Source organism: Rhipicephalus microplus, chromosome X (assembly GCF_043290135.1).
Source record: "Rhipicephalus microplus isolate Deutch F79 chromosome X, USDA_Rmic, whole genome shotgun sequence".
Taxonomy (NCBI): Eukaryota; Metazoa; Arthropoda; class Arachnida; order Ixodida; family Ixodidae; genus Rhipicephalus; species Rhipicephalus microplus.
Genome location: NC_134710.1, coordinates 343,650,099 through 343,722,187, shown reverse-complemented (window position 1 = coordinate 343,722,187; position 72,089 = coordinate 343,650,099). Strand labels below are relative to the sequence as shown.

General features: G+C 43.1%; 1 protein-coding gene and 2 long non-coding RNA genes across 3 annotated transcripts; 1 reads left to right on the top strand and 2 right to left on the bottom strand.

The window, feature by feature from the left end:
• Window positions 1-45,763: 45,763 nt before the first annotated feature.
• On the bottom strand, window positions 45,764-50,983 carry LOC142776323 (uncharacterized). Its single transcript, XR_012887453.1, has 2 exons — window positions 49,661-50,983; window positions 45,764-46,531 (listed from the first exon to the last, which is right to left on the bottom strand). It is a non-coding gene; the product is annotated as an uncharacterized LOC142776323 (long non-coding RNA).
• A 12,219-nt stretch (window positions 50,984-63,202) lies between these two features.
• LOC119161166 (uncharacterized) lies at window positions 63,203-66,713 on the bottom strand. Its single transcript, XM_037413520.2, has 2 exons — window positions 66,555-66,713; window positions 63,203-64,068 (listed from the first exon to the last, which is right to left on the bottom strand). Exons 1-2 carry the CDS (start codon window positions 66,564-66,566, stop codon window positions 63,331-63,333), a joined length of 750 nt encoding a protein of 249 aa, XP_037269417.2. The 5' UTR covers window positions 66,567-66,713; the 3' UTR covers window positions 63,203-63,330.
• Window positions 64,331-65,103, top strand: LOC142776322 (uncharacterized). The gene is made up of 2 exons (XR_012887452.1): window positions 64,331-64,604; window positions 64,986-65,103. It is a non-coding gene; the product is annotated as an uncharacterized LOC142776322 (long non-coding RNA).
• Window positions 66,714-72,089: the final 5,376 nt, after the last annotated feature.

The following is a 72,089-nucleotide window of genomic DNA, read 5'->3' as shown; positions in this document are numbered from 1 at the left end:
ATATCTATGAAATTAGAATAACACCTTACGAACTTGATGGTCAGGGCTGATATCCAACCACTTGTGCAACGAAGACTGGTTTCTGGACTAAAATTTTTAAACCTCCTTTATCAGGGATCTTATCGAATACCTCAAGCGACAAACATTCGTACGTAGTTCGCACGTTCAATTCACATAAATAATAATGAAACAATACGTCAACAACCGTTTCATAACAACACTTTTCAATATTATTTGTTTACACAAACCATTTCCCATGGACAGCACCGCCTGCTGATGTTGTAAACTGCTCAAGAGTTGATGAATTCATTTGCAGCATTCAGAATTTATGTTTTAAATGGTAAATTAATTGGTGTCTTTAGTATTTCATATGCTAGCCCTTCAACCTGCACATTTATTATATTACTGTTAGATGTTTATATGTACACGTTGTTTACTGCATAATGTTCATATTCCTTGTAATTTGTATGTGCTCATACTTATTGCTCGGTATAGATGGTTTTTCAATTCACTCCTGCATGCGCCCGAGATGAGCCTGCAGTATTGTCAAATAAATAACAAACGCCAGCGCACAATTTAGGCTGAAACATATTTAAGAACATTTTAATGTGGGTGTCGTGCCACTGCTTTCTAAACGCACCTTTGGTTCTCGTGTAAACCACCAACCACCTCCTGCGTCACGAGTTTGTGTTGGCGGTCACGAACCTCGTGAGCGCTTCCTCCGAGCAGACATTTTCAAAGGAAAGAGGGTTCAGATTTGCACGGGACTATAAAAGTTGACATCCTTGCCTTTGCAGCGCATTTTTTTAGGTGTGTAGGGGGGGGGGGGGGAGGGAGGGGTTTCATATTTACAAGGCCTCAGCAACCAAGAAGCCATTCAGGCGCTTTCGACACAGTGCTCATTTGCGCGCGGTTTTGTGTGGTCGCATAGCCAGCTGTGTTTACCCGACAACCACTGTTGGTTCATTCGGTGCTCTCTGAAACAGAAACCGCTAAGGAGCGCTATAAAACCGTTTCAGAACAGTTAAGCTCCATACGCTCCAGCGAACAGGCTTTGCAGCCATGATAAGTGGGTCGTAAGTATCCAAATGCACCAGAATAAAACAAGATAAAAAATTTTATGTGTGTTCTTTTAACAAGGCTAATGAACCGCATTTTCACCTGAAATAAGTTTTAATAAGCACACTTGGAGAACTCGAAGAGCGAGAAAAGTAGCGAATGTCATCTCCTTCTCGAGGTTATGCAACAGTCATCATGTGGCAGAATAAAGAACAGCGTGAGCAGTGGCCGCACGTTATTGGCTGCAGCAGCTTAGTTTGGCGCGTCGCACGTGTCGAGATGACGCTGTGCGCCCGTACCACGTAAAACCGACCGCATTGCTTGCGTGCCACGAGTAGGAAAATGTCGAAGCTCTCCTGGTGACGCACGTTCGTCCCGTAGAGGGCCACTCTGGCACATAACGGCTCGAGCTTGCCAGTTATTACAGCCTCGCTCGCTCTTATGCTCGTCGATTGGTATCTATAGCTTTATGGTGCTTTGGTGCCAGATTCAAGAGGACACGTGCATCGAGTCCAGGAAAAAAGGTTGTAGCTCATGGCTTTAGCGCGGCCATGAAGGGCTGCTTCGCTCGTGGTCTCTAAGCAAGTTTGTTTTTCATCCATCCTTCTCCTGATTCTTTTCCAGACCTACGTGCGGACACACTTTCCGCACACGTTCAGCTTACACGACAGACTTCCTGCATCGCCCCCGTTTCTTTATGCTGTCCTCTTTCTTCTACCCCAGTGGCTGCTGTCGCTTCTCGTTAATGAGATGAGAATAATTGTTAAGCTTGTTCATCAGGGGTCAGATAAAAAAAGTATAATGAGAGACAAGTAGTGCGCCATAGAAAGCAGCAAACAAAAATCTTTCCGACTGAAAAACTCAGAAACTGTTTAGAAACGGGCCAAACACACACACACACGCACACACACACACACACACACACACACACACACACACACACACACACACACACACACACACACACTCATAGACACATTCATATAGACACTCACAGCGATGGAGAGAGAGAAAGTAACACGAACAGCGCAGGTGTCCATGGGCTAATGAGACAGCAGAGGAGATTACAAAAAAAAAAATCCAGTAAAAGTGTTCACAAGGTTGTTCAAGCAAAGGTATAACGGCAGTGTAGATTTCATAGAGTTGTTTATCAGCGTATATCAATAAGTCAATTTTTTCACTTTAGTGTTATTTTAAGTGTCCAACCCACCACATGATTATTAGGCAATCCTTAATGGAAACTGTGGATGAAATAACACCACCTGGGGTAATTCTACGGGAACTTGGAGTTTCAAGTATTTCGCGTTGTTTACATACCACGCCTATCGAAACCTGGCCACCTCGGTCATGAATATAACCTGCGGACTCCAGCTTCGAAGAATAGACTGTTAGGCGATTCGGAAATACATGGCAATGAAAATGAGCTCGAAATAGCTCAAAGTTAGAGGCGAAAGCAGCCACAGTATTTTCGGCTTGAACTTCGTCGCGCACTTGAACTTCGTCTAGATACCATGGTGGGTGATGCTCCGTTTATCCTTAATTATCATGAAAAGGTTTTTTCTCTTCAACGACTGTTAGGATCGTATGTTCTAATAGCCTACACTTTGCCCGCATGTGCTCATGAAGAACAGCGTTGGAATTCATTTCTTCCTGCACCCTTCCAAGATTTAGCGCATTGCCCTATAGCAAGTTCTCGAAGGCCATGTGTGGCTGTATAGACACGCAACACACAAAATGCATGCGGTCGCAAGTTGTCGCCATGTTTCACGCATGTGTACACCCTGCTTGTGTTGCGACGTCTATATACATGAAAGTACTATTACGATTTCTTTTCAAACAAAGCATATGCTATATGCTCTACAATGCATATGCTATCCCAATGCTATGCTTAACGATGTGAAGCTTAAACAGCCATACCGCGTTAACGTGCCCAATTTTCATGTAGTTCCGCTATTTGCTTGCATTTGTTTTTGGCCAGAATCAAATAAATTGGAAATTTTGCACATGCCGGTGCCCCATGTAGCGTAAGTTTTACGCTACAAAAACAAATAAAGAAATAAACAAGCAGACAAGAGTTTCTCATCACTTCTTTCCACCATTTTATTTATTTTTTAGCGCTGCGATTTGGGAAAACTTGAAGTAGACACAGTGTATAGGATTACCTGTGCGCCTTTGTACTGACAAAAAAATGCATCGCTTTCGATACAGCATGTTCAGCTTGTTGTTGTACAGCGATACAGCTTGTTCAGACGTTTTTGTTACGTAAGGAACGTAAACGACGCTGGTCCCGCAACTTTTACAAATACTGACGCACCCGTTACGTAGGCAACGCTGTTTTGGCTTCCACTTTCCATTGGCAAAGCTTCCGGCCTCCCCAGATTTCACGTCTTATGCGCCTCTCGAAAGCGCTGCAGAACCCATACGTGTGCAGTTGGTTTGCCGGACTAGAGAACAGACGCTATGTGCGTCAGTGAGAGTGCTCATCGCGTCTAGCTTTTATCCCAACCAGCCCAGCTATCACCAAACACCCGAACCTTGCTAGGTAGCATTAATTGTAGCGAGGACGCAAAGCACCTTCAGAGTAGTGATTAGGACGTGGTAAAAAAATGGCTTGTATCAAAAAGACCAATCTGGACATAAGTGGTCGCTAGCTACGCAAACAAACTACAATGCTCGTACGCGACACGACAAATATGACAGATGCGACAGCAGTATGAATGCAGCTTTAGTGACGGTGGCTTTAGTGACGGTGGAATTTACGGCACGCATGCCAACTGGTTTGAACTTTTTAGGCCCCATGTGGCCGTCGTTGTTAGCATCGCGCAATATTAAAGAAAACTGTATTCACATCGCTCCTTCAGCACTGTTAAGATGCGCGACAATTCCTCCTTTTCACTGCTCCCGTTCGAAATATGCGCGTGTGCTACCTTGTGGTGTCATCATGCACCTGCGTCCAAGAGCGCTGACGGGTGAGTACCGTCCAGCGGGCATCGTTTTGTCAAGGAAAGAGTGTGTCGCTGGGTCGGATGTTGGCACGTGGTTCAAGTGTGGCCATGAATGTGCCCTTCGCTAAGTATTTGCTCAAGTGCGCATCAGAAGATCTGCGTTTCGGCTCCTCAGTCTCGTTATTCCTGGCAAGCCGGAGCGAAAAATCGCGAACGATTTTGTAACGTATGGTTCGCGTCCCCAGACGCCCGATAAAAGATGTTGATCAATTTTGGGAGCGCGCGTAAAAAAAAAAAGAAGACGCTTGAACTTCGCCTTCAAGAATATAGATTGCGATAGCGTAATCGGACCTCACGCACTTCGCTTTCCGAACTGATAGCGTGCTCCGGCGCTCGATAGATGCCACAAGAAAACGAACGGCTGCGTGCGTGACTTTTCATTGCGTATTGCTCGCTGGCACCAAGATTACGCAAGGTCACAAAGGTTTTTTGACGGCCCTCGGCCTCTCTGAATGTCCTTTGCCAGACGCTCTCATCAAGAGGAACGCGAACCGAATACACCTCCGTCGGCATTGCGTCATCTGCATACTGTGAGGTGCGCAACACCCGCTCGCTAAGAAGTGCGCACGCAAGCGCTCCGCTGCCGCGCCGTTCCATCTGGGCCGCCTCGGTAAACACTGGGCAAGTCGTTCACTCAACGCGCAACGAAGTGGTCGATGGAACTAGTCAGCGCACGAGAGGAGTTTGTCGACCCTCTGCGCCGCTAGCTCACTCACGAAGCGCCTCCACTCGCGGCGGGCGCCTTTGAACCTGGTTACCCAAACGCCATCCACCGCCGACGCCGTTGTCCCTGACACACACTCGTGGCACAGACGCTTGCGCAGCGGCTAGATCGGAAACCAGTTCAAGCAGTTCCGGGCCCCGCGCCGGGCCGACGAACTGCGGAACGCCTTGCCGCGAGCCTGGCGTGAAGGCGCACTTCGAGCTCAGAGCCATTGTTTTCTGGGCAGGCGTCGGCGTGTTGCGCTCCAAGGTTGTCACGGGCAAGAGCGTACCCGCGACTTTCGACGGTGGTTCACTGCCCGACCGGAGCGATTGCGCACAGCACGCGAGTTACTGTGCCGGTGGGTCACTGATCTGGGGCGGCGGCTAGGAGCCCCGTGCGAAAACACAGACGCTGATCTACAATGATATTCTCGATTTTTTTGTGTAAGCATCCTATAGCGAGGAAGAATAGACGGGAAAAATTATACATTTACGCACAAGATACTGAACTGGAAATAAGTGAAACACATTCTTTCAAATAAGCACTAAAAACTTTTGTATAAACTCTTAGGTGTCGTAAACAAATTCCTAATTACCTCATAAATGATCTATTTTATTCAATTTTCAGAATAAAATTGCCCTGAAGCCATGAAGAAAACACTTTGGAAGTGTATTGAGCTTATGACCACTAATAAAGCAATTAACAGGGACCAAAGTACTGATGAAAGCGGTGGATAAGTAGTCCAGAGGAAGCGGTAAAGACAAGGTAAGTTGACAATGAGGACTTATCACTCGGAAATAAATTACTGTGGAGGGCTAAATATGAAAATCAAATGCTGTTATGATTAGCTTCGAGCTAATTATGAATGAAAATGCTCTGCGACTGCCCTATTGCTATGAGAGAGCGCTCTTATTCACCATGACTTTTATACAATGCATAATCCTCTGGCGCCAATGAAGTTTAGTGCTGTTAAGTATAATGTTTTTTTTCTTTTTTTACTGTTACAGTCATTGTAAACTTCGAAGGTAACTTCATTGGGTTCATGAGTTCGCCCCTTCCATTCAACCAGTGATTTCGCTCGTTTGATAAAAGAGCCGCTGTGGGTAACAGAATATTTATTTATTTACTTACAGAATACTGCAGGCTCAAATCAGAGCCCATGCAGGAGTGAAAACAAGCACGTGTACAAAAAAATCACAATCAGTCAGTATTCTACGCACACAGTGTACACACAAAATTATTGCTCTCATACAAACAAGTGTACACATAGCAATCTATACTCAACAGCATTTTCACCAAATAAATCAGTAGAAGTTCGTGACCAGAATAAGTATATGTGCACGAAGTTATTTACACAAATACATACTCGCAATATAACACATGTCACAGCAAAAGAAGTATTACTACGTAAACACATTTATGTGAACTGGTGGGATAACTTGTGCACGCACTTCCTGTACATACGAACAAAAAAAAAGATAGTTCTTAGGGTTATGATGTGCTAAAGTCGAGGTAGTCAATGTGTTGTAGCGACTCAAATGGCAGGGCGTTAAAGTTTGCATTGGTCCGAAGAAAAAAAAAGAGAACCTAAATGTGTTGGTACGTGTTTGGAATGGTGTTATCGATGAATCATGACAATTTTTAGATTATCGTGACATCAGTGGTTGGATAAACAAGGAGGCATCTAGTGCGAAACATTTGTTTTTTGAATGAAAAAGAAATTTTATTCTCAGAATTTCAAGACGAAGATGAAGTTCTTGTATATTATTTTCTTTTTTGATAATTGTGAGGTAGTCTGTCATGCGGTACTTAGAAAATATAAACCTAATGCATTTACGTTGAATGAGCTCTATAGCATGGTTGTTTTATTTTAGTGCATGGGTGCTAAATGACGCACGCATTTCCGAAAGTAGGTGTAATGATGGTATTATAGGCTAACAGCTTCACAGATGGCGGTGAAAGACGACGTTTATGCTTGAGAAAAAATAGCTTACAGAAGGCGCATGCGCAAATGTTGAATACATGCATACAAGAACTTAAATTTTAGTTTTCGTTATTCCAAGGTACTTATATTCACTGACCTCTTTCAGTATATGAGTTTGTAGCAGATATGGAAAAGAAGAAGTCTTTCTTTCTTGTGATGTTCATGTACACTGTTTCGTTTGAGTTTAGTTTCATAACCCACTGCTTACATCACTGGAAAGCGTTATCAAGGCAAGTATTTAAAAGCTGTTGATCATTCATGGCAACTATTTTCTTACACAATACACAGTCATCAGCGAGTAGCCTTATTCCGACATGTTCAGGGACAACTTCAACAATATCATTTATGTATATTGAAACACAGTAGTGGTTCCAAAACACTTCCCCTGAAAACACCACCTGAAGCTTGGGGGAACAGTGACCATTTACATCAACAAATTGTGTTTGGTTGGACATGTTCGTGGATACCCAATTTACAATAAAATCAGGAAGGCCAATATGTTTAAGCTTGAAAATCAATTCATTGTGGTGAACTATGTCAAAATCCTTCCTAAAGTCCAAGAAAATACCATCATTATACCCGTATTTATCAAGAATGAATGCCAAAATATGTGTGACCTTGGCCAGTTGAGTGACAGTGGACAAACCTTTCCTGAACCCATGTTGAAATGGAGGTAATATGTTGTTGTCAGTAAGAAAACGAGTGATAAAGGTAACTATAACGTGCTCGACCCGCTTACAACAAGAACAAGTAATGGTGTGGGTGATAATTTGTAACCAATAATTTATCTACAATTTTCAAAATTGGGACAATTCACGCTGTTTTCCAATCTATCGGGACAGAAGAAGAAGACAGGGAAGCGGGGAAAATGATCACAAGAAATTCAGCATCCATCTCTGCGTTTTGGCGCAGAAATGCATTGTGATGTTATCGGGACCAGGCGAGGCTTGAGTTTTTAAATTCAGAAGCATAGATATAACGCCAGATAGGGACACGATGTCTGTGTCGAGATAAGGAGAAGTACCATAAGCGTGCGCGCTATCGGAATCTTTTTGGAAAGCGCTTTGGAAGTACTCATTGAAATGCGTCGCTATGCTTGTTTTAACTGTAATGATTGTATCATTGTAAATAATTTCAAGAGTACCTGCTCTCTTGAAAGATAAGTGCAATCAGAATTTATCAGGAGCCGTCCATATGAAGTATGGTAGAGTATGTTGAAAATAAAATTACCTAGCACATCAAATAGACTTTGTCTGGTTTCTTCAAATATTTTTCTGATAATAACGACAGCGTTGTATTGATATGTGAGGTTTAACGTCCCAAAACCACCATATGATTATGAGAGACACCGTAGTGGAGAGCTTCGAAAATTTCGACCACGTGGGGTTGTTTAACACGCACCCAAATTTGAGCACACGGGCCCACAACATTTCCGCCTCCATAGGAAATACAGGACGACGTCGTATTCATTTTAGTTTTATTTTTTTACGCAAAATGTCACGGGTGATCTACGGATTCTTTTTCCCAATCATTTTCCTTTTTTTTTTTTGGCACAAAGTTATCTACACCATATAGACACTCCTTCCTACGAATAGTTAGTTTTCGTACCAATAGTTCCATAGTCCCTTTGAAGTTTTTGAGAGGCGGCCACTGGCAACCACAACGGGGCGATGAAATCTGTCTAATTTAGCAAGCAAATAATTCGTAACCCCCCCCCCCCCCCCTGAGACTGCGCGTCCGAGGAAGGTAGAATTAGTAGCGAAGGCTCCATAGAAGACAATACGTTACAAAAGTAGCAGTTTAACAGCTGCTAATGTGGCTTAGTGCTATCTCTATGAGAAGAAAACACTTCTCGCAGAACAAAAATAAAGCGGTTGTGATGCAATAGCTGGTAAACAAGTGATGTCATTTTGAGTGCACTAGCGCCAAATTTGATCTCAATTTACTTTTCATAGGCCATTGATCGTGAAGAACTCACGCTCAGGCAATCGTTGGCGAGTTCTCCATGAGTACGCTTGAACTCAGCGCCAGCTAATTTAATAACGACTCATGACTAAATAGTGATGTGTAACTCTACTACTGTTGACTTTGCCTCGGTTTTACAAGGAAAATTACTTTTCGAACTTCTTATTCGGAGTTCGTGGCATCTTCAAGAGATTGGTAAAGAAACCAATAGCGAATACCTGTCATATCTGAAGCGCTGCCTATTTGTTTCCCACATACATACGCAGATTCCTTAGCATTCGCAATGCTTGTGTTCTTCAAATTTAACAGAAATAAATGCCCCCTAGTTGCCCCGAAAAGGTGGCATTTCACGTTTGTTCAATGGTCAGAATAACTCAAATTTATTACAGTGCACACAACTGCGTAGGCACAAAAAATTTGTCGAAACTACTTGTGTTATATTTTTTGTATTATGCTCCGATAAACTACCGCTGCGTATGTGAATGCAGATATGCGAATTGCATCGTGATAGATAACTTGGCGATCTGCTCACCGATAACGCGAGCAACAGTAGGCACTTCATGCTCAAGAAGGAAACTGGGCTACCAAAATACTGATGGATTGAATTCCAGCGAGCACTCTATTTTAAACCATTGCCCTTGTTTATTATCTAGAATACATGGGTTTACAAGCATACGTTTGTCGCTACTGCATCCTTGCACAAAACATCAGTTCTGCAAGTATACAACGAAAGCACTCGACGTTAAATGTAGTCCGCATTGTTCCGCTGCCTTTTGGACACTGCACTCAAGAAGTTCACCAACGATTAAAGGCACCTCACAATATCGCGTACTGCAGATAACGCAAGCAAGTGCGGATCACTAAAACACGTGAGAGTGTTGTGTCATCGCAGACAAACTTTACGAACGTACCTTTCCATGCAGTTCAAGGGCTGCAATGAGTAATATAGTTTTATTATTACAATAGTATAATTACAATGCACGGTTTCATTTGATGATGGATATGTGGAGTTCAACATCCCGAAACCACCATATGATTACGAGAGACGCGGTAGTAGATGGCTCTAGAAATTTCGACCGTCTGGGGTTCTTTAACGTGCACCCAAATCTGAGCACATGGGCCTACAACATTTCCGCCTCCATCGGAAATGCAGCCACCACTGCCGGAATTCAATCCCGCGACCTGCGGGTCAGCAGCCGAGAACGTTAGCCATACCACCCCAGTGGGACAACATTGCGCAATTTGGGTTCAAAAAAAAAAGAACAAGCCTGCAGAACTTGCATCACTGCATATAAAAATATTACATAATAGAAAACTTCTAGAAAAAAAAGTATACGCACTTGGGTTATTCATAGATCTACGTAAAGCGGTTGATACCGTACGTCATCACGTCCTCTTACTTCAATTCAGAAGATGTGGTATAGGAGAAATTAAACATGACTTAACACAAAGCTATTTAACAAGTCGATACCAGTTTGTGAGCATAAATAACGAGCCATCAGAATACGCTGTTGTGAAGAAAGGAGTGCCTTAAAAACCCATTCTATGTCCCCTCATATTTATAATTTATAATAATAATTTTTGCTGCATTCCAGATTGCCCCAAACTGGTCATGTACGTGGACAAAACATCTTTTTTTGAGCGTTCTTCTCTTGTTTACCTGGAAGGAAATGTGAATCGTTTTATTAACCATCTAGCATTATGGGTACAACTCAATAGATTCTGCTTAAACGCAAATAGGACCATATACATGTAGTTGACACCTATGAATAAGACCAGAAATTTCACGTTCACTATTGCCTACCAGGGCCATATAAGAGAACACATAAAGTCTCAAAAGTTCGATAAGTGTATGGTTTCAAAAGACCTATCTTGGAATGAACATCGAGTGAAGTTAATACCGGAAATAAGTAAAAATATTGGATGTCTATACACTTTAAATCATTTCATACCACTCTGGCTGAAAACACACTTTACTACCCTCTCTTTTACGCTCATCGTGGCCTGCGTGGCTCACAGCATTTAGGGCAAAGGCCCTTTGTCAGGCTCCTAAGCGTTTTGCCTTCTCTCTATTATCTGTTCATGTACATAAAAACAAATGAAGAATAAAAATAGTAGCGGTGGCAGAGGGCGCTAGAAAGAATATTTTTCGCTATGATAGAGAACTGTCATAAACTTTTTTTTTTCATTACCCCAACCTAATGTTGTTGGGGGAAAGAAATGGCATCTTTAAGGCTTAGTGATTGCTTCAAATTTGAATTAAACTTTGTTTTTCTCTATTAGTGTTTGTTCCCGCCACACGTAGTCACGCTTCAATCGCAGCTCGCATAACTCCTCACGCTAATGTCACTGGCAACACCTTCTGAGCTGCTTTTTGCTAAAACTATCGTGACCTATTTGAATAGACCTCGGCGAATCTACCATTCGCTCCAAGAACGTCCTCAACAACGACACTGTTTCCGTCGCATTAGAGGAAGAGAATAGGCGAGCGTCGTTAAACGTCCTAGGTAAGTGTCTAGATTGACGTTTTATGATGGCGAGGCAAACAGTGTTGTTACTGAGCGTGTTCTTGAAATTAATGGAAGTAGCGCCGTTAGATGCGTCAGTTTCGGCTTCGCCTGCTAATTTAGCGGTGATTCCCAGTGGACACCTCTGAAAAACCCCTGAAAAATTTCCAAGTGGCTATGAACTACTCGTGGAAAAAACTAAAATTTACCCATTGAACTCAGTGGAATATTTCAGCTGGTTAAAAATTTCAGTGTTTTAATTTCTATACTACAAACGTAAATAATTTTTGCACGCGTCTGAAACTGACTTCTTTAACAGAAAAATAAAATGCTGCATGTGGCACACTGATGCCTCCTTACGGCAACTTTTAAATAATATGAGACACAGTTCACAAATTACCCTGTATTTTTAGCAGGAACTGTAAAACTAACTTAAACTCTTTCTTGTCTGCCACTTATGTCCTGTACAAATTGATGCCATACGAATCACTGTAGTCCTGTTTTTTTAACCAACCTGAACAACAACTGGTCGTGTCAGTGAGATATCCTGGGCACTTAGCCTAAGTGCAAGGCCGTTGATAACTTCGCAAGTATACACTTGCTGCATCCTCATTCATGTCTACATGACTTAGTACAACTGTCCTTATAAGTGACAGTACCATGCCCTCCATAGTTGACTTTGTTCTTTTTGTGTGCGTATTTTGAAAGGTTTTTGTCTTTTCCTTCTTTCTAGAATTTTTTCTAGTGCAAGGCATTGCTTATAGTTGACTTGCTCTGAAAAGGCAGATGATTTCATGAACTCTTCAACAGCTAAATGTTGCTATTTTGTCGACTTGAATAATGTTGATTAAGTAGACATTGAATGCAGCCTGCACAGGGCAGTTTTTTTTATTAGGACGCCAGGCTGAAAACTGGCTGCGAATGTGTCAACTCACATGTTTTCGCCTAACATCTTTCGTATTGTCACATGCTCCTTACGGTTGCAAGCCGACTAGTTTAAATTATTGAGACTTACAAGGGGGCCACCTGCTAATCGTAAAAGTGTAGCTGGGTTAGTGTCCGCCAGCTTGTTTTAACAAAACAGCCACATTGTAGCTTGAGAATATAGCTTAGAAGGGGGTTGCATGTTCCTCACTACTATATATCGAATTATGAGTGAATGCAGTGTTTTCGGGCAGCTAGCATTTGACTACGGGGTACTTAGTCTTCATGTTCATGTTCAAGAGAGAGAATGCGAGAAACGAGTGATAACGGCAGGGAGGTTAACAAAGCTTGACTCGGTTGGCTATTCTACACGAAGAAAGATTTGGCATAATTTTTCCTTTGATAATATTTAATTACGTGCTTTCTTGTGGTATATTTTTCCTTCTGATGTGAAAGTAACTGCGTAACATATTTTATAATACTAGAAGTTCATTATATATGGAAGTGCAAATATAACAAAAAATAAATTTTATAAAACCGTCGATCTCTGTGAAAAGAACCTTGGAATTGTTCACTCTTTTTGATGTTTAGTTATGATGTTGGGAGGAGTTGACTAATCATTTGTTTAAATTTATTATGAAACAGCTGCTTTTTTGTTCTTTTAAGAAGGGAAAAACAAATAAAGAAAAACCACGGATTGAGAAACATCTGATTGGATGCCCAACACTGAAGGGCACATTAACCTGGGATCAAACTGTGAATAGGTAGGCGTGCGCGCACGGCACCAGCCTGTCAAAGACTTTCACATGAGACAGCTGTCCTGGGGAAACACTTTCAATTTATCGTGCCCTAATAAGGTTCGTTAACACGGTAGCTTCATTTTAGCGTGGGCCAAGTGAGCTATTTAAAGGAGCCTGTAAATACGTTTTCTAGTAATCATGGCATGATCTCACTATTTGAGTTGATTTACCCACGAATCAAGTGCGGACAATTCTTGTCATGAGCGTGTGTCATAATTGTGCAGACATTTATGACATGATATATGGCGTTAAAAACGCTACAAGTCCCAGCATATGGCATTAGCGCTTCGTTTTCACCTCTTCGATGACCGAGGTGCTGTTAATTGTGAGTCTAATGCGCAGTGGCACATCGCAAATCTCCCGCTATTGATAAGTACGGTGGTAGCTCAAGGCGAAACCGTACGCGTAGCGTCTTGGCCATGGTGTCTTATATTATGCGAGCGTCTCTTGAGCAAGTGTCGGTTGGTACAGGTAGGTCAATCAATTAAATACTCGAGAAATGCGCGCACGGTATACGTTTACCGGGATGTTTTGAAGGCTAGCGCACGACGCACGAGTGCCCTGACGTGCGCCCAGACGCGTGCGTCGTAAACACGCGTTCTCTGCGGCTTCACCGCGTTCGTCCAGCGGACGTGTGCGTAGGCACGGCAGCGTGTTTATGCGGAATGTACACAAACTGCTGTTCCTCGACGAACATTCGGACATGCGTCTGTGAAGGCTGAATTCTATGAATACTGGCGAAAGACGGCTGGTCACAAGAAAGTCCCGTGGCATTTACCCCAAAGCGATGACTAGATTACCAGTGCGGGTAACCCAACGGCATGATCTAATGTCTGTATTCAAAAGCTAAAAAAAAATATTCTACAGAAAAATAGAATTGCGCATTTACTGTGCACTATTCTTTAAAGTACCCCTCAAACAAAATTTGGAAACTCGAGATGATTGTCATGTTGGAGCGTCCTGCAGGCCGGGGGAGAGGGGGGGTTACTTCTGACTGATTATAGTGACGAGAGTTATTCTAATTTGGTTTTAAAGTAAGGGTGGGTGATCAATCAAGTTTCAGGCGCAATCGACGTTTTCTGTTGTTTGACGTAGACAGGGGGCCCCATCGTCACGTTGCAGAGGTAAAGCAAGTCGGCGTCAGAAAACATCGGCGGAAAGCGCACAATACCTTGACTAGCAGCCAGTCAGCCCGAGGACTGTTGCTCATCAGCGCTTTCACTCCGCAGTGTTATCGGGCTGCTATCAAGTCAGTTTTGGCTGCTCACGTCAGAAATGCTTTTCTTTTAGGTCAAATCAAGTTAAGATCCTTAACGATGTGGCGCCCACCCACGCTGGGGGATTGGCCAAGACCCGGATAGTTTTCACGAATTACTCCCTTACTAATAGGTTAAGATTAATCTACTTACGAGAAAGAAAAAGAAAGATGCAACAGGAGGAATTTGATAGTAGAATAGTAAATAATCTGTAGTGTAATGCGATAAAGCTGCGCATTTGATTGAAACAGAATTTGGAAAAGCCATAAAATCTACCGAAGAATGATTTCAACAGTTCAACCTCTTTGAACATTTGACGAACTCCAGCAATGTGTCAACATTCTTCCCGTCGCTGTGACCAAGAAACAAAGCCCCGAAAAAAAAGCACGTTTTGTGCATTTACATCTAGTCTGAGAAGGTGGCCAACGGCACTAAAAGTGTTTTTGCGTAAGGCAGAGAATCTAATTCAGTAAGCGAGGTAATGTTCAGTTGACTCATTTACTCCTTAAACAGGACACTGAGGAGAGGCTGCCAGACCAGCTCTGTGTAAATATAAAGTCAGCTGCGAAATTTTAGAGCGCATGCAGTCTAGTGATTGTGACTTCCATTCCTGGCGTTTGACATATTTTACTATTCTAATGGTACAATAAGTGCTTGAATTCTGATGTGGCTGTTAGTGAAGGTGCGAAAAATTTCTCTAATAGCAGTTTTCTTTTTAAAATAGCACCTATTAAAAATTTAGATGCCGGTAATACCCCAATAACAGACCCATTTAACCATGACTTTGCCAGGGCATCTGCCATTTCATTCATATAAATACTTTTATGTCCTGGAACCCAGACCGATTTGATCAGATTGAGATGCGAGAGAACTAATGCTTTGAAAGCACTCTGAGCATGTGAGTTCTCATCTGCAGTAAGAGAGGCACCTACTGATAGTGAATCTGTTAAAATTACCGCGGAACTTATTGAAGCCGGTATTTTTCGGAGAGCTAGAATTATCGCGAAAAATCCTTCTTCAAAGATGAGCACAAAATCTGGAAGGCGAGAAAGAAAGGACCAATCCAGGGCAGGAGAAAAAAATACCAATTCCCCACTTTTTTTCTCTTTGTTACGCATCAGTCGCTATGACTGCTTGTATGGACGTATGTGCAAGGTAATGTCTTAATATATCTTCTAAAAAACTGAGTGGCATCAGTTCTGAATTTTTCGTAAAGATATTATCAAACTGTAATTTAACATCATTGTTAATGCTACTGATTAAAGGAACAGCATTAATTTGAACGCCTACTTCATCTAGAAAGCACTGTGTAACCAGAAATCGGAGTATAAGAAATCTATGCCAGAATTGTCCAAAAAACAAGTCAAGACGGGTAACAAAATCGTTTCTAAGTGCCTTACCGGCGATTCATACAGCCTGAAAAAATGGCTGTGTAGCTAGAAATTTAAAACGGGTGGCAAGTGAGGGAAGGATAGCTTCGAGATACAAGATATTCATTGCAACAAACTTAGGGACACCTAAGCATAGTCTCAAGGCTAGTATCTCTATGACTACCGGAGGATGCATCTTGTAAGCAGGTGACCCTGCGTATAACATGCTCCCAAACTCAAGCACCGGGCGAACATACATACAATACATTGAGATAAGAGTATTTCGCCGCATACTTAACCGAGTATTACTGATTTTTCTTAATATTCTCTCCGCACGACCTCACTTTGCTGCAATGTACTTACTCAATGTGCGTCTTCCAGGACATTGATTGGTCATAAATCGCCCCCAGATATTTCACAATCACTACTTAAGGGATAGGATTCAGATAATAAGAGAGCAAGATGTGAAAAAGGTCTTTGAGTGGAAATGTTAAAACAGAACATTTCTTGACATTTATATACAGATGTAAATCATCAAGCCACATTTCTACGGCTGATGGATATGACTGTAATGTTTGAAATGGCTTATGAATGTCCTTTGCTGCTGAAAAAAATGCAATGTCGTTCGCATGCACATATGTGTGGACGTCCTGGTGCCGTCGTGCTCATCAAGATATTGAACAACACGGGGTGAAGGACGGCCCCTTGCGGGACACCTCTTGATTGCACATATTTAGAAGACGAGATACCTTTTTTGAAACAGTAAAGCGTTCTATTTCGTAAAAACACTAGTATCCATGATTTCATATAGTTTGGAAAGTTAAGGTTGTGCAGCTGGTTGATTAACACTATATGCTCAACGCTGTCATACGCTTTTCCTATATCGAGAGTGACGAGCGAAGCATATTTTCCTTCACGCTTAGCTAATTCTATGCGACTCTCGAGGCCTGTATGGGCCTGCCATATGAAGCATCCGGGTCAGAGAGGGACACACTCAAAGCATCCACATTGTTTACCTCTTCACAACCCGCGGGTCTCCCGTTTGAAACCGCCACATTCAGCAAAACCGAAGCTTGAGCGCACGTATTCTATGGCACTGCTGCACTTTGGGGTGCTATAGCTTCTTATGATTTGTAGGCTGGTGTTTCGAACTGACGCAAAAGCATTCTCTATAAAGGCCTTAGCATAAATTATACGATGCTTTGGAGTATTTACGATTCAATTTCACGATTACCATACGCAAAGCAACAAATCACTGTAAAAAAACGTTGAAAACGAAACTTTCGCTGTCAGGGGTCTTTTCATGATTGATATGTGGGGTTTGACGTCCCGAAACGACCATATGATTACGAGAGACGCCATAGTGAAGTGCTACGGAAATTTCGACCACCTAGGATTCTTTAACGTGCACCCCAATTCAGGGGTCCTTTAATAGCAATCTATCCTTGTCTAATAGTTCTCTCCGAATGATTGCGATTTCACCAGGTATGGTATACCGATGTCAGGTCGGGTCCCAAAAGTATAGCATCGACCACGATATTCAGGTTACTCTCAAAGTTATATTCAATCTGTCAACTTTGTTAACCTCTGTACTCAATGAAACTTCACGCGAGAACCACCGTTTCGATAATGGAGTTTAGCACTTGATGCCTATAAACCATGGCGTGCTTGATTGAGCCAGTCCATCTCACTGTATAAACATATATCTGGTATTAGAATATAAGCATTTTGAGCAAAAGCGCGTGATAACTTAAGAATACTTATCGTAATGGGAAGCATTATATGGTTGCACAAGTGGGTCGTTACGATATGGATTGTTGCCCCGCCACGGTGGTTTAGTGGCTAAGGTACTAGGCTGCTGACCCGCAGGTCACGGGTTCGAATCCCGACTGTGGCGGCTGCATTTCTGATGGAGGTGGAAATGTTGTAGGCCCATGTACTCAGATTTGGGTGCACGTTAAAGAACCCCCGGTGGTCGAAATTTCCAGAGCCCTCCACTACGGCGTCTCTCATAATCATAAGGTGGTTTTGGGACGTTAAACCCCGCATATCAATCAATCAATCTACGATATGGATTGTTCTATAAAATACATAGTAACTTTGCTTAGAAATATGCAGGCTCTAGTTGCGCAACTCATGCCTCAAGAAGCCGGGCTTTGGGCGTCAGTCTGTGGGCTTTTGGTTTAATGGATAAAAACCACAAGGCCCAGGGCACCCTGAATTTCGTATGAACTTCTGAATCCCCTGAAATCAGCACTGTTTACACGCAACACGTAAAAAACACTACTTTAAACTGGCCAGTTATATTAGTATTTTATACGCCTCACTAAAACAATGTTCTGTCGTGTACATAGGTTTCTTTTTCAATTACTGTTAATAAGAGCTGCATGCATACGTCATAATAATTTTTATATTAACCATTTTTTGATGTAGCAATTCTAGCAGAATACCAGACATTCTGGCTTAAACTTTAACAAAATGTACGCTTATGTTGCAAAGTTGATTCACAGAAAATGGTGTTAAGGTCGAGCAGGACACGTAAAAAAACTTGCCTGTAAGACTTTGCGGAGAACTTTGCATAAAAAAAAGGAAACGCGATTATAACTGAAATGCGGCATAGAGCAAAACAGGGGAAGTTGTCATGTGAAAGAGGCGTCAAGTAATAGGAGTGTGCACCCTGCAAAATAAATGCACAACTACAAAGAACACGTGAGACGGCAGACGAGAAGGTTGGATTATTCAGATGGTCTGGAGCAAACACTCGCGTAAACAAGAGTTGGCAGCCAACTCCGGAATGCTCTTCCGGGTCATGTATGCATAATGGGTCTTCTCAAATTTATTTATTTTCATTTTTTTAAATGTGAAGTCTGTTTCTTTCCGCGCAGCTGCACTCTCGCTGGTAAGTGCCGTGTGGGGTTGCCGTCTCTCTAGGCACATAGTTTTATTTTACAGTGACGCGGTAGCCTACAATTCTGCGTTGTACGTGTTTGATGCCTGGCTGTGCGGGTATATGCGAGTGTGAACTGGTCGTGTGTTCGCGCTTTAAACGATTAATAGAATGCTTCTCCAATGAGCCCAAGAACAACTTCTTTTATTGCTCATGTTTACCGATGAAGTCGCGCACAGAGACAAGCACACAAGGAGCAAAATGAACACCGCTGGGAATAATGCAATCATCTTCATAAGTAAACATGAACTATCATCAACTTGCCCAACTTTCAACGTTACGAATCTTTTACTGTTGCCTACATGACTCAGAAAAACCTAAATTCTTCCGTACGTCCTATGTATACCAAATCTTCCATCAGCGTACGTGGCATAGTAATTGGGCAAGCCCCATTACCCACGACTGGTCTTCTGAATATAATGAACTCGACAGCGCACAAAAATGTACGTGCCACACAAGTAGGACAAATCCCAATGCTCACCACTGGTCCACTGAAAATGAAGAGGGGAAGCTACTGGTGGCCAACGCCTGTCAAAATTTCTGGACAGACGTCGATCGATGTGTGGGGTTTAACGTCCCAAAACCACCATATGATTATGAGAGACGCCGTAGTGGAGGGCTCCGGAAATTTCGACCACCTGGGGTTCTTTTACGTGCACCCAAATCTGAGCACATGGGCCTACAACGTTTCCGCCTCCATCGGAAATGCAGCCGCCGCAGCCGGGATTCGAACCCGCGACCAGCGGGTCAGCAGCCGAATACCTTAGCCACTAGACCACCACGGTGGGGCTCTGGGCAGACGTAACCACAAATTGAGAGAATTGAGCTGTCTGAATTAAACCAGGGACAATCACTGGGGCCACATGTTTCACTTTCACTGGTTAACCATTTGAAGAGAGTGCTTCGGTGGCGATGATTTTATTGACTATGTTTCCTTCCACAATGCAAGCAGTCGCATGCAACCCATCGTTGAGACTAAACTTCCAGCTTTCTGACGACGAGTGAGGTCGAAGGCGACAATGACCAGTAACAGCCATGGTACATGTCCTACACTCCTGCGATAACCACAATTATAATTACAACAGTATTGAAGGTGACAACGTCAGGAAACAATACCATTCCTGATAAACATTGATGCGATTTCAGTTGGCGAAACAGCGGCAAATGCGAACGGTCAAACCTTCGCTCTTGTGCGGAGAATACAAACCCTCATCGAGAAAAACGTATAAAAACTTCCCGAGTGGGGAATGCGGCTATATTTCTTCTTTTATATGTTTTTCTTCCCCGCGCAGATCTCTATCGCAGAGATATTCGAACGATTGCATCCGGTTTGCGCAACCCACTTTTAAAGACCCACGGGCCTCCTGGCGGCTGATTGCTATGTGTAGGTTTTCCTAAATTCGTGTGCATAAAGATAACTGACCAGCATTGCGTGTAAAGAGGTCACGAGACCAATCGCTCTGCATGGAATTTCTCAAGCCGAGCGCTGTAAAGTTGTCTCGCCACATTACGCCGCCTCGAGAGCTGTTCTCACTAGCTGGTGCAGTTTTCAAGGCGCCCTGCCGTACGCCTTTAATGTTTCATTTGAGAAGCAACATTAGGGAAGGTTAATATTTTCACTAATTCAGGCTCCTCCAATCTAGATCTTCGTATACTGTTGGCTTATTTGTTTTACGCGGCAAAGCGGCAAGACCTGTTGTTGTGTTGTACTCACCTGGCACTTCTGAGGGCACAACTGTGCACGCCCATTTGTTTATTCTTTCTTTACTTAAAGTATAAAAATTAACTTGCTTCATAATGCTAATATTAATTGTTTGGTTTCAACGTCTCAAAACCACTATATGTTTATGAGAGAAGCCGTATAGTAAAGGATTCTGGACATTTCGACCACCTGGGGCTCTTTAACGTACACCTAAATCTAAGCACACGGTCGTCAATCACTTTTGCCCTGTATCTAAAATTGGGCTGCCGGGGCCCAAGATTCGATCCTGCAACCTGCGGGTCAGCAGCCGAGTGCCTTAGCCACTTGACCACATTGGCAGGCTACTTTGTAATGTTGTCACTTTGCTCTGGAGAGCTAAGAAGATGCGCTTCAACATCAACCTATAGTAGTATGTAATAAATGATGACATTATAGAGCAAATAATATCTCTTGGTGACATTTCAGCGCGCACACAGTGGACGGGAAAGCGGAAGGTGAGAGGACAAACAGGTGCGCTTGTTTGCCTTCTCACCTTCAGAGGCTGGTCTTATTTGTTTCTCTCTATCTTAACCCTTCATTCCTTCCCCTTTCTTTCGGTTCCTCTGATCTGACAGTTTTTTTGGTTTTTGCCTCAATTTGTTTCTAATTATTTATTTTCCTATCTCCTTTTTTCTATGCATGTCTTTGTTTTCAAATATATTTATCTCTTGCCCCACCACGGTGGTCTATTGGCTAAGGTACTCGGCTGCTGACCCGCAGGTTATGGGATCGAATGGCGGGCATCTGCTTTTTTCGATGGAGGCGAAAATGCTATAGGCCCGTGTGCTCAGATTTGGGTGGACGTTAAAGAACTCCAGGGAGCCGAAATTTCTAGAGGCCTCCGCTATGGCGTCTCTTAAAATCATATGCTGGTTTCGGGACGTTAAATCCCACTTATCAATGGATCTATTCATCTCTTTCCTTATTTATTTATGTATTCCTCACTCGTTTCTTGGTTCCACCTGTGTTTTTTTTTCTCTTTATATGTGTTCCTTCTGCACAAGACTATATATGTTCTGCTCCGATAGCGCGCCTGATTTGCTGAGTGGTTACAATGCTTTCTTTCCGTCAGTGGGTGCGCTGGTTCTGACCATACCTCGGCAGACATTTATCTCTCTCTCTTTCTCTTGTTCATTCGATTTTTTTTAACTTTCTTCACTTTCACTTTGGCGAAAAGTTGCAATATGCTGCATGTTTAGTGTTCTTTATGAAAAGCACAATTTTTCCGCAAGTAATGTATTCGCATTTTCTGTGATATATTTTCATAATATATATGTATAATAGACTTCGGGAGTGAACGAAGCACAAACATTGCTTGAATACTAGAGCATAGTTAGAAAAATAGCATTTATACTTATATTACGGGTTCAATACGCAATGGATCTGTCCAAGTAAAGATTTAGCTTTTATATTGCTACACCATGTAGATAGATAGCAGCACATGCCTAAAGTTTCAAAACAGTATACTTTCTTTTAAGTGAGAAAAATAATTTTATCTGAACTACAAGGTATAACACAAAGCTTGCCTTTGCCTCGCGTTCACTGCATTGCATATCAGCACGAGGTACCAGCGGAGGATTTTCAGCAGCTAGTAATGCATGTACTACAACTGCTTGTCATGTGTTATCGTGATACTGCTGTATAAAGCGTAAAAAAAAGGGCAGTAGTGCTAGTTTTATCAAATGGCATCTTCCCCCTTGGACAATAATAGGGCAGGTTATATTGAACCGCTTATTTGTCCCAAGGGGCAGAATTAAAATGCAGTCGATGGCCTGCAGTTCAATATTGGGGCATTATGTTTGGATTCTTTGATTGATACATATAATCTGAATATTATATGTACCGACATAAGTACCGTATAGTTTTTAATAATGTTTCCAGTGTAAGCTAATGCGTGATCACTAACAATTGGTGTCCAGGAATGAATTATGTATTCTAGGTGTACATGTTGAAGATGATTCTCTATTCTTCCCATAATTTACACATAATTCACCATTTTCGGTTATGATGTGAATTTTTATCCATATTTTTTAATGGTTCTAGCCTGTTGAAAATGTTAAAAGTGTCAACGTTATTGAACGGGCTTTTAAATAAAGCATTCTTTTGACATCATTGTAGTATTAAGAAAGAGGAGATGCAATCGTTGAAATTTCTGCGAAAATGGTGATGAAGTACTATTTATGGGCAGTGTATTAAATAGTTTTTAACGTGTACACCCAGGAAAAATAATTTCATGATGCAAACCAGCAGAAAACATTCACGCATAAGATTATACCTGAAACATCCTAAAAACACCTTACGTAAACTGCACTTCAGTTATGTTAATAAATATTATTAAGGAATTGTGCACTATTAATAAAACCGGAACAGAATCCCCAAACACTGTCTTGCAGGCCATCGACTGCATTATAATTCCACCCCATGGGACTAAAAAGCGATCCAATATGACCTGCCCTATTATTGTTCAAAGGGGAAGCTGCTGTTCTATAAAGAAAGCACTAATGTCCATTTTGATGCTATATACAGCTGTATTACTAAAAAAAGTGACAAGGACTTCTGTGACATGCATTGTTTGCTGCCGAAAAGCCACCGTGGAAACCTTGCTCTGAAGCGCTATGCAGTGAAGCCAAGGCATTCGCAAGCTTCATACTACCTTGTGTATTAAGATGGAAATTTCTTTTCTGACTAATTGTTGCTGCTACCACCGCGCGAGGGCCGGGACCAGCTATCGCCGCTGCTGCGATCACTGCTGCGCATCGGCAGCGTCAGGCGGCCCTCACCAGCGACGAGCTGACCGACCAGCTTTGGGCAATCCGGCAAGCCAAAGATGCTGCCTGGGTCGAAGCACTTCTCGTCACCTGAGGCAACGCCATCATAATCGACTGAGGGTGGGATGGAACAGGGTTGATCTTTTCTCCCCACCGCCTCACTTCGAGGAACCTTTAATAAAGTTCATTCATTAATTCCCTTAAAGAAGAGTCTGCTTTTTGATGAAACTGTCTGCGTGTCTTACCGATAAAACCACACTATACAAAAATATATAGTCCATATTTCAGGGGTGAAACTCTTTGAGGCATGGGTCTGTACATCGTCGACGTATGTAGCTGTAAGTAGTTACCTCTAGTTTAGTTCCTGCATCGTTCGCTAGATGGCGGCACTTGTATAAGATGTGAAGATGCGAGATGTTTTAAAATAAATGGCGGTACTTAGAGTGTTCACTAGATGAACGCATGGATGGACAGATGGACGGACAGACGGACAACGGGACAGACAGACAAACAGACGCACAGACGGACAGACAGGTGGTTCACGATTCTGATAAAACCCTCCAAAGCTTTGCCCCCCTCATGATCATTCACTCCGTGGATATGCTGAGATTTTTTTTACTTGTACCGCTACATTGCGAAAATTATGAGTGAAAATGCTAGGTATTCCAAACTTACCACAATATTCTCGCAATGTTCGTGCTTCATTTATTCCGAAAGTAGTTGATTAAATATCATAAAAACTTTATTTATTTGCGACAAAGACTTGCCTTTAAGGCATATTATTTTTCGAGTATGTTTGTTAAATGTGCGCTGTTAGGCCTGTGTTGTGTATGTAGTGAAGTAGTGTCTTGTGTAATGTGTTGTCATGTATCCAGCGTTTGTAACTGTCTGTGTCGCTGTAGCGAAAGTCAGCTTGAAAGAGGTGACGAGAGCGTTCAGACTACAACCCTTTACATGTCCATATAAGGTGGTATGCATCTGCTTGCATCGCAGGAGTGGGACAATATGGACACGTATCACGAACTCGTAAATGCGACCAGTTTCATGATGATATAGCGACCGGTGTAAGGGCCACCCCTGCGTGAAGCCTCCTAAGCACAACTTCCTCAGCCCTAGTAAGGTGAGGAGGGAGAGAGCAGACACATGGTGGAATCAGAGCACGTGTATCCTTCCGGAGGACATTTTTACGGGTATGGAGTAAGTTCAAGGGATGAGGCGGAAGGGGAATGGCTGGAAGGACTATGTCTGGATGTCAGGGCGCCTGCTGGTCAGCAGCAATGTTGTATGGGTTTACAGCACGGTATTGAATACAATGTACTTTTACGCAACAAGCTGTATTCAGCTGGTTCATAAGCTGGTTCAGCTTATGAATCGCCTCGCAGATCTCCATCACCTTGTGAACTTTCTTTAAGCTTCTTGATTGCTCCTAAGGGATCAGTGTGTATACGTCAATCTGCCTAATTGTAGGCAGCTTAGAGGTGGCATATTTAATTGCGTCAGAGATGGCTTGAAGTTCCATCACAATAGGAGTGGCTTTCGTAGATAGATAACGCTGTTGGCCACTGAGGAAAATATGTGTAGAATTCAGGAATGATGACCTTCCGACATCTGGTAGGATAGCAGCATCTGTATATAGTTTGCAGGTATTACCGCATGGGACCTCAATGATGGGGCGTTCGTCCATTGTACATGATGTATCACTGCACCGTAATCGTGTTGTCTTATTAGATGTGAAGGTGGTGAATTCCCAGGGAGGCATATCCTCGGGCTGTTTATCAATGCTAGAGCCACGTTGAAAGTGAGCATGCAACGCAGCAACAACTGGCACAAGTTGCCTTTTGATTTCACGAGCTTTTTCTTTTTGCGAAATCAGCTCTGCGATTGTGTTAAGCTGGGCATACTCCTGTAAAGATGGTATGCGAGGTAACGTTGTTATTGTGCGCATAGCATCACGGTTAATAGTCTCCAACTGTGCCAAAGTTAACCATTGAAATCGCGCTTGGTATAAAATTCTTGGCTGCAGAACTGTGCGGACGAGCTGCCTAGTACATGCGTACGAGCTCCAGCTGCTTTCAATGCAATGCGGCGAATCAGTTGATGTGTTTGTGTGGAAATCTGTCTGACTTTGCGAAGCCGGTGCACTGTACTGCCGGACTGGTGAATATGAAGGCCTAGTATGTGGTCCTCCAAAGCCTCAGGAAGGGTCATTGTACCTATAGTGTATATGTAAAGGACCCCTGCTTAATTTTTCAGCATCCTGTCTTGTTAGCCACCTGAACATAGCTTGACTTTTGGGCGGATATGTCTAACCCTGCGTTCCAAGTGTAGTTCTGAAGAACATCAAACTAGATGTATTAGAGCAATGTTAAAGAGGAGAGGGGCCAGAACGAATCCTTGCGGGACACCTCTGTTGGATATGAAGCAACCTTCAGGCTTTCCATCTACACTTATCGCAAATGTGCGGGTGGAAAGAAAAGAGTAAATAAATCTTACTACCTGCTGTAGAATTCCGAGCTCGAGGAGGTTGGATTTAATGACTTCATGCTTTACGTTGCCGTAAGCTTTCGTTACGCCTGTTGCTATCACAGTACGTACTGCGTGGCTGTGTGGAAAAACTTGTAGAATGTCATCCGAAAAAATAGAAAGACCATCTTCAGTCCTCAAATGAGAACGGAACCTGATTTGAACTGTATGGTACTAATTGTGTCGTTCAAGCCACCAGGAAACGCATGTGGCTAGCATCTTTTCATCAAGCTTGCAGACAGTAGCAGTCAATGAAATTGGGCTAAGGATTGCAGGTTATTTGGAGACTTTCCGGGTTTTGGAATCGGGATGACAACTGAGGGCTTACGATCAGATGAGACGTCCCCACTCTTCCATAGCCTGCAGAAGTGCATCAAGAGCTTCACCTTCCATGTTCTTGAAAAATTTGTAAGGAATACCATCAAGGCTAGGTGTTGTTCCTTGGTGAGAAGTTTCAATATCTGCTTTTAGTTCGGCCATGCCGCAAGGACTGGATATATTGGATTTGGCACTCGGATCAAGCTCGTCGATTTCGGGGCAGGTTATAAAATATGCGCTATCATACTTCGGGAAAAATGTTCTTGTAGACTGCACTGCAAAGTCTTGTGGCGTACATTGCTTTATTAAGCTAACGCTCGCTGCATGGTCAGGTTGCTTGTGACCGCGTTCCATCAACTGGAACGAACGCCAAAGGGCTCTGTTTCCCATGCCTGATCCAAGTTTCTCACACCACTCATGACGGCGCTGTCGAGAAAGCTACTTTTAGGGCCGACGCTTCTTTGCTACTGTGTGGTTGGCATGTGCACGGCTACCTGGTAGATACGGATCCCTCGACGCATACAGCTCCGCCTGACGTCGCTTTGCCCAAAGTCTCAAAAGAGCGAAGTCCGGTTGAGGTTGTTTTTCGTCAACCATGGTCACGATTGTGTTGCTGCAGAGCAGTTCTTGCAAAGCGAGAAGAATTTCTGTGGGATCCGTGGAAATTTATCAATTGATTATTCCTGAAATTTATCCCAATGAATGATCACTATGCGTCGTCGAATTTTTCCTATGCATCTTCTTTGTAAACCAATAATGATTGGCATATGGACACTTCCCCACGTATCCGGCTCCAATCGCCACTGCGGCGTCCCAAAACCCAATCACCATGTGAGGTCTCGAGCGTGTGTTTCGGATGTTGTACGTATAGAGCAGGTAGACAGAGCGTAATTGTTCAACAGAGTAAACGTGTCAACAGTCATGATGTTTTTAATGTTTTCAACTTCACATCATCGTTGGGAGTTGGGCTTGTATCTCCAATCTGTATGTGGAGCACTAAAATCTCCACTTACGAGGATAGGAATCCCCGGCTACGTAGAACACAGATGTGCTATCCATCTCAAGTTAGGACGTGTGCGCTGCGGTCTGGCATAAAACGACACTAGTATGACAGGAGTCTTCGATGGTTGTGTCAGAACAGTGACAACTTCGGGATTGCCACTGCACGGTGGTGTCATAGTAATCATTGTATGAGGAATACGCGATGACACACACAATGCGGCTTTTCCCGGAGTTGAACCCATAGTCGTAACATGCCTATCTGTAGGGGACGGGTTATAATACCCATTAAAATTGTACAGAGAGCACAGCTTATTATGCTCTTGAATAAGTAGTACCCATACATGTAGCTTGTTGTATTCAAGGTTGATTTTTATTTCCCCGAACTTGGAGCTTAAGCCTCGAAAATTCCATTGAAAAATTCTGTCCCGTGGCAGCTGCTGCAGAGTTAGTCATGATGCAAGCAATCCTGTATGACTGACGTCAGTTGAGGAAGCTGATCCAAAACTGCTGTCCAAACAGCTTGGTTGACCAGTTGTGTCATGTGGGTTGCAGGCGTAACTGAGCAATGCGCATTTACTGATTCCTTGCGTTTAGGTCCTGTTTTCTGGCGCCTCAGAATGACATTATCTTTACGTTTGTGTAGTCTCTCAATTTCTTTGACCAATGCTTCTATCCGAGCGTCAATATCATCATGGCCATCATCCACTTCAAGCATTGGTTCAGCTAACTTGGTTTCATTGTCTGGGTCTGTCTACCTTGTTTAACCACAGAAGAGTACAGTTGTGTCTTGGAGCCTTGTGTGTCTTTTGCCGTGAGTACCTCCGGCTTTTCAGCAAGAACTTCGAATCAATTGTTAGTTCTTACTATATTGTTTTTTTGGTATAGCCTTTTGTAGTCTCGCTGTGGCCTTCTGATTAGTCGTACAGTTTATGCTTGTCCTAATGTGCTCATCAGATTTACATAGACCTAATCGATATCGTGGTTGGCCCTCAGGTGTGAGCCCTTCTAGGTCAATAGTACGCTGTGGGCGAAATTCCTGCATGTGTCCCCGTTGAAAACAACCGCAACAGCAAATTGTTTGAAGAAGATAGAGTTTGGGGTGCAACAAACACCCATAACAGTAAAATTTGTCCGGAATACATTGGAGGCCCTGCACCGTTACTAAGCAAGCACAACTTTTGCCAATGAATTTCGCCGCAAGAAACCTCTGCGTTGGGGAGTACAATTCGCGACTTATTATCTCAGGAGAGTCTTCAGGATTATTGTCATAGACAACGGGCCCGATGCGAAGTTGCATTGCACAGGTAGCTCTCGATCTTCTGACAGTAATATAGATGTTAAAGAGCATAGTTTGCGCACATAATTGAGAGATGCCAAGTGCACAGTAATCGTGTTGGTCGATCTGTGTGCTGCGAACTCTTTGTATCCCTTTGTTTCAAGAGCATGGTCAATGAACCTTTGCACATGTTTAGTGCGCACTGAAGTTATGTCGTAGCATGAGAGAGGGTGTATGTGAACTCGATAAGATTGCGAAGGGGTGGTAGTCAGGTAATACTCAGAAGCGGAGAGCGTGGAGGCATTATCAGGGGTGGCCCTCGCATTTTCGGTGGTTCCTCTGATGCGATGACATCTCGTCGATGTACAATGACAGGAGGGCCTCGCTTTGCTGGAATGACGGGACCGCCAGAAGACTGCACGTCCATGGGGTCACCCCTGTCTCCCGGCCCGACCTCTCGTTCGTCCGTACTCTCATCACGAAGTGTACAGTCCTTGGTCGTAGCACCATGAATCGTCGAACTGTCAGCTGCACGTTGCTGCTGCATAGTTGGTAGAGAAGTTGTCATGTGCGATAGTCCAGTTGATAGTAGATTAAACGCTCACGTCTGCCACCAGCACGTCTTCTTCTTCAGGCGAGTATAGCCGCTCGGCCACACTAGGCCTAAACGGCAGCCTTTCAGGTTCAAACTCGATTAGTCGCGCAGGATCACCAGGACAAGGCAAAAGAATGTCCTCACCGAAGTCCTCAGGTCCCCATACGCTTCCGAGAAGCTTCCTATCTGGGTATGGTCGAGATTTTCTTTGGTATCGAGCAATTTATAATGGAGCGAAGGAACTCACGTCTACGTTTTATCATAAAAACTCACACAACGGAAATTGTAAATACATCATTCCTGAAAAAAATTTTGTTTCTTTTCGTAAAAAAACACTAAACATGCAGCCTATAGCGTGTTTTCGCCAAGGCGAAAAAAAAATTTAAACAAAAAGCAATGCGGATTATACTCACAATAGTGTAGTGTCTTGAGATTAAGCAAAAAGTGTTTTGTGGTAGTTCTTCCCACAAGGAATATTATGTATATTTAGCGCGACGCCATTTTACTTGGTGCCCTAAGTTGAAGTGCCCTTTAGACAACACACCTGAATTACTACTTCTCTCATCCCATTCACATATACCTGCACACCTTTTTCAGAATATATATATATATATATATATATATATATATATATATATATATATATATATATATATATATATATGTGTGTGTGTGTGTGTGTGTGTGTGTGTGTGTGTGTGTGTGTGTGTGTGTATGTGTGTGTGTGTGTGTGTGTGTGTGCGTGTTTAGGGACTCATTATCTTTGTTCGACGCATTATTAACAAGATATTACGCGTTTAATCCACATATACCCTATAAAGTGGACATATGGTGGGGTATCACTGTGGTTGCTCAGTTGGTGGAACATCGGAAACGTTATTCGAAGGTCGCAGGTTCGGTCCCTGCCCAAGGCAAGTTATCGTTTCATCCACTTTTCTTCACATTTACATTACAATTACTTATAATATTATCCTCTGTTCTCTCCTTGCAAAAGCGCGCGCTCCGTGTAATAGAAAAATATAAAGGTCACCCCAAGGACTTAGACACTCAGCCGCTTTTTCTTAAACATGGAATTCTATCTGCTAGGAAAGTATATAATCTTAAACTGATGCAACACATACACAAACATAAACTACAGGATTCCTTTCCACGCACTGTATCAACAACATATGGCTTCAGAAATTCTACCCGCAAAACTAAGAAAACACGCACGAACTATGGCAAGCAGGCTATTGATTATAAGATCATACAATTGCTAAACCTTCACGAATCGAATATAGACTTTACTCTGAAAACTAAACAATTTAAATGTCATCATAAATCCTTTCTTCTTTTGACTAAAGACATAGTAGATCCATAGGCTTTTATATTTAGGAATACTTGTATACTGAGTTGACTTTTTTTTCTTACTGTGAACAATGATACTTAAACAGAATCGTTTGATACCAAAATTGTTTCCTGTTTATGTAAAACATATTCTGAATGTATATCATGTAGAAATAAGCCATGTAACTAAATAAGATATGTATAATGTCACTTATTTGTATATGTATGTTACTGATGTGTGAATATGTGTAATATGGCACTGATGCAGACTGTATCAGGAGGTCAAGACCTCGTCAGGCTATTTAGCCTTTAGTCTTTGCCTCCCGCAGGGAAGTTTTTGTATTTTCCTGCAAATAAACTTTGAAACTTTGAAACTTTGAACTTAAATTTCATTGATGTGTTATATATACATACATATACATACTACCACTAAGTATATCTTACCATAGTGGCTTTAACATTTTTACTGTTTAGGTCGTATAATACAACCCGTAATGGTGGTCTAGTGGTGTTATGATACACGTTTGCTGACCCGCACATCGCGCAGTCGAATTTCGGGCTATGGTGTAGCTGAAGTTTTATGAAAGCAAAACTGTTTGATGTCCGTGTACGTAGATTGCAGCGCAAGGGAAAGAACCCTAGGTGGTCGTAATTTTTTACGCCTACCACTAGCCATTTCTTACTATTATATCATAGTTCCGAGCTGTTAAACATCTGATCCAACAAATATTCTTAGGTAATCTAATACTCAAAGTTCACCTCACACATGCAGTGATGATGTTCCCTAACGATGCTGTTTTTTGTGCCATATTTGGGTCTATTTCGAAGATGGTGTCATCCATGATGTAATGTTTGGGGATATTAGCACCAATTAAGCGCCTAAAATTAGCCTTATCTATCATGGGATGAATTTTCACTTCTTCTAATATATATATTTCGACAGCCATTCTGAATATCTGGGGCGTCAGTCCAGTATCCGTCCATCGGTAGGCGCATCTTGTTTCGTTCGCGTTACCGAAACGTAATAAGTATCGGTTCATACGATTGCATGAAGGGGCGAAATAATTAGTCTTTGTTACCTGATACATTGTTTTTAAATCTACGCTGTTATGCAACCGAAGAAGTCCTTGTAGGTTTTCCTCACTTGTCTTTTTGCCTGCTCAGCAGTTTCCAGCCGTACCAAAAAACACTCTTCGAAACAATTTTCGCCTACCATTTCTATTAGAATCTAAGTGGGTAGTAGTAGTAGTAGTAGTAGTAATGGGAGGACTAGACACACGAGGAATATAAAGAAAACATAGTTTCAAGCGGTCTTTGAGGCCACAAAAAAGCAATATATATATATATATATATATATATATATATATATATATATATATATATATATATATATATATATATAATGTTACGGGTAACTTATTTAATAAATCAAATACGATGCACCGTGCTCGACGAACAAGATGGCGACAGTTCATCAACAACCAGCCACCAACGTCGTCCTTCTCTTTCTTGCAGACAGGCTGTGCCGGCTGTTTAATTTCGCAAAAGTCAGTATTTGCACCATTCATATTCAAATATATTTCTAAAATATTGCAATTGATTCGTACCTTGTTTCGTTATTCAAGATTGCTTCGAAGTAGAAAAATTTTATGTTCGTGCATTTTAAAATCGAAGGGTTTTATTATCGGAATAATTATTTATCTGCATCAATATGGCAATTAAATAGTGCTGAATGATTTTAATGTAAATATTATTGTGTTTTTAATTAAGTCATTAGCTTTATATACTATATTTAACGTATTATCTGACTTAGCTTGATGTGTTCGTATTTACGAATAGTCAGACAGATTGAATTCACGACGCCCAGGTTGCTTCTGTACACGGCAGATTTTTTGTTAATGTCATAATTACACGTTATTAATTCGATCTTCAAAGAGATCCCGAGCACAATATCTTCTTTTCGGTAGTGCGTGATCATAGCGGCCTACGTTAGAGCAATGTACTGGGTTTTGTCAATCATCGACAACCCCCCCCCCCCCCCCCCCAGAAACTTTCCTAGAAAGACAACAAAAATGAGCGATGTTTTTGCGCCATCTAGTGGGACAGTCTAAAACAACGCCTTTCACAGGTCGGTAATGCACCAAGAGAGGGCGCTACCACTAGCGGCGCTGCTTACGAGAAGATGAATAGAAAGTAACTTAGAACAGTTTTGAATAGGAGTGTGAAGAGCTACTGTTGAAACTTAGTTGGTTATATATAAAATAGTGCCAGAAGTTACAGCAATGTACTGCAGCAACTAATAGCAATTACCAGAGCGCAGGTTGTAAATTTCGCAGGTTTACTATCGCGTCCTCAATAATTCAGAATGGGTGTCCCATAAGGCTCGCTTAAAGGTGTCTTTTTATTCTTCGTATAGAAAAAAGTGCCGCCATATCCACGAAGTGAATGATGATGAGTGGGCGAAGCTCCGGAGGTAAACCTGGTAAACCATGAATCCTCTGAAATTTTGCCCACTCGATTTTATTACATCGCTCCCACTAGCGTACGTCGCCGCACTAAATCGAACGATTGCCTTCAACCAATGACACGCGCCATATGTGACATCATTCCTATTTTATAAGATCTCGCGTCTTTCATCAACTACAAGTACCGCTTTCTAGTTTATAACATCTTGCATCTTTTCATCATCAGCTACAAGTACCACCATCTAGTAAACACTGCAAGAACTAAACGAGAGGTGGCTACATACGGGAGACGGTACCGCCATCTAGTGAACACTACAAGAACTAAACTAGAGGTGGCTACATACAGGGGATGGTACCGCCATCTAGTGAGCACTGCAAGAACTAAACTAGAGGTGGCTACATACAGGGGACGCACAGCCCACGCCCTAAGGAGCTTCGCCCCTAAAATGATATTCCTAACTGCTAATCTAGCTCCTCATCCAGTATATAAGATGGCAACACCACTATATTTACTCCTATTCATTGCATGAATACCATAAGAGCCCTGCTTAACACTTACCTGAGAGCAACTGGGATGTTTGGTGCGAAAAATCAAACTTCGTATCAATGAGCCTAAAACCCGATTCGTATTTCTTCATACAAATAAACGTGTCATCCCATCTGCAACCCCACTCGTCCTTCATGATCATGTTGTTTCATCTGCACACGAAGTCATTATTCTTGAGGTCAAGCTTGAACGTCATCTTAAGTTTAACCTGAACGCTGAAATGACCTAACAAGAGATCGCTTTTGGTATTACAGTACTAATTTTAAAACCATCGATTTTCCCACAACACGTAAGACATTCGCTTTATTGCGCATTCATTCATTGTCACTTAAAATACTGCATTTCCGTCTGGGGAAACGCATATACCACGTATGCAGCGCATCTACAATATGTATACAGTATCACGCCTTGCTAGTAAGTTTTTCTAGCTATACATGTCGTATTCAGTACTAAATTATACTTCATTAATCATACTACTATTGCGCTACATGGTTCGGCTCGAATTGCTTTTACTGACATATCGCACACTCAACCATGCATGAGATCGCTACTGATACATTTCATGCTTCTGCTCTAATAGTAACAGTAGATTTTCATCTAATAACAACACTTTACTTCCCTGAATAAGCACTAATTTGAGAATTTTACAGCTTTTCAGCTGTTTTCAATGCCATTCATATCGCCACTGAATGTATATATATATATATATATATATATATATATATATATATATATATATATATATATATATATATATATATATATATATATATATATATATATATATATATATATATGGCACAACGGAAGCGTTGTCAACAAGGATAAATATATTTATTTCCCAACAGTTTCGGGAGGGGTCCTCCCTTCATCAGGGGATGAGTTATACTAACATCAACTTCCAAACTTCGTTGCTGCCGCGTCCCTCTCGCCTTGAAAGATGTTTGCGAGAGTGAGAAAAAACTAAAAAAAGAAGAAAAACCACTGTGAACACTGAGCACGAAAGCAAATGTCAATGTACGTCCACATCCGGTTCTCATCCCGTGCTGTTCAGTTCTCGACGTGTGTCGGGCCACCCAAGATTGTCGCCGCGGTGGCGGGAGGGGTTCGTGACGGCGTGCGTAAAGAAAGGGTTTTTCCTTAATGGGTTGGTCGGCTCTTTACCTTTAATCTTCGTCCGTTTCCCTTCAATGGTCATCAAGTGGTAGGCGAACAGAAACACTTTGTATGTGCATGTGAAAAAGTAAAAAAGGAAAAAAAGAAAAAAAAAAGAAGAAAAACGAAAAAGGACAGTGTACACGTACGAGTCAGTCAGAAAAAACAAGCATGGTCTCCAGCTATCAATCTTTGTCACCAATTTCCTCCTTGCTTACTTCTCGGAGGCAGAATAGACTTCTGGGGTCCTCGTTGATGCCGGCTACTAATATTCTAAATTTGAAAATAAAATATGCCTCACGCTGCTCGCGCTCGCGTCTGTTTGAGAAACCGGACTGCAAAAGAGTTACGCTGATATTTTCAAAACTGTGGTTTGGCAGGCGTCGATGTCAAGATAAAGGTAGCTTCGGCAGTGAAGTGGCGTCGTACCGGTGATTATTGAACCACAGCCGAAATGGCGTGTCTGTTTGGCCGATATATTCTTGTCCGCAGATGATGCAATGTAGCATGTATATTACGTTACTGGAGTCACAATTAAGGCTTTCAGTTATGCAGAGTTTGAAATCCGAGAAGTTCGCTTTGGATTCACGTGTTGTGACCATCTGTGGACATACCTTGCATCGAGCTTTTCCGCAGGGTGGCACCCTGATTGAATTTTGGGGGTGTTTGTTTTTGCTCTGACAAGAATGTCCTTCAGGTTTTTATCCCTGCGGTACACCACGTTAAATGGCTTCGCGAAAATAGAAGTTAGTCGTTTGCTTTGGCTGATTATGTTGAAATGGCGGGAAAGCATGTTGTTGATTCGTGGCGCTGATGAGGAGTAAGTTAGTACAAGGTTCGTTTGGGAAGTCGTTTTAGATACTCTGTTGGGTCCCTTAATTATATCATTCCTGTTCACGTTGCGAGAACGTAGTATGGCATCGTCAATAATGTCTTCCGGATAATTTTGTTTCAATAAGGAATGCTTTAGGTGTTCTGCGTGTCTGTCAAATTCCTGCATATCGGTGCATATTCTTCGGTACCGGTAGGCCTGAGAATATGGAATACCCGTTTTTCAATGCTTTGGGTGGCTGCTGTTGAAATGTAGGTACATTTGACGGTCTGTAGGCTTTTTGGAAAGGTTTGTCGACAAGCGGTCATTTTTGACCGTGACAATGACGTCCAAGAAGTTAATGCTAGTTTTGAAAATTTTTTGCATGAATTTAATTGACGGGTGGCACTTCTTCTGTAGTAGAAAGGTTTCAAGGTGCGTCGCTCAATGAATGGGATTTCAAGTGAAGCCATAAAGGTGCTCGCGAAGTTCGGGGCCATTTTCGTGCCCATTGCAGTGCCACTGACCTGAAGGAAATGCTTGCCATTGAACTCAAAATGGTTATAACTTAGTACAAGTTCAAGAAGTGTAAACAGTACCTCGCCACTTACACTCGTTGATGAGTCAGATTTTACATATTCAGAAACCATAGTCGCCATTCCGTCATGGTGGGGTATGTTGGTGTACAGTGAGCAGACGTCCATGGTTACCAGAAAACTACCGCCTGGGATGTCGAGACTTCAAGTGTCGCAGATGAAGTGATTTGTGTCCTTTAGGTAATAGGGAAAATTTGGGGGGATGTTTTTTATTAAGGAATTGATGAATTTTGATATATTTTCTGTTGATGTGCTGTTACTGGATACTATCAGACGTCCCGGATTGCCTGCCTTGTTTATTATGGGGAGCGAATGGAATTGACCGGGAACAGAATGGGCCGGTAATATTGCTTTTAACATTTTGCTGGTAATTTTCTCGTCCCGGCGGTTCTTCCTCTTTTTTACTTTCTTTTTTCTTTTTTTCATATTTTTCTTCCTTTTTTCTTTTCGTTTTTTTCTTCCCTTTTTTTTCTTTCTTTCTTTTTTTAGTTCTATCTCACTCTCGCAAGCATTTTTCAAGGCGAGAGGGACGCATCAGCAACGATGTTTGGAAGTTAATGTTAGTATAACTCATCCCCTGATGAAGGGAGGACCCCTCCCGAAAATGTTGGGAAATAAATATATTTATCCTTGTTGACAACGCTCCCGTTGTGCCATATCCCATACCTTCCACGAAGACTAACTGGCCCATTGAATTATTACTCCCACTATATATACATATATATATATATATATATATATATATATATATATATATATATATATATATATATATATATATATATATATATATATATATATATATATATATATATATATATATATATATATATATATATATATATAGTGAAGGTATGGGATATGGCACAACGGGAGCGTTGTCAACAAGGATAAATATATTTATTTCCCAACAGTTTCGGGAGGGGACCTCCCTTCATCAGGGGATGAGTTATACTGACATGAACTTCCTTGCTGCCGCGTCCCTCTCGACTTGAAAGACGTTTGCGAGAGTGAGAGGGAACTGGAAGAAGGAAAAAAAAAGAGAGAAAAAAGACGAAAAAAGAAAGAAAAGAAAGAAAGTAAAAAACAGGAAGAACCACTGTCAACACTGAGAGAAGCCAACTGTCCGTCTACATCCACCTACGGTTCATATCACGTGCTGTTCAGTTCTTGGCGTGTGCATATATATATATATATATATATATATATATATATATATATATATATATATATATATATATATATATATATAACCCTTTTCTTTGGTTTGTTGAACTTCATGTTCATTAAACTACCACTTTTGGTGAATATCACATATTTGTGTTGAACTTTTTCTACATTGTTTTAGTTTTCAGTTTCTAGAAAGTTTACATTTGGTGCAGTTGGAAACAGTTGCAAGCATGTCTTATTTATCTATCAAATTAAAACCGTGTTCTCTGTTAACGCTTTATGTTTACATGAATTATGCGGATTTGCGATTTTTGTGGTTTTTCAAGAGTTTGTATACTTTGTGTGTTAATTACTTTTCTTGGAAACACTTACCCATTTTGTTTTTGTTTTTGCTTCATTATTGTTCTTTTTCCCCATTTGTCTTATTTCTTTATCTTCTCTATTTTTTATTTGACCAAAATTTTCCATTATATGAATTCATCGTTATTGACAAATGACTTATAAGAAGTCCTGCTGAGAGTATTGAAGCTCCAGGAGCTCCTTCTGTAATAATGATGAATAGCTAATTAAAGATTGAAATTTAAAAATGTTGAACAGATCTAACAATGAGGAATATTCTAATGGCTATTGAAAAATGCAAACGAGATCAAATAAGATTCACGTTTGGTTTTGAGAACCGTGCAGTCCATTCACCAAACTGCCTATTGTCGAAAACGCCAGGCCCTCACGGAAGGCACAGCACAGTCACAGCGAAAGCTAGAAGAGCGGCCATTTAAGAGCCTTTTCTAAACAGTCATTAGTGTAACTGCTGCAAACACACTTGCTGGGTGCCCACTACGACATCAATAAAAATTGGCCGATCTCACGTACTATAAGAATCAATAATATTCAAAGCACGAATGAGGAAAGTGGGTATGTCATTTTAAAATGAACACAACGTTACGAGGTGGACGTGAATTTTGCCGTACATGACTTCCATATTATGATTATGATGTTTGGACGTATCACTTACCTTCCTCGTCTATTCACGTCACGTGATATCGAAATTCTAGCATATCACGTGACGTGGTATGTGGAGCTAGCGAAACGGCCACGAGCACGCATTGAGCATAGGATGTATACATGTTCTACATGACACGCATCACATGATTATCATATTTGGACGTGTCATTTACCTTCGTCGTGTATTTACGTCACCTGATACCAAATTCGATATATGTGAGCTAGCGAAATGGCCGCGAGCGCGCTATGAATGTAGCATGTAGTCATGTTTTACATGACATGCAAATCAAGATAATCATGTTTGGAAGTGTCTTTTACCTTCGTCGCACATCTATAACACGTAATGCCGAATTTCGTATACGTAGAGCTAGCAAAATCACCGTAAGCATGCTATCACCGTAGCATGTAGTCATGTTTTACATGACAAGCATATCACGATTATCATGTTTGGACGTGTCACTTACCTTTGTTGTCTATTCACGTCATGGGATACCAAATTTGGCATATGTAAAGCTAGCAAAAAGACCGCGAGCACGCATTGGGCGTAGCATGTAGTCATATTTTACATGACAAGCATGTCATGATGTAGGGCTCCTCAATGTCATAACATGGAGGAGCCCTAATGGCGAAATTAAGAACGAAATAGACTTTATGATGAGTGCAAACCCACGCATCGTGCAGGATGTGGAAGTGGTTGGCAAGGTACGATGCAGTGACCATAGATTGGTACGGTCTCGAATTCGCCTACACTTGAGAAAGGAACGACGTAAACTGATACGCAAGAAGCCAATCAATGAGCTAGCACTGAGAGGGAAAGTACAGGAATTCAGAGTCTCGCTTCAGAACAGGTACTCGGCTCTTAGTGAGGAAACCAACCTTAGCACAGATACAATGAATGATAATCTGACGAGTATCATTACGGAGTGTGCAGTGGAAGTTGGAGGCAGGGTAGTTAGACAGGACACTGGCAAGTTTATCCATGCAGGAAACGAAGAATCTCATTAAGAACCGTCAAATCATGAAAGTCTCAAGTACAACAGACAAAATAGAACTGGCAGAGATTTCGTAGTTGATTAATAGGCGTAAGGTATCCGATGTAAGAAGATATACCATGGAGAAAATTGAACACGCTCTGAAAAGCGGAGGAAGCGTCAAAGCAGTGAAGAGGAAACTTGGGATAGGCAAAAATCGGATGTATGCACTAAGGGACAAAAAAGGCAAAATAACTACCAATATGGATAGGATAGTTAAAATAGCGGAGGATTTTAACAGAGATCTGTAAAGTAGCCGGGACAACCACGACTTTAATACTATAATAACTAGCAGTAACCCTGATGACACCCCACCAGTAATGATAGAAGAAGTCAAAAAAGCTTTGGAGAGCATACAAAGAGGCAAAGCTGCTGGTGAGGATCAGGTAATATCAGATCTGCTGAAAAATGGAGGACAGATTGTGCTAGAAAAACTAGCCTGTTTCCGAGGTGTCTCCTGACGGGAAGAGTACCAGAGTCTTGGAAGAACGCTAACATCATCCTAATACATAAGAAAGGAGATGACAAGGACTTGAAGAATTACAGGCCGATTAGCTTGCTCTCTGTAGTATACAAGCTAATTACAAAGGTAATTGCTAACAGAGTAAAAAAAACATTAGAATTCAATCAACCAAAGAAACAAGCAGGATTTTGAACAGGCTACTCAACAATCGACCACATTCATACTATCAATCAGGTAATAGAGAAATGCTCAGAATATAACCAACAACTATACATAGCCTTCATAGATTACGAGAAGGCGTTTGATTCAGTAGAAATATCAGCCGTCATGCAGACACTGCAGAAACAGGGTGTTGATAAAGCATATATAAACATCCTGCAAGAAATCTACAGGGGATCAGATGCTACCGTAATGCTTCATAAAGAACGCAACAGAATACCAATCAAGAAGGGTGTAAGGCAGGGGGACACAATCTTCCCAATGCTATTTACCGCGTGCTTACAGGAGGTTTTCAGATGCCTAAATTGGGAACAGTTAGGGATAGGAGTTAATGGAGAGTACCTTAGTAACTTGCGCTTCGCCGATGACATTGCATTGCTGAGTAACTCAGGGGACGAATCGCAACTCATGATTACGGAGTTAGACAAGGAGAGCAGAAAGGTGGGTCTTAAAATGAATCTGGAGAAAACGAAAGTAATGTACAACAACCTCGGAAAAGAGCAGCGCTTGGAGATAGGTAATAGTGCTCTTCAAGTTGTAAAAGACTATGTCTACTTAGGGCAGGTAATAACCGCAGAGCCGAACCACGAGGTTGAAGTAACTAGAAGAATAAGAATGGGGTGGAGCACATTTGGCAAGCACTCTCAAATTATGACAGGTAAATTGCCATTATCCCTCAACAGGAAGGTATATAACAGCTGTATCTTGCCGGTACTTAGCTACGGAGCAGAAACCTGTAGACTCACAAAGAGGGTTCAGCTTAAATTGAGGACGACGCAGCGAGCAAGGGAAAGAAAAATGGTAGGTGTAACCTTAAGAGACAAAAAGAGAGCAGAGTGGATTAAGGAACAAACGGGGGTTAAGGATATCATAGCTGAAATCAAGAAGAAGAAATGGACATTGTCCGGGAATATAGCGCGTAGACAGGATAACCGCTCGTCGTTAAGGGTAACTCACTGGATTCCCAGAAAAGGCAAGCGGGTTAGGGGGAGACAGAAAGTTAGGTGGGCAGATGAGATTAAGAAGTTTGCGGGTATAAATTTGCAGCAGCAAGCACAGGACAGGGTTAACTGGTGGAACATGGGAGAGGCCTTTGTCCTGCAGTGGACGTAGTCAGGCTGATGATGATGATGATGATGCATGTCATGATTATCATGTCTGGACGTGTCATTTTCCTTCGTGGTCTATTCACGTCACATGATACCTCATTTGCATATGTGAAGATAGCGAAACAACTGCGAGCAAACTATGAGCGTGGCATTTAGTCATGACGTACATGACATGCATGTCTTGATTTCCGCGTTAGGGTCTGTCACTTATGTTCGCCATGCAATCGTGTCATACCATACCAGCTTTGCAAATGTCATGTGAACGAAATCACCGCAGGGCAGGAAGACCATAAAATCTAAATTATGACATTCATGACATACATGTCTTAATTTTCATGTTATGACTTGTCTATTTTGCTCGTCATACAGTGATGTTATGCCATACTAATTGTGTTATTCCTACCATTATCGAAACGGCCAGGAGAGCTAAAAGTCGTAGGCGGCCTGATAGATAGATAGATAGATAGATAGATAGATAGATAGATAGATAGATAGATAGATAGATAGATAGATAGATAGATAGATAGATAGATAGATACGCTGAAACTCACTGAAGTTCGCTAAGAAATGCTTCGAATTTAATAATAATTTCTGTGAAATAGGCCGGTATTCGCTATGCTATCCGTCGTCATTATTTTGAGAAGCATGTTGTCTGCTAAACTATTGGGAGGAAGTGTGTGGCAATCGTATATGCAGTGTCCGACGACGATGAGGAATTATGCCTGAAGTTGGTATCCCAGAGAAACAAACAAACAAACAAACAAACAAACAAACAAACGAAGTTGGTATGCGCCACAGTGGCTAGGTGATCAAGAACAAGCTTTTGCAAAGGTTGGGGCATCGCACGACCCACTCGTTACGCTATTCGCATTGTGTGAGGTCTCGTTGTTATTTTGCTGTTCTAAAACGATTTATTCCTCATAGTATCGCGATGCCTTTCCCGACATCAAGGCGAGTTGTGCATGTGTGGTTTTGTACAGTTGTACAATTTGTACAGGTTTGCACAGCTGTGGTTTTGGGGTAGAATACTGGGCTGGCACGCAGCAGACCTGGGTTAGATGCCCACCCTATCTTTGGTACCAAGTTTTTTTTTCTTATTTCGTGTGAAGTGGTTATGGAAACCGGTGGCGATGGACAACTATGGCTCCACGCGTGACCCGAGTTGTGATCTCGTAACAGCTTTCACTTTAGAAATTTATTAGTAAGATCTCAGACAGCGCATCAGGAACCAATACGGAGTTTACTTGAAAAATCACGAATCAGTGTAGCGGGATCATGTGGATCAAGTCTGTTTATTTCTATTAACAAACTTAGGAACAAAAGTATGTGTTTATGAACGCTGGGATGACGTGAACAATGCTAGTCGTCTGCTGTTGTTACAGGGCGAATATATATCATAACAAAAATGATACGTCGGCTGTTTTTTTATTTTTTGCTACAGATAGTACAACTGTTGTGCAAATTGCACTGTAAATCAAGTTATGTGAGATTCACATCCAATACATTAAGAGGACACAAATGTGGCTTCTTTAAATAGTACCACGCAATACTAGCTGGTAGATGTCATGTCAAAGCAGGATTTCATGGCGGGTGCAGCTTGCTTAGCCGGAAAAGTTTTAGGTATACGTAGTGTTCTCTAATATGTCTTCTACGCCCTGTGGCGGAGATAAAAAATGTGTAATTCTTTCTTCTGTTTTAATGCGGATCGAGTTCAGTTGATGATGCAATATATTCCAAGATTACAAGTTAAATATTCAACGTTTTAGTCACGCGTACGTATTATACTCGAATAGCTAAATATAAATATCGGCAATGTTGCTTTTTTTATTAAGGAGTTTGTAATATTCACACGCCCCTAGTTCCAAGATAAGGCTGAGCAAATCTATTCGTACGAGAAATGTGGCGCAGCTTTGGAAATAGTTTAAGAAGGCAAACCTGGGTGGTGATGGTAGGGTGTGTTCGAATCCAATAACGCTGGTGACTGCGTTTCTGAGTGAAATAATAATAAAAGTAATATCAACGGCACCACATTCATCACATGATTTCGTCAGTCGAAGAAGTCAGAACTTCTCATACCAACCTTAAACTTTCAATTAAAAACTTGTTGATTGTAAAGTACCCAAACATTCCTTCAATTATCACACTGTTAGCCAGAGATTACTGAATTACATTTCGAAAAATCTTCTTTCTTGCTTGACATTATTTCTTTCAGCCTGGCGCAGCTCAGAAACATCCCTGAGGGGTGATTTGGTGATGTTCTACAAACCATGATAAGCTTTACATCTCTTGAGTCAACGTTAATTTGATATCACCACACCACTGGGGCATTTTTTAGTCCTTATCTGAACTCTGCTGCAGCGTTCGCTGCAACAGGTCGAAAGAAAAACTTCGAAATAAGCGCCGCCACACGCAACGTGGTAAGGTGGAGCAAGGGAGAGCGCTTGGTCCTGCAGTGTACGTAGTCAGGATGATGAGGATAATGATGATGATGATGATGATGATGATGATGATGAAGGTGATGATGATAATGGGCTGCAAGCTTAGCGAAGCTTCCTTGAGAAAACCTTGCACGCGAGACAAATGCAACTAATTATCGACGCAAGTTAGGTGTTTGGAAAAGAAACACCGCTAAGTGACCACGCCCTATTTCGTATGAACTAAGTTACGTTAAAAGGACGTTAACGATTAATCAGCTAAATGCTCGTATGTCGAGGACAGCTCCAAATGAAATTTTCCGCGAAAATTGTTGGAGCAGTAGCGCCATCTAGCTTTTCTCCTTCTAAGCCTGCTGGACCAGAAGTTCTTCGCCTCTGTCAAGAGATGGCACTAGCATAAGCGTCAATTCCAAGCAGTGCTGTGTGCGTTTTGCCCGATTTTTCCAGTTTCAACGGTAACTTCATCAGATAGTGCTAAGACGCTTATTGCGTGCAAAATCGGCTACAGCTCGGCTGATTACGCTTATACCTTAACTGAAATGAAGAAAGAAGAGAAAAAAAATTGGCTGATACCACGTACCTTGGGAACTGACGTTATGCGAAGCATGCGGATGGAAGGTGACTGCGTTGTAATTCCTTTATTGAGTGAAAAGTTTCGAAGTGGCGCTAAAGATATGTACAAATGGTCGTGCAGACATACGTTAAACGACCGTATATGTTTTCTATAATCAGTTATTACTAATTGCGTATTAATGCATACAACAATATGGCTAATAGCAACACCAGAAGTGGTTAGCTTATACGAAGTGAGAATGGTAGCCCTGCACACTGTTACATAAATAGACTTCAGCGAATGGTGCCTAACTAAACTTTGCGTTAACCCGACAAGAAGGCTATGTCGTAGGAGTACATATGTAATGTTTATAAAACTGAATAGCCAGCACTGTACAACAATCGAGGTTTCACAAACATAAAGGTCAACTTGAAAAGTGGTTTTTAGACCGGGCCTGGCTCTATAGTAAAATGCTGTATTGCCATGCAGAATTCTGAGCTTGGATACCTATTGGGACCCTCACAGTTATTATTTGAATTCGTCGGTCAACGCGGCTGATGTCCGCTTTTTCGCAACGCTTGCGCGTTAGGAAAAACCGCCGTTCCGGGGGAGATATAAACTGTCAGTCACCTGTGGCACATACCCGCATAGCTGTGGCACATACTCACCTTAGCGTATAGACCACGTGTCTGGAAGAAATGGTTTGATGATGTATGTGACGGGACTGTGAAATTATTCATTTAATGACCGGCGAGTCTCTTCGTGAAACCATCTTGCCCTGCCATACTAACTTTGGTTTACGCCAAGTTAAACAGGTGATCACGAGACCACCCAGATGTAGGTGGCATGAGATAGATAGATAGATAGATAGATAGATAGATAGATAGATAGATAGATAGATAGATAGATAGATAGATAGATAGATAGATAGATGCTCAAAGTGCCTGCAGTGCTTTGAGCACATGACTGGATTGATTTACGGCAAGTATACACCGTGCCGTGAGCGGCCGGCGCTTTTCCACACTGTCACCATTTTCTAAATAAGAGATATTAAGAGTGAGTATACTGCTCACGAGTTACCTTAGTAACATATTGTACTTGAAATCGAGCAGTCTAACAAACGAAATAGTTGCGTGGCTTCTGGGCTCGCCGCACGTTTTTTTCAAATCACCTGGAAGTCAGTTCTATGCTGTTCAAGTAGTTACTACTGTGGCATCGCATGTATTAATGCGAGAGAATTTGCTAGTGCCACTCTGGTATCGTAGGAAGCAATCCACATATTACGTATATATAAAATCTGACAACTTATGTGGAGATTTTTTTCTGTGCCAGTTTTCTTAGGCATATCGTCTATGCGTCCGTATTATGATGACCAGTGGAATATAATTTATTTCGATTGGCAACCTTTAAAACCATAAGTAAAACCTAAATGAGTGAGAAGCTATAGCTTTTCACTCATTTTCTATATCGTCAACGTTGTCCACCCACACGCTGTAAGCATTGATAATATTGTCTGCGGTTTTCCGAGCAAAAACTAAGATAATCAGACCCATTACCAGAAATGTTTTTCGAAGGGGGGGGGGGGGCTTCTGAAAGTCTTCAAGAACACCTATTTTTTTATTATTGGTCATCGGTAAAACATGCACATCCTTCAAAATTTTGGGGAGGAAAGCGAGCCCCTAGCACCCTCCCCCCTTGCTACGGGACTGGTAATTACATGCACAGGAGAAGTTGAGTCTAGTCTAGTCGGTGCTTACTGTTACCTTTACTACTTATGTACATATTGTTAAAAAATCCTGACCACACATAAAAGACGAAGACAGCGAGAGGCACGACGACACGGGCGAAAGTGCGTATTCATGGAAAGACTCAGCAATATTAGGTCTAGAGACTGACGACATGCGCAGAAACGGTTACATCCGCTCATCAGCCTAGCAGGGCAGCCATTTATAATAAAAAAGATTTTGCAGTGAAATAATCTAATAGATTGTTACGAAAGACGGTGACGCCAACACGGTCCCGAAGACGCCACTGCTTCGAATTCCGCCGGGAGGGTCACAGGCCGTTTGGTTGCGTAGGTTTCTCAGCTCATGACTGCTTCTGCGCAGAGCTGATAGACGAGCGGACGAGACAACGGTGAGTTAAACAAGGTTTATGTACAGCATATATACAGAGGCATTACAAATTCGGCACTGGGGCCGACAACTTAGAGACTCGAAGAGCCGAGCTCTCTTCTCTAACACATAGGTCTCTGCTCGCGACGCGCAGTAAGGCTGCTTTTGTATGCACCGGGTGGATTATTTGAGTAATCAAATGTCCAACCAGAAGCGCCGCTGGTCGTGAGGTCAGAATCTTCCAATGGGCTCGCCGCTTGGCCGCGTCATTCTCATCGAATCTGGAGCCGCTGCGCTGCACGTGGCTGCACCCAAGGACGAGTGACGTCGCCACGCATTGCGTCAGACTCGCCAGACAGGAAGGCGCCGGCTCGCTGGCTGAAGTGACTCGCTGTGCGTGCGCGCGGCAGAAAGGCACCGTCGCGTGATGACGCCGTTGAGTTGTTCATCGCGTTAGGCGGGCTCGCGTGCTGGCCTTGACAGATTGCCTTTTTCAGAGGCATGGACGTTCGCTGTAGATTCGCAGGCATAACAGCACCCCCGCCGCCAGAAAATGCGCCGGAAAGACGAGCTGCTTCCACGTGGCTCGGATGTGAGGCGCGCTCGTTCACCAGGTCCCTCCAGGTTCGCCTCCAGGGCCATGGGGAGAATGCAGCTCCAGACTCCGTTCCGGGAACACATCCCATTCTTGAGGACGGATCCCAGCTCCGATGGCTTGTCGCCACAACTTGCCGACCAGCTTCGCCCGTCTCTTCTGACCATCTTTGGCCTCAGCACTTGTCGATGGTTCTGCAACTTGTCAAGAACGGTTCGACAATAGACAACACACGACACAGGCAAGTGTCCTCGGTCACCCGACAGAACACCAGACAAGGTATATTACAACATATATCTAGCTACGTGTCTATCGGAATTTCGTTCCCTCTACATCAAGAGGCACATGTGGGACACAAGACTCTTCAAATGACAACTCAAATTTTTACACGTAGAATAACTTAACGAAATACAATAGAATATAAAGTTGGCTCCTTGAGCTCATTCTGGACGAAAGCGCTCAGCTAAGGCCGTGATGAGGTCAAAATTTTGCCCCGAATCGCCAGCGAGAAACCGGAAGGTGGAGAAGGTACTCACTAAACACACGGCCCGATGCGTCTGCATTAGCATTTTGCTTTCCTTTTTTGTAGCGAACGTCAAAGTTTTGCTGTCGGAGCATCATGCTCCATTTCAGTAACCGGCCACTTTTAGGCGACAATACCTATGCGGTACCAAGAGCAGCTCATACTTGCCACGTTGCACAGGGGAACAACGATACGGCTTGCTACGGATCGGCTCCTCAGAAGTTATCTCAATATCGTGTTCAATCACTATCGTGTTTCCGGGACCGTCCAAAAACACGTCTTCAAACTCGGAAAGAATCCTTTTCAGGTCCTCCTTTTGGACTTGACTTAACCTAGGCTCTAGGTTCAACAATGCTCCAAGATTACCTCCGATCCCCTTTCGATTACATCACTAGAACTCAAAAATTCTGCTCCCTGTTCCTCTGAAGCATTCACCAGCAGATTTACGACCGCTTGACGTCGAACGTATGGTTTCATCAAGTTACTGTGGTAAATTTTGTTCGGCCGCCTTCCTGATTTCACTTCATAATTGGTATCAGAAAGCTTCGATATTACTTTGGCGGGCTCTTCCCAATGAACCTCAAGCTTGTTCTTTTTGGACGGCCGCAGCAGCATCACCTGATTATCAACTTCAAAAGCGCGCTTCTTCGCCGATTTTTCGTAGTACTCCTTCGACAACACTTCTGCAGCTTTCATGTGGTTTTCCACTAGCGCTTTAATCGAGAGGTCGTCACGTTACTCTCGAGTGAGCGTTTGTCGATCGACCCTCGAGAGCTCGCTCCAACTTTCTGCTACAGGCGAGAGCGTTGCACCCCTCTCGCTCTGACTCAATGGCGCCATGTCGTCTCCCCCTGCTACGGAAACTGCGCCGGTCGCTTCGGCGACGGGCCGCTCGAGTGACTGCTCACATGACTCACACGGAGAATTTCCTCTCTGAGGTTCCGTCGACTCGACGCCAAGGTCACTTGAAGGTTCACAGCATTGAACAAGATCAAGCTCCCGCGAAAGCTTCCGCGCTTGCGATCGCGTGAGGGCCATGTACGCTAGGTTGGAGAAGAACGATTTACCCTACTCTTTGAGAAGCTGCTCTGAGTTGTTAGAGAAAAGATAAGGAAAACGATCGGGAAGCGCGGCAGACACAGCCGCTTCGGTGCGAAGCTTACCGAACGGGCCTTCAATGACAATCGTATCGATTAGTAAGCAAGCACTCTGCTCCTCGGCGACTTGCCTGATCCACGCGCATTCTCCTGTAAAGTCATCCGGAGACACTAATGAAGGATGGACAACGTCCATGGTTGCCGCTGAGTCACGAAGTGCTCGACACGTTTTCCCATTCACACTAATTTCTTGGATATACGGCTCTAACGACCGCATTTTCTTTTCCGATTCTCAAATCGTTGCAAAAGCAAACTTTTGCTTACAGTTTATCACGATGTGCCCTTCCTTTTTGCAGTTGTAGCAGATTCGCGGCTTCCGTTTGTTTTCCGATTCTCGGATTGTTGCAAACTTTTGCTTACAGTTTATCGCGATGTGCCCTTCCTTTCTGCATTTGTAGCAGATTCGCGGCTTCCGTTGATCAGGTTTCTTCGAAAAGCCCTCTTTCCTTTTATACTTTTCAACGCGCACTGCCGGGCTATGCAACTTTCGGCGAGTATAATATTCCTCAGCTAACTCAGCTGCCTTGTTTAGCTGTACTTCACCAAGTTTGTCCTGCAGCCAAAGCTTGACATCCTCCTCGATGCAGCGGTAGAATTACTCCAATGCAATGCATTCTACCACTTTATCGCGGTCGTCATAAACACCTTCGCCCTTGAGCCATTCAATTAAACCGTCTTTAAGACGAAACACGAAGTCAACGTGTGACTCATTCCCCTTTTTAGCATACCGGACCCTTTGCTTGAAAGCCTCGGGTGACCACATATAACGTCGCAAGAGCACTTCCTTAACCTCGCCATAGTTCTCATATGCTTTCCTGGACAAGCAAGTTATCGCGTCGGACACTTCGCCGGGAAGAAGAGCTAACAGGTTCTGCGCCCAAAGAGACCGCTCTAAAGCATTTCGCTCACAGACGTGTTCAAACTTGACGAGATACTTCACCATGTCCTCGCCTACTACGAACGGTGGCAGTTGGTCGCGAATTCTGTGACCACTGACCTGAACTGTCGCAGAAGCTACGCTAGGCGCCTGCGAACACTGTAGGATTGCCAATTCTATTCGTTTCAACTCAAGGCGCTCCTGCCTCTCGGCCTCCTCACGGCGTTCTCGCCTTTCAGCTTCTTCATGTTTGCGAACTTCTCGCCTTTCAGCTTCTTGACGTTCGCGAACTTCTCGCCTTTCAGCTTCTTCACGTTCGCGAACTTCTCGCCTTTCAGCCTCCTCGCGGCGTGCTTTGATATCCTCCCAGGCCTCATCGACTTCCTCAGCCGACACTTCTTCATCCTTCATGATCTCAAAAATCGCTTGCTTTCGTTTCTCACAGCCCAAAGTAATGCCGAGTTCCTCACAAATTTCGATGAGTTCCTTCACTTTAAGGTTCTCCATCGTTCACACTAGCCTCTTGCTGTTTGCCCCTGTTATGAATCTACTTGCCGTACCCACTATAAGTCTACTAGCAAGACACGCAAGCAATCTTTAACACTCCCGCGTTTACCCCCTCCGCATTAACTTTGGTTTCAAAGCAGTTCGACTTTGCTTGAAACGATCAAAGCTCACTCTAATGCTTCACACAGCCCTTCTCTAAACTACTATAACCTGAGCTAGAGTAGTCTGGTGAACTGAGCGGAAAACATCAGGCACTCACCGCATCGATGTCGCTGACGCCGGCTGATCCTGCAGCTGCCAACCACTGTTACGAAAGACGGCGATGCCAGCACGGTCCCCAAGGCGCCACTGCTTCGAATGCGGTGACCGCCGGGAAGGTCACCAGCCGTTTAGTAGCGTAGGTTTTTCAGCTCGTGACTGCTTTTGCGCAGAGCTGATAGACGAGCGGACGAGACGACGGTGAGTTAAACAAGGTGTATGTACAGCATATATACAGAGGCATTACCAATTCGGCATTGGGGCCGACAGCTTAGAGACTCGAAGAGCCGAGCTCTCTTCTCTAACACATAGGTCTCTGCTCGCGACGCGCCGCAGGGCTTTTATATGTACCGGGTGGATTATTTGAGTAATCAAATGTCCAACCAGAAGGCCGCTGGTCGTGAGGTCAGAATCCTCCAATGGGCTCGCCGCTGCGCCGCGTCATTCTCATCGAATCTGGAGCCGCTGCGCTGCACGTGGCTGCACCCAAGGACGAGTGACGTCGCCACGCATTGCGTCAGACTCGCCAGACAGGAAGGCGCCGGCTCGCTGGCTGAAGTGACTCACTGTGCGTGCGCGACAGAAAGGCACCGTCGCGTGATGACGCCGTTGAGTTGTTCATCGCGTCAGGCGGGCTCGCGTGCTGGCTTTGACCCAGATTGCCTTTTCCAGAGGCATGGACGTTTGCTGTGGACTCGCAGGCATAACAAGATCTATCGCTCACAGAATAACCACAGTCTTTTTAGTATAGATGGGCTCTGACAGCTCTTGAGCTGTTTGATTTGGGCTTCTGCCCGAAATCTTCATCCCTTGAAACTGCGGTTCCCAGACGCATTCTTTATAGACTGCACCTGTGAACAGCCTGCACTCGCGTACCTCCAGGTAACCAAGTATTCAGGGCTGTGGTAACAACCATGGAAAGTCGTACGCTGCAATAAAGGCCCTACAGGAGTTGTGTGTAAAATCACTGCGTACGTGCGGCAAGTCCTAGGCATCATTTTATGGCAATATTGACTGTCACTTCGCATTATTATTTTGTTTGACAAAGAAAACGAGTCTTTAAACTTACACTCTTTCCTCTAAATAGGGCTTTTTTTCTCTACAAGGATCGAACCACAGAACATGAGCGAACGTTAAGGAAAAAAGACAATTTGGCGCACCTGCCAAAGGCTGTGCCTGTGAAACATGGATTCAGGGGATCAGGATTCTAGGCAGAAGCCAAGAATGTGGATGCCATACGGTGGACTTGAAAACTCAATCGAAATGTAACAAAAGTACACATGTCTTTCAATATTCTCGCCAAACATGTAGCCAAATAAAAGCAAAGCGGTATTATTAGCAGAGACTTTACAACTGATAAATACATAAAACCATTCCCAATGTGTGAAACCGGAAGTTTTAAATGTAGAAGAAAATAGCCATGGCAAGAACTGAAAATATTTGTCGCCAAATCAATGAAAATTTAGCCAATTTGGCGCCAAGTAGCCACCAACAGCAATCTGGGCAAGAATGAAACTGCTCGAGATGGGTTTGAGGCATATTATTTATTGTGAAAAAAGGTGGTGGCTGTGTAAACAACAGATGTATTAGATAATTATAATGCTAGATTTTCTTTAGGGGCGAAGCTCCTTAGGGTGACAGTCGTTCTTTCCTCTGGAGTAGTAGTTGCGGTAGTAGTAGTATTAGGTAGCCACATTAAGTTTGTGAATTGCTCAATAGAAGGCGTTGTATGTATACGTCCTTTGAAATAATATACCTAGATGGCGTTAGTGGTTTTCGTACAGTTGACACTTTCGTATAGTGGATGGGCGAATAGACAGACGAACGGACGGACAGATGAACAGACAGACAGACAGACAGACATACAGACAGACAGACAGACAGACAGACAGACAGACAGACAGACAGACAGACAGACAGACAGACAGACAGATGGATGGATGAATGGATGGAAGGACGGATGGACAAACAGACGGCAGAGAGACGCTTCGTCCCACTCATCATCACTGATTTAGTGGATATGTTGGGATATTTTGAAATAAATGTGTGTCTCATTAGGCTGATTAGCGGATCATCACTGATTTAGTGGATATGTTGGGATATTTTAAAATAAATGTGTGTCTCATTAGGCTGATTAGCGGATATAACTCTTTCTGTGCACGTCGGAAGACTTTGAATACTGCTACGTGTTTTCGAGAACAAACGAAATAAAGTTATGGTGCGTGTCGTCGTACCCCCATTTGTGCTTGTCCTTTTTGTGCGGTCAGGATTATAGCACACTTTATGAAGCGGCTTCGGCCGTTTCGACCGCGTGGTCTCGTTCATGGCGACATAGCTCAGTAAACGGGCCTCTAGCATTTCTCTTTCATTGAAATGCGACCACGACGGCTGTGACTGAACTGACGGCCTTCGGCTTAGCAGCCAAGCACCGTAAACACAGTGCCACCATGGCGGACGTATATAAGTGCTGAGATTATGTCTTAGGAGATGTTTGATGAGCGTTTCAAGTTTGTTTTCGACGTAATCAGGATAGGAGAATTCAGAGAACTAGGGAAATGTGGAGAATTTTAGAAATTTAGTTTCATATGAAAATATGTACCTCTGATAATATTGACGCAAGACAGACACTGTACTCAAACTACGCGAGTAAGTTTGAATGCTAGCTGGGGACACTTTATCGACCTGGCAGGCAGGTGCACTTCTAGAGTTGGAATACGCAGCTTCACCAACGTCGCCAGTTTCATTGTCCTGTCGGAGTGTACAAGAGATGTAACTATTGGAACAAGAAGGTTCTATACTATGCCTTCTGGAGTTAAGGTGGGCCCCAATAAGTGACGTAGGTCGCCGCCATATTGGAAAAGAAAAGACTCGAAAGCAGATGACGAAGTGCACGCTTCGTAGCCCTGCCCTTGCAGTGGCCTTTGGAGACTGTGACGTGCTTTCGTAAAGGAGTTGAAGATTTTACAAGGCCTTGGTGACCTCGTTCGCCACTAATAGCTGCACAAATTGCATCAAGAAGACGCCTGAGACCACATTTCACGTGAAAGTATTCTCGCTTCGTTCGCTGACGATCGCCTATTTTTTCGCGTATGCCGTTGAACTAGAAACAATATGAAAGGTGCGCATGCGTGTAATACATGCGTATTGCTATATGGAAGGTACCTTGAAGCTTTAAATGCTCGCTGACAAGACGTTGTTCATGAGTATTAAGTTTAAGTTTACTTGCGGTCTATGACTGCACGTATCAAACATTGGAACGAGTAGGACGTCTGAATGCCCTTTGAATTCCAAATTTTCTGGTGTTGTCTTACTAGGCTAAACTGACGGCGTGCATGCATAATTTTTTGGCGAGTGAATACCAAATTTGGTGCATGTTTATTGAGGAATGCGCAAACACAGACAGACAGACAGACAGACAGACAGACAGACAGACAGACAGACAGACAGACAGACAGACAGACAGACAGAGAACATTATTGAGGTCCTGAGGAACACTACCACAAGGAGATAGAGCAGCCGGCCGCTCCCACGTCGGAACGGGTAGGCCGAGCCTCACCGCCGCATCGTGGGCCCTCTGGACAGCCCATAGTTGATGTGCAAGTTCTCAGTGCCCGAGCGCAGAGCTACATTCCTCTGCGGTCATGTGCCGAGAATCGCGTGAGGAGAGGCACTGCCAGAGCATGTGGTCTAACCTATATACGGCGCCACAATCTTCACATGTTGGATCAATGCTTTCAATAAACTGGCTGTGGGAACGAAAACTGGGGTACGACCTAGTTTGAAGCATACGGAGGGTAGATGCCTGGGTTCTACAAAGTTGCATATGAGGAAGGGGAAAAATCCTTCTGTCCAGGTGATAATGTTTGGCTAGCTCGTTGAAAGGGAGGAGAATATCTCGAAAGACCATTAGGTTGGAGTCTCAAGGTCCAGCAGGCTGCCCAGCACGGTGAGTAAGTTGGCGTGCTCGGGCGTGGGCGACCTTGTTTAGGTTTGCCATGGAGGCAAGATGTGATCCGAGGTAAGCCGGAAAACAAATTATGGCGTGTTCTGAAATATACCTATTACATAAAATGCGAGCTACTTCAGCTCATACTGATCCAGATGCAAAGGCTCGCACTGCCACTCATGAGACTGAAGAGAGGTGTTGCCGGGAGTCGTGAAAAAGAGCGAGAGCTATCGCTACCTGTTCAGCTTTAGCGGGAGTGGTGTTCCTGATAGACGTGGAGTGAATAACACAACCTGCGTGGTCAACTGCAACGACCGAGAAGTTGGCTGTTCGACCGTATTGCGTCGCGTCTACGAAGCATGCAGACTCCGGGTTTGCACGAACACTCTTGAACAGTTTGCTGCGTTCTGCCTGCGAACGTGCTGTTCGAACAAATAGTAGGAGGGCTACGGATGGTGACCACCGCTGTTCTATTCACTTCGACTAATGCTGCTTCGACGGAACGCGGCAGACAACCAGACGGCGGCCTGGCAGTGCACCTTCGATTTTTCCTGCTTTCCGAACGTATCTACAAAAAACTGTTAGTTTCTACCTCCTTGACGTAGCTTCAATAGAATCTAGTCATAAAATAAGCAATTGCGACTAAAACAAGATGAGACGCCTTTGAAATCCGTTCTGTCTTGCCGACGAAGCCGAAACCAAAACACCGCTGGACGAAGTTGCCAAAATGAGTGAGTGGCGTTATATCAAACATTGAGCTACCTCGTTTCTAGACTCTGAAGGCTGCGCTTGCCATGACAACACACGTCGCCAACGGAAGTTGATAAATAATACGCAGAACTAACGCCAAGGCAATCGTTCGTATAAACAATTCATTTGGGGTATGTCTCCTGGAGTACGTCTCCTTGTGTTTGTCGGTTGCACGCGACATTGGTGCTTCGGTGTTGGTTCCGCGTGTAAATTGGTTAGAATTTGATAACTCTAGAAAAATTACTGGTGACTAACAGTTTACTTAATTACCTTTTTTTTCCTAACTTTAGCTTAAATTATTTCAACTTCCATATATATTTTCTGGTAACCTGCCGACAGACACACAAGCATATATATGAAAGAAGCGAGCAAATGTCGCGTTCCCCTTGATGTTGAGTATTTGCAGACACATTTTTTAAAACACCCAATATATATTAGAACTATTTTGTACCACAATAGTGCGCCAGCAAGCTTAATATACAAAGCATCCCTCGATAACAGATTGATCTGAAAGCGTGCAGCTGACATTGGGTGCATGAAATAATTTGTTTCATAAACAAGAAGAGGGATTTATTCGTAGGTGTAACCTAAAAGTGGTTTCCATCTCATTTTTTTCATCATGGAACTGCAAAGCGACGCGCGCAACGCGCGTATTCCATAGCGGTCTAGGGCGGTTCCGCCCTGTTTTCTGTCTAGCAATATGGCCGCCGGCGGCTTCACTTGCTCCCGTTGGCGGCGGCTGGGACTGCCACTTCAGTGGTTCTAATGAAGCTCCTTGTATTGGAATGGACTTTTTGCTAAACAACGGTGCAGTGATAGAGAGAAAACTATACTTTATTTATGACCATGCACGCGTTCGCCCAGAGGCGGGTGACTTCCTCATTCCAGGTAGCCATGGCTAGCCGCCGACTCCCGAGCCTTTTCAACCAGTCGGAGTTGGTCCTCAGGGTTTACCGACGTCCACAACGCCTCCCACTGGTCCTCTGCATTTTCTTGCACACTGTGTCCATCCATGGGTGAGACACTCGGGTTGCTTCGACAGCCCCATACCATGTGGTACAGGGTGTTTGCAGAGTCCTGCCAGTATTGACAGTTCTTGCTGTAGTTGCCGAGGTTCATTGCGTGCAGTAGTGTACCGTGCGGATAGGTGCCTTCATGTTGCCTTCTCCAGGTCAATAGACGTTAGCGTGATTTAGACGAAGACAAGGAGACACACAGAACATAGACTAGCGCTCACTTTCTATTGAGTAGAAGTGCTATTAGAATAGGCGTGCCCAGGTCACCACTTGCTCTTTATTCGACCTTTTGTGAGCAGGTTGATAGCGGTGTCGTTGCTTCCAGTAGTGCGCAAGTATTTCGGAGTATTTTCTCGGTACTGGCACCTCCGCATTTATCGAGCTCGAGTATTTTAGAAGCCCGGTGTATATGCTCTCGGGCTGCGGCATGTGCCGCTTGGTTTCCCACTAAGAATTTGTGCCCTGGTTGCCAGAGGATACTTGCGTCTTTGAAGTCGCACTTTAGGAAAATTCCAAGGCCTGATTTGCCAAGTGATCTCATTTGAAACATGCGACACGCTTCTTGTGAATCCATCACGACTTTCACCGATGAAGAACTTGAACTGATTGCTAACGAAATTCCCAGTTCCTCTGTGGTGGTTGCATCATTGGCATATGTCTAAGCGGCAGCAAGCTCTGTACTTTTTTCCTCCCCCCCAGGCTACACATTTCTTTGTTCCTCTTTATGTGGCGGCATCTGTGTATCGTATGCTCGCATTGTTGTTATTGCTCGCTAGCCTCTGCTGTAGCAACTGATCTCCGGCATGTCTCCATCATTTGTTATGTTCCGGGTGCATGTTCCTTGGTATTTGACACACAAATATATTATCCTTGATTTTATGAGGAATAAATCGGGGCAGGTGGGCTTCTTTTTCAACTGCATTGCAAGGTTATTGATAATTGCTTGTCCAGTTTTTGTAAGTTTTAAGTTTTCTAGTTGGTTCAACTTTTGGGCTTCAATTACTCTTCCCAGGTATTATGAACCCCCATCCTGAGGAGCCTTGTTGTGAATGTGGTGTGAAAGTCCTGAGGCAATTTAATAGGCTTTTCGTATGAGGAAACCGAGTAAAAAGTGCAGTGGTGCTAAACTTGCAGGAAACTTTCGTGTCGTAAGCACGCCATCGCGACATTTGAGAGTGAAGAACGATTCAATGCGCTCCAGAATGTAGGTGATGACGTAGCAGTATACCTCCAAGATCCAGCATCGGTGTCACTGTATAGGAAGCAACGTATATTCTGACTATGAAGGAATGGCAGAAAGCAATACTGGGCTCTTGATAAAAGAGATCTGTTTCGCAAGAGGTGCTGTACGGCAGCGTGATGCGTGCGCGAACGTCTTTCCGCTTATTTCCAAAGTGAGTTGCAAAATTTTGTGAAGGGAACTGCCATTGGTCACCTGCACGTTGCGTTTCGGTTACGTTCAATAACTTTTTTGTTCTTCTCAAGGTGGTGCTCAGTGAACAAAAACTCACCGTGTTTTTGCATCCTCCACTCTTGAAAGGAGAATAAACGGCGTCTTCGAAGAAACCTATCAGAAAGAAGTGACAATTTTGGTATTCCTGGGGTATAAAAAACACGCGGAAGAAAAACGGTGCCACAACAGACATATTGGATGTCTCAAACGTAAGACTACAATATCTAAGATACTCTGACAACATGTGTGCTCGGGGCAGCATGTAGTGTAACCTGACAATGTGTAAGCTAACATGAGAATGCTCTAGTTGTGTGCTTCGGCGCATTCAGGTATGCAATTACGATATAAGTTGTTACTACAGAAGATTCAGATAACTCAGTAGAAAAGTGTGTTGAGTTGCTCCACTCAAAAAATAAAAAAGGCCGCTTCTGCATCTTTGACCTGCTGACCCTTACTCCTCAGCAGCAATCAACCCCAGACGACGGATACGGATGACGGCGTATAGCTAGCTTAGTCTGACAACTCACTACAGCACGTGCAGACCAGCTATTCCGTTCTAAACGCTCCAGTGCCTTAATCAAGCGACCCCCTGGAAGGGCATGCGACTGCAAACCAAGAATTCCACCAATGGTTTTTAAAGTACGCTGACTTCGCCGAGAAATGTTGCGAGCGAATCGTAGCAGTAAGGTGTGCCTAAAAATAAACGTACACGTCGGTAGGGAGTGACTATATACAAACAGACGGCCGTGCATTTAATGGTCTTGGTGATGCTGCAGATTATGCATATAGTAGAATATCTGCAAAATTTTGTATATCTGCACAGATATGCCGATAATATTTGAAGGTTTCAGACACTTCTTTGTCACATCGGTAATCCCGTTTCCCTTGGATCTCTGGAACAGGCGTTGTTTCTTGAAGAAATTTCAAGTGCACCTCTTAAGTGTTCTGTAATTCTGGTATTGGATAAGTCAAAAAGTAAAAAAAAGAACGTCAAAGTCGCTCTGCAATTTATAACTGTAGGGGGGAAGTGGGCGACGCATACCAAATCTTCAACATTAGAACAACACGAAACAACAAACGAAAGAACGATCGAACGAACAAACGAATGAACAAATGAATGAATGAATGCCTTTTTTCATTCATAAACTAGCTACCTCGATTGATTTGTAGGGTTTAACGTCTCAAAACCACGATATGATAATGAGAGACGCCGTAGTGGAGGGCTCCGAAAATTTCGACCACCTGGGGTTCTTTAACGTGCACCCAAATCAGAGCACACGGGCCTACAACATTTCCGCCTCCATCGGAAATGCAGCCGCCGCAGCCGGGATTTGAACCCGCGACCTGCTGGTCAGCAGTCGAGTACCTTAGCCACTAGACCACTGTGGGGCATAAACTAGCTACCTCGTCTTGTCTTTGCATCCAGGTAAATAAGCATCCTTATACTCAAAAGAAGTGAGCATCGATGTAATATGTTCTAGGTTTTAGAAGGGTTGTTGCCCAATTTTCGCACCTGTATCATGTAGAGTTGTGGCAAATCTCTGCATGAAAACGCAGACAGTTTTATGAATCGTGAGAATAAGCCTATGAATTTTGAGGATGTCTGCCGGTGCTCACTAAGTAGCCATACTTTAACCAAACATAACATAATAACTTTCAAGCTATAATTAATATTGTGCTGGTTCAAAATAGTTGCCATCTGTGACAGTTGTGCACATATTGCGTACCTTAAAAAGGGTGAGTTGGCGTCTGATGACGTCCGGCAGAAGGTCCACCATTTTGTTAAATTCCATGCGGTCGTTACGCGGAATTCGATAATGGTGTAGATACAGGAATGATGATAAATAAGGTGCTATTCAACCCAGCCCAAATAAACGCTTATGCTTCACACTAACCGCGAGAACAGCCCGTCACAGCAAACCCCTCGGCACCCTCTTCCTCACTCCCTCTTCCACCACCCCCTAAAAAAGAAGTTTGCGTTTATTTTTCAGGCCGCATTGCTCAAGCCCGCAAAACATTCATGATTTTCGCAAAAGGTTGAAATCATGATATCATCTTTGTCATGGTAATTGTCATTTACCTATTTATACACAATACACCTGCGCCATCCGTGCAAAGTAATGGCTATCCGCTTCTTTTCTAAAGTTTGATTTATTTCCCCAATGAAGTAATTGCTATTCATTGATATATGGGGTTTACCGTCCCAAAGCCCCCTCCATGAAGTAAGGGGACAAAATCGATAAACCGCAAGTATAGAGACACGCTGCCGCCTCCCAACGGTTTCGCTATCCCAATTATTTGGCCTCCTCTGCCCCCATTCTTTGATTTCTTCTGCTTCCCTTATCTCTTATTTTGAACGTGGTTCGATTGTATTCACCGTCAGAAGTGGGTGAAAGTGAACACCATAAACACCGTTAGAACGAGCAGTTATAAATAAACACTGTAGTCGGGAACTTGGCTCTGACGACATCACTTGTTCGAGCCTATATTTATTGTGGCAGTCTAAATTCGCGTGAACCATTGTCTTCTTCAGAAAACTTGAAAGAACAGACATTTCGGCCAAACTTTATTGTAAAGCAAGTAAAAGTGCAACCAGATGTATTATGATTAGGAGACATGCCATTCAAGATACTGCAGGCACAAGGGGCATATTATGTTGTTACAAATCAGTGCTCAACAAAGAGCGTGCCTCCAAATTCTGACCGCAACGTGAAAACGAGGTGCTGGGCAGACGCGACAGAAGCCAGCGTAAAGAAGAAACAAGCTTCAAAAGGACGCCCGCGCGCGCCGCCTTAGCCATGCCGACCAACCTCCTCGGATATATCAAAAGGCAAACTCCAGAAACATTTTGGAGAAAATGAGCGTGGTCCTGCAGAGTTGCGTCACATAACGAGAAAGGTCTCGCCCTTTCCATCGCCTTGGCTTTGTGGCGCACCGACGAAATGCCTGGAAACTTCGGGAACTGGGCGGCTAGAGTATATATATAACCTGCAGTGGAAGGAGTCGCATCAGGAAATGAAGAGGTTTCCCACCTGCGGGTGAAGGCTTGTCCTACAAGCAGAAGAGTGCGTGTTTATCATCCGCGGACGAAGACGGGTTCCGAGTCGCAGCGCGTGAGTGGCCGACGCGTTACTGGCGAAGACGTTTTGTTATTGAAGTGCGGTCAGTTGACGACGCGAGAGTTTCCTGGGAAAGAAACTGCGGGAGCAGCGGGATTACAACCACCGCTGGTCTTTGAGTGAGTGTTTCCTCAAAGAGAAGCATTCAAGTTTTGTTCTCAAAACTGGCCTGAATACGTTTGACGAACATTTTAGTCTACAAGTGTCATGGCTAGTTAATGAAAAAAAATTGCACTGTAGCGTGTGTTGTTGTTTGCGCCTGCTGTATTCACTGCATGTTGTGATGTGAAGCCCATTGTTCGGAGTATTTTGTGTTGGTGATGAATTGTATTGGATTATCGCCAGATGTGTGCAGGTTGGTGTGTTATTGGTTCTGCCTTATCTGAGAATATATTTTCGTTTTGTTATCAACTCTCGGCTCTGCCTAGCTTTTTGTACTACAGCTGATGTTCTCTGGCGCACTAAAAGAGACCAATTCCAAGTTGTTCGCACTTTTGTGGTGCGTTTCGGTGAGGGGGGCGTCATATTCGCTCTTGGAATCAGCCCCGCAATCGCCTCCCTAATTACTGAACCAGTGACATATGTTCCCGTCTGATCTCGCGGGAGTTTCATTACGAAACACCAGTATACGTTTTGCCTGACGCCAGCTGCACAAATGTGGCGAAAGTAGCCGTCGTAGCATTCTTAGAAGACACTTGGCTGGATGCATGCCTTTAGAGTTACTCCAGTATAACAAGTCCATATCCCCCTCTCCCTACCTTACCATCGTCATTCATCACTCACCCTGTCACCCTTCGCCTTTGCGTAGTAGCATGCCAGAGCACATTGTAGCTCAGGCTGACCTCTCTACCTTTCTTTCAATATTTTTCTTCCTCCCTGTAAATAACTTGAGTCCAAAGAGACTGGAGATGTGACGTGTGTTGCTCGCCATTGCAAGATTGAGGGGAATCGGATCTACCTTCCTTTTCAGCCCATGTATTTTCAGTTAAGCCCTAATCGTTTATTATTTTAATATCGCGAAGATGGCATTGCCAGGAGAAATCGCGGTAGCTGTCGGAACAATATTGTTGTACGTTTAGAGCAACAACCCTAATTACACATCAGGTCCAGGAGAATTATGTGTCTTCAAGAGGGCCTCAGAGAGGCCGTTTTTAAATGCAAAGCATTTCTTAGCGAACTTTGGCGACTTGGTCGTATCTATCTATCTATCTATCTATCTATCTATCTATCTATCTATCTATCTATCTATCTATCTATCTATCTATCTATCTATCTATCTATCTATCTATCTATCTATCTATCTATCTATCTATCTATCTATCTATCTATCTATCTATCTATCTATCTATCTATCTATCTATCTATCTATCTATCCATCCATCCATCCATCCATCCATCCATCCATCCATCCATCCATCCATCCATCCATCCATCCATCCATCCATCCATCCATCCATCCATCTATCTATCTATCTATCTATCTATCTATCTATCTATCTATCTATCTATCTATCTATCTATCTATCTATCTATCTATCTATCTATCTATCTATCTATCTATCTATCTGGCCATCCCGATAATGGGATTTATGATATGGCATAACATGACTGTATGGCGAGCATAAGTAACTAGTCATAACATGAAGATTACGACATGTGTGCCATTATTCTCATGATTTACATGTCTTGGTCCTCCTGCTCTTGCGGTCGTTTCATTCGCATGACATATTTTGGTATGATATGACACGGCTCTATGCCGAACATAAGTGACAGGCCCTAATATGCAATTCTTGACATGCATGTCATGTAAGGCACGACTACACGCCTACTTTTACGTGGTATTACGTGACGGTATTTGGTATTACGTGACGCGAAGGGACGACGAAGGTATATGACTCGTTCAAACATGATACTCATGATATGCGTGTCATGTATAACACGACTACATGCAGCGCTCATATACCAAATTTGGTTTTACGTGACGTGACTAGACGACGAAGGTAAATGATACATCCAAACAATATAGTAATGACATATGAGTCATGTAAAACATGAATACATGCTACGCTCATGGTGCGCTCGCGGCCGTTTTGTTAGCTTCACAAATGCCAAATTTAGTTTTACGTGATGCGAATGGATGACGAAGGTGAAGGACTGGTGCAAAAATAATAATCATGGCATTCGTGTCATATGAGATGTACATACGACGCTCATGATGCTCTCACGGCCGTTTCGCTATCTCTATATATACCGAATTTGGTATTCCGTCACGTGAATAGAAGGCGAAGATTACTGACACGTCCAAACTTGATGTCTACCACTGCTGGTTCTGGTATTGCAAAAGGGGGGGGGGGTGCCCGTTACGCGACGATAAACAACATGCCTGCATCTTATTCAGACACGTTAGTGCACATAACATTTAAAATTGTGTTCAGTGTGTACTACGTCCGTACACCTCGTAACGTTGTGCTGATTTTAAAGTGATATATCAACATTCCCCATTCGTGCGTCGCTTATCATCGATTCCCACAGTACGTGAGTTCTGTAATATTTTTGACATTTATTGTAACCGCCACGAGAAGACTTATACAAAACTAATGCTGAACATTCATCATTCCTTCGATTCGAGTGAAGCATCTTAGCATGAACATCTATGTTTTGTGAAAAGTTACCCTTAAATCACTAAGAGGCTTTGGTAAGGCTCCTTTTTTTAGTGTAATAACATGTATTTGAAGCAGAATTAGTTGCATCGAACTTTCATGGTTGGTTTCTATGAACGCCTAAATTATATACTTCTTTTACGTGTTTTCAGCAACGTGTCGCATGGTCATAACTCCCTCCAGGTACAAATGAGTTTAGTTGAAAGGAATGCTTTTTGCATTTTAACCCCTTATTTGGAGTGTTACTCCGGTGAAGGGGGAAACAAATACATTCCTCTCTTCCCATGCAGCAGTGCGACGCTGTATTGAGCTAAATAAATTCTTTAAACGTACACAACAGATATTTCTTGTATGCAGACAAAGACGACCATCGACAAACATCACTATCGTATAGTGGATTCAATGCTAGTCACTCTAGCATGCACATGTGGCGTGCTGTGTTCGAACAGTGGCGGTGAAAATTTGCAACACACTTATCTTGCGAGAAAAAAAAACACCTGTGCCAATCTTTTTATTGCCCGTTCTTGCACAAGTATAGTAGCTGCAACCATTCACAGATATTGGAGAACAGTGCAATGATGTGAGGAAATGTAGTATGATTTGGAATTAGCAGGAAACGTTTATTAGAAAAACAACAAAAGACAAAAACATGCATCACTCTTCTGGGCTTTAGTTTTATGCAAACACATTAGTGCATGCTGGCCAGGCGCCTGATTCAGAGTCTTTTTCACCATTTATAGTCCTTTCCGTAGCTGCGAGATCCACCTTTAACTCCACCGTAATCTCCACTGTATCCACCCTTGTAGCCTCCGCTGCTGTACGACTGTCCACCATCGTAATACCTTTGGCCGTAGCCACTTCCTCCATATCCAGCACTGCTATATCCACCACTGCCATATCCACCACCGCTGTATCCGCCACCGCTGTATCCGCCACCGCTGTATCCGCCACCGCTGTATCCGCCACCGCTGTATCCGCCACCGCTGTATCCGCCACCGCTGTATCCGCCACCGCCGTATCCGCCACTGCCGTATCCACCGCTACCATATCCACCACTGCCGTATTTTATGTTTCCACTCCCGTAGCTGACAATTCTTGAATAGGATTTTCCGTATCCACTATCGCCGTAGCTTTTCAATTCGCCGCCGTATCCACCTCCGTATGATTGGTAGCTACCACCGAACCCATATCCACCGCCGCCGTAGCCATCTCTTCCGCTTCGGTAGCTGGTTGTGTAACCACCATATCTGCCATAGTCACCTACACCACCCGCGTAGCCGCCGCCTCCACCACCAGAGTAATACCTCTTTGTGGCATATGCACCGCCATACCCACCACTGCCGTATCCACTATCATCGTATCCGCCACCGCCGACATATCCGCCACCGCCATAGACCCGCCGGCGCACCACGTATCCGGAGAGAGCCGGCCCGACGCAGACAGCAATCACGAGCCAGGTGAGCGCCTGTAGGAGACGAGATCAAAATTGTGCTTCAGCTTTCTTCCTTCCTTCCTTCCTTCCTTCCCCACACGTGAAACCCTCAAAAACCTAATCTTTTAAATGTGTATGTTTTGTAATTGACTGAGTAATCATGGAAAAGCAACACTCACGCAAGAAAACCACTGAATTACACTCAAACAAAGCATTTAACTCAACTAGAACCTAATTAGCAATATCAATACGTTTTTCTCTGGTTTGTTAGTTTGTTTTCTATTTATTACTTTTTTGTACAATATGTTCTCATTATAAATGAAACAAAACAAAAGCATGCTGTTTATATACTACATAGACCGTTGCTTCTATTATTTTTTCTGTATAGCCAGGCTGACCTATCCTGCATCTGCACCATGGCTTCACGAAACAGCGCCAGAGTCTCTGCATATAATGTTACCATCTCTAGCGTTAACAAGACAATGTTCTGTTGAAAACGTGGGTGCGTAGCCAAAGACAAGCACTGCATTCGTCTCTCTCTTTCGTTTTTACTTCTGCCATAGCTGAAGGTGAGTTCATACTTTTACACTCATCATCAGCAGTGATTATGTTAAGAGTAAAACGGGAATTTTATAGGGTGCTCTCTTCTTGGTATGTCGTCTCATGACTAGTTTCACGGCTGTGTGGAACCCAATGTAATTTTTAATTGTTTAGCATGCAAAGTGACAAGGTAAAAAGTTTCTTTGGTAAAAATGAATCATTCAGTAGAAAATAACAAAAATTTACTCGCAGTGACTGGTGGAAGCTTATCATGTCATGTTTAGATATTGTGGTGTCTTCGATTTTCAACATTGTTTTAATAAATCAAAAAGATGACGTTATTCACTAAACACAAATTTAAACCTGCTACAATATTCATGCCATTGTCTTTTCCGCGTTCCTCTTTTCAGGCAATTAGGCAAACTTGTGCGTCCTTTAAAAACACCTACCATGCCGGCAAACAATAGGGAGCCTTGGGCCTCCCACTACTCAACACAACGACCTGAGATAAATGTCAATTCCAACGAACCACAGGCTGTTTTTACAGCGCACCGAGTGCAATAGGTCATGACTGCTTATGGTTCTTGCATTACTTTGCATGTCTCACCCACAACATAATTACAAGTAGCAGAATTTCTGAAGGTGTAATGAGGAAGTCCACCCTGCAGAAGTATACTTAGCTCTTCATTATGGAAGTAATGCTATTTAAAGCCTGAATAGACTGTCAGATGATTACACAAGACCAAATTAAGTGAAATGAAGGACAGCATTTCTCGGGGAAGCAGTTATTCCCATGAAAGTTGGGTTTCTTTATGTTATTTTTGAAGCTTTTCAGGAGTTTGCAAAAACAAGAGAAACTGAAAATTTGGCTAATGTCAAAAGCTAAGCTGGCCAGCTCACGTGCAGTCACATTGAACGTAATGCTTCTATGTATGTGTTTTGAGTGCAAGGTACTTTGAGTTCTCCAATACTTGTAGCTAGCCCATGTATAGTATGTAAAGTAATTTGCTCTGACTGTTCATTACGTGGATGGTACCACAGCTAAGAACCAAAATATCATGAGTTTTCAGAAAAATGTGGGATACACAGTATACGAAGGCGTCTTTGGCTGCCACAAATACCGTTTGTACTAAACGTCGCCACTTTTATTAGAGGGAGGTATACATACATAGACAAAATAAAACAACAAAAATACCACACCACTAAACTGCAGTGTTTTTTTGTGCAAGGGCCGTGCACGGTTTCGTAATATAAAATACAATGAAGTGCAGATTATACTCGCAACTCTGAGTAGGCTATCTGTTTTTGTGGTGCCCTGCACATTGCATGCACAGACATCCTACTCACTCGCTGCGAAAAAAAATGTACACTTTTGTCTCGTAAAGCATGCACTCTCTAGATGATGATTTTTAATATCAGCGAAAGAAAAGTAGTTATGACCTGCACATTACTATTTACAGGAAGTCACCGCCACAACTTGGCCCGTTTATGTTTGCGAAAAGAGGTTTTCTGTAGAAATAGTACTCGCTGAGAAAAGCTACACATTTCCCGCTAATGTGCGTTCCTATAATTGTCATGCGTACGAAATCTGACGTCGTCAAAAGCGATATTCAGAGCGACCTTGGGATAGCGTTTCGCGGGATTAACATGTTCGAGACAACGTAACCATAACTCAAGCAAACTTACGAATAATTTTATATACGAGTTCTCGTTGGTTCTATCTTTTCCGGACAGTCCTCACAGGGCACCACTTTAAGCAAAACCCAACCTATACCGACTTTGTAGCATGAACATCTCGAACTGTTAACGTGCACCCCGGCATTAGGCTAAGCACACTTTGCAGTTGGACGACTGAAGTGTTTCAAAGAAGCGCATTTGAGAAAATTATCCGTGCAAAGCATCCTTTTGGACACGCACTGGTCAGATCATATGCGTCTCGAAAAGGACAAGGGACGTACATTGCCCGAAGAAAGCCTTACCTGGCCTCCCATCCTCGTTGTTTGTGTCGTCGCTCGTGCGGAATTTGCACAAGTGCACAAGAGCGCGACCCGAGTGACAACAGGCCCGCTAAGCGTTTTGCTGAAGCCTTTTATGCGTCTTCCGTGGCCTTCGAGCTGTGCGAATGCCTCGTTGCCAGGTGCATTCGTTACTAAGCAGAGATATCGACTCGCGCCGATTGCCCGCCTGTCCCCATCCCTGGATGGTAACCTTCCTGCCAACGCACCTAACGTCCTCGGTTGCCGCAATAGTTACGTGCACCGCTCGATCGCTCTCCAAGGAAGTAATCGCATAGCTTCTGCGAGACCGGATGTGGTGGGAAGATTGGTCTGCTTTCTTAGTATATACTACATGCGACTACCACGCCCATTACGCATTATCGCAGACACTCTATATCTATCGATTCATTCACGGATGTCTAAATGTGTGAGTGGGTGCGCAGCAAAAGTGCGACCAGTTCCTCTCCGAGAACGAGAACGCCCTTTAGTTTTCAGCCAGGCTGTTTTAATCATTTCTCTCGACACGGCCGCTCAGACTGTACGGTAGTGCCGTGAATAATGGCGTGAGGCACGAAAACACGTGCGCTTATTGCAGCATCTCGACAGTATGCGAACACAGCCGTCCTTAGGTATACACATTGTTTAGGAATAGTAAATGCAGCGAATTGGGTGACATCACGGATGATGTTAGCATTGGTATAAGACGACGGAAGTCGCGAGGGACATAGGAACTTCTTTTACGGGGCATATGGTATATCTACTGGATGAATCCTCCGTCAAGCTTAATGAAGCCAATTGATTAGAACCATTTTGACACATTATGCAGGTGAAAGAGCGCTCAAGTGCCACTGAAGAACATCTCAGTGATAAGAGCACAATTAGGGCTCACTCTAAAGCATGCCCTTATGCCGTGGTTTTCCTTCAACTGCACGCTTCTTCCGGCCGCAGCGTGAACCAGTCGGCCACTTGTCTCGCCTCCAAGAAGGCGTGTGCTCGAAAGGGGCTGCCGCAGTGGCTAATTAGCCCAGGTACGGTAACGAACAATGACGCAGCGATTGACGAACGTGAGCGGCAATGATTTCGCACGCAGGCAGCGTCGTAGCAATTTGCCGCTTCCCTTTCGAAAGCGGGTCGTAAGTGTTTGTGGCGTCGCGTGTTTGTTTTTGTCGCCACTGCTGTCCCTGTGGCGGCAGTTGTTTATTCCAGGTACTTCGCCGTCTGTGGGAAGAACGCCATCCGCAAACAAGTGCGCCGTGCCTGGTAGGTAGTAGAGCCGCGCGCTCAGCGAGGCCGTCAGCGCGGGGCCGTTCGCGTCCTTGAAATTTAGGCATTGGACCTCCGAGCAGAATTGTTCGGGCGTTTAACGCCATGTCCGACGGCTGGTCCTACGTGCATTCCACTATTTCTCAAGTCAGTGCCAGAGCCAGTTTCGAGCTGGGACGCCCACGATAACGAACGGCAGCGGTGTTCGATGCGGCATCGTGTGGTTATGCATCGATAACGATCAGCGTCCAACCTAAAGCGCCAGCGGTCTTATCTCTATAACGGAATACGCGTCAGAAATTAATTGGGGATGGTTGCAGCTGCTTTGTGTGAACATGGAAGAACATACAGGCGGAGTGATAAGGGAGGTGACATTATAAGTGTTGTGGGATGGCTTGTGTCAATTGAGAATTTATGACTTCTTTGCTAAATGTTCTGCGCTGAATAATTGTCACCTGCCCGACTGTAATACGTTGTTCTTGGTTTCTAGCTCTTTCAATCTCCCCCTTCCCGTTCCCACGTGTGTGGTAGCAAACCAGCTTTCTGAATTGGTTACTCTCCCAGCCTTTCCTTCTTTACCATTTCGTGTTCCAGTCTTGATTACGTAGTGCTCGAAGCAATGTTATTTGCTTTCCCGCACAACAGGTCTAATGCCTTCTCGACTAACGCGATACACTACAACTTTAAATATTGCGCTGCCTTCACAGACAGTATACCCCATTCGTACTTGCTCTCCTATGAAAATCATGCACTTTCTGTTGAATATGAAGGTTCAGCGTCACTTAATTGCATCTACTTTATCAAAACTCAAGTTCACATTATCTGAAAAGTTGGCTCGAGCACTAATCAGGTCGTATTTACGTCATCTCACGCAACCTTATGTTACATTTCTTGCACAGAAGTAATTAAGGCCCACTATAACTTTATTTGAAGCCAAAATTAGTCATCGTTACCCTCTTGTACTGTAGTGTTCGCGTATCACAGTTACGTAATTAAACATTTGAAGCACCTCGTTTGTTTTCTGAAGCTCTATGGCCTCTGCCTTGTGAGATCCATGTCCTGGCTTGTTTCCTCAATGAACCATTTTTATCCTACAGATACCTTTCCATTTCGTAAGAATTAATAATTGATTGATTGATTGAATAATACGTGAGGTTCGACGTCTCAAAACCACCATATGATTACGAGAGACGCTGTAGTGGAGGGCTTCGAAAATTTTCACCACCTGGGGTTATTTAACGTGCACCTAAAACTGAACCAAGGGCCTGAAGCATCTTCGCCTCCATCGAAAACGCAGCCACCGCAGCCAGGATTCGAACCCGCAACCTGCGGGTCAGCAGCTGAGTACCTTAGTGACTAGACCACAGCGGTGGGGCCGTAATGAAAGAATAAACGATATACTTTCAAATAAGGACTCACGGACCGCTAAATGTATAAAATATTCTCTCATCTATCTTTCTCTTCGAAAAGCTATTCACTGTCATTTTCATTCACTCAAGGCCCCGAAAATGAGTCATATTTTTTTAAGGGTCTTGAGGGATCAGCAACAGCTCTGATTAATACAATTAGGATGGCACCAGCGTACACTCCTGCGTGTGCGTTCGAGAGCATTAAACGAAGGAACACCTACTTCAATCATTGTCAGCGATTACTTCAAATGTATTGATATGAATGTAACGTATTGAATTGCCTTAAGTACCTTTCCGCTTGAGCATATTTAGCTCTGTGAATACTTCTACTCTTTCAAACGGCGTTAAGACAATTATTGCCTCTAAAAAGTCATTAAAATGTTCCCTCTCATACTCTCGTATCACCACCCTCCCTTTTTTTGTATAGTACCTGTCATATCTCATAAGGAACAAACAGGCAGAGCAGCTGTCGGCAGTGAACACCCAAACCAACCAACCAATCACCCAACCAGCAAACTTTGCACCTTGTCCTCTCGAAATTCATGATAGATTATTTTTTTATTCATTGTATAGCTATACGAAGTTGGATTCCTGAATCCAAAACTTTTTGGTCCCCAAACTTGCATCACTCGCGCTGCCGTAATTCCTCTGAGCGCCTCAATTACCCCGTCTTCTTCTTCTAGCAAATAACTCGCTGCCGCATTACTCGTGGCGAAGTACTCAAGTTCTATTTTTATAAACACCAAGATAACTGCATAAACAACTTAGCAGTAAAGATAATTTATGGCGGTATTAATTGCGAAATTGACAAGCCATGAATAATGGTTGTTTTATTCATGGCACATACGTACGTACAAGTGTCATAGGTGCCAAACTGCATGCAACTGTCAGCCTCATGGTCTACGTTTTTTTTCTAGACTTTTTTATACTCGTAACTTTCATTCATTAAACTAAGACAACGCAAAAGCTCTCCTATTATAGTTAAAATACTTAGCCTATTTATGAAATGTAGCTGATAAACTTTCGGCTGAGATAGCATAGAACTACGAGGCAAAAAATATTTAGACCAAGCAGGATATTTTTAAAGGCTCCCTACAACAGTTTTCGAGCATAATAAAAAAACGCTGCTCATTGATTGTCGAGGCTATGGAAAACTAGTGAGCCGAATATTATAGCGCTAGATGTTCCCAGTAACTTACAATTAATTTTCAAATGTCAGGTAGGGATCGCTCACTTTTCGCTCGACAAAGGATGCTATGCATGTACCCAAAGTATTGCGTCATATGCCCTATGTCCACTGCCATTGGCTCACTTGAGCCCTGTGAGCTGCATAGTTATCGTGGCCGCCGCCGTGTGCCGTAACGTGCCCGCGCGCTTGGTCGTGGTCACACGGAAAGAAAATTCAGAGCTGAATCGAATACTAATAAAATACGAATATGAATTTAAAACCACTGCAGGAGGCTTCCAATACATTGTCAATTATTTTAAAAGCAGCAGTTGTATGTTAATCTATAGTCAATTTCCAAACAGCCGACGGACTCTATATAATTTTCTTTTAAAAATACACTCAAAAGCTTTAACAAAGGAACTTAACGATTACTTCTAACCAACAAAAATAATATGTCATAGTTTCATAAACTGTTGAAATATCGTATATAGTACAGCCTTAAAAACACTTAGTAATGGCAGTTTGAAACACAGGAGTTATAATAGTATTGAGACTGGCACTTTGTGAACACCTTTTCAATAAAAGCGATACACAAATATCACGCAACAATTATCAGTAAACATAATGATGAATGCTATGATGAAGATAGTGAATTGATGACTCTGTCAGTTTGGTGACAGTTGTGTTTTAGGTAAAAAACCTTCATGCTTATCGTCATAGCTCATATCGTCCCGTAAAACTTTGGGATACGTGAAACTTAGTAATTGGATTATTGAAACATGAGACTTTACCCTTCTTTGTTTGAAGATGTTTCGTTCCTTTGATGTTTTTTTTCATTAGTGGTTCTTATTCGAAAATTATTCTAAATATACTGGGCATTTAAAACATTCCCCGATTCGAGCACCGATTTGAGCAGAACGTTACTTGCATAATTATTCAAAAGTTTCAAATATTCGCGAACCCCTACTTTTTGCCCCTTACGCTCTCTCCTCCCCTCTCTCTCTCTGCTCTTCTTCCAGTGGACGTATAGGTACGACAAAATACAAAAAGCGCTTAAAGCCGGTGGAAAATCTCTAAGCAGTACTCGCTGGATACTATACAATGTGGTGGCACTCAATACGTGGAAAAATAGAGTTCTTCCAATGGAGCCATTCAATGATTATTTAGAAAAGTGTTGCAGGACCCCGTGTTGCTGTCCTGTAAGTACTAAAAACATTATATGATGACAGTGTGTTGCTCGTAGGCGTTGCTCGTAAAGGAGCATCAACGACACTGGAGTTCATTTCAAATAATTCTGAGAACGAAGGGAGTGCTGACAGAAAAAAAGGAAGAATCTCCGAAACAGTGTCTCCATATAAACAGTTCTTGTGTAAATATGTAGTAGAACATTTGCTAAGGAAAGAAGCAGACAAAGGGATAGGGCAGAAAGGTTAAACAGAAAGACATTAGATTGGCTACCTTACACAAAGTGATTAGGGAAGGGGACAAGCAAAGTGAGAAAGGGGTAAGAGAAGGAAAAAGACAGACAGTAAATTTACTGCAACGTGTAGAACTCCACCGCAAGTCAGAGGCATTCATACAAACCAGTCGTCCGCAAAAAACACGAGAGGGCTTTTACTGCCTTCTGGTCTGCGGAGAGATGTGGATGCTGCTGTAATAGAACCTGCACAGAAAGGT